The 52,721-nt window shown below is 36.2% G+C and overlaps 3 protein-coding genes, 1 long non-coding RNA gene and 1 pseudogene across 4 annotated transcripts; 4 read left to right on the forward strand and 1 right to left on the reverse strand.

The window, feature by feature from the left end:
• The first annotated feature begins 430 nt into the window (after window positions 1–430).
• Window positions 431–1,675, forward strand: LOC109159855 (F-box/kelch-repeat protein At1g57790-like). The gene has a single exon (XM_019307965.1). It carries the CDS (start codon window positions 431–433, stop codon window positions 1,673–1,675), a length of 1,245 nt encoding a protein of 414 aa, XP_019163510.1.
• Window positions 1,676–4,386: 2,711 nt separating this feature from the next.
• On the forward strand, window positions 4,387–9,379 carry LOC109160364 (metal tolerance protein 4-like). The gene is made up of 7 exons (XM_019308697.1): window positions 4,387–4,827; window positions 6,026–6,195; window positions 6,428–6,626; window positions 7,540–7,718; window positions 7,793–7,943; window positions 8,449–8,579; window positions 8,696–9,379. The coding sequence occupies exons 1-7, from the start codon at window positions 4,599–4,601 to the stop codon at window positions 8,873–8,875; spliced, it is 1,239 nt and encodes a 412-aa protein (XP_019164242.1). The 5' UTR covers window positions 4,387–4,598; the 3' UTR covers window positions 8,876–9,379.
• A 5,562-nt stretch (window positions 9,380–14,941) lies between these two features.
• LOC109159719 (dirigent protein 22-like) lies at window positions 14,942–15,822 on the reverse strand. Its single transcript, XM_019307819.1, has one exon. It carries the CDS (start codon window positions 15,767–15,769, stop codon window positions 15,185–15,187), a length of 585 nt encoding a protein of 194 aa, XP_019163364.1. The 5' UTR covers window positions 15,770–15,822; the 3' UTR covers window positions 14,942–15,184.
• Window positions 15,823–18,372: 2,550 nt separating this feature from the next.
• LOC109160014 lies at window positions 18,373–18,836 on the forward strand. The gene is made up of 2 exons (XR_002050667.1): window positions 18,373–18,418; window positions 18,518–18,836. It is a non-coding gene; the product is annotated as an uncharacterized LOC109160014 (long non-coding RNA).
• A 7,690-nt stretch (window positions 18,837–26,526) lies between these two features.
• On the forward strand, window positions 26,527–27,388 carry LOC109159856 (annotated as a pseudogene).
• Window positions 27,389–52,721: the final 25,333 nt, after the last annotated feature.

Here is a 52,721-nt window from a genome sequence, read left to right on the forward strand (position 1 = left end):
AGCTGAAGCGTAGCTTATCTGTTTTTGTTGTGTTGCCTCCTAACGGTAGACAGTTGGCCACTATTTGCCTCAGAGCAATATGAGTATACCGTAACTGAATGTGCTATCTAATCTAATCAATAGTCCTGTATCCTATCAATCCAGGTTTATTGACTAACAACTCCTAGTTATTCAATCCAACCAAACTACTTAATAACCCAGTCAACTTGCACCACTTAATCTTACAAGTTAATCATCAGGGGTCGAACTCCTATTATTCACTAGTCCATCCCCAAATCCCTCTCCGTGTGTTGAAAACTCATCTTTAAGTTTTTAGGCATGCAAAAACTACTTAAAATCCACTATTATAAATACGCTAAGTCCGTTTCCTTGACACTAAAGAAAAAAAAAACACTCATGACTCTATATTTCATTGTGGTGGTATGGACAGATGGAAGAGTATTCAAGTGATGAGGATGACTGGGAGCACAGATTTGAAGAGAAAGAAATAGGAAAAGTGGAAGAAGAGGATCCAAAAGAAGAAGATGAAGGCAATAAAAGGGATTGGGCGGGTCTCCCAATCGAGCTTTTAAGCGAGATGTTAACACATTTGCAGCTTCCCCAAACCAGATTCTCCTTCCACAAAGTATGCAAATACTGGGACTCAATTCAGGACCCTAAACACCACTCCCCTCTCATCTTCCCCACCCTTCAATCCCAATGGCTTCTCCACAAGGACACTTACCACGGCACCGTCTGCAAATTCTTCCACCCCTTCTACCCCGACAGGTTCGCCATAGACGACGTCCCTGACCTAAACAAAGCTGTCCTCATGCACTCCAACAATGGCTGGCTCCTAATTGCTCGCCGATCGCTACGAAACAACCCCAAAATAGATTTATTCTGGGATTGGCAAAACAGTCTGTTCTTCATAAACCCCTTCACTAAGGAGCGGGTGGACCTGCCGGAAGCGGATTTTCTCGGGGACTGGAAAAGTGCAACCTTCGTCTCAGACCCAACCTCCCCAGACTGCAAGGTTTTTGGCGTTGTGTCTTTCACTGATACTTTCGTTCGTTTCGAAACCATCCGCCGCGGAGAAGCCGAGTGGGTTCGTCATTCCTTTGAGGATATTCCCACCATCTTCCAATCCAATTGCCACCCGGTTTTCCATAACCAAAAGCTTTACTGCTTGGGCAGACATGGCGAGATGGGAGTGTTCGAGTTCGACCCAGATGATGAGGAAAGCAAGAAATGGACCATTCACGAGGTGCTGGGTTCGCCGCCGGAGGAGGAGACATTCGAGAGCTACCTGGTGGAGTGCGAGGGAGAGCTATTGGCGGTGTTCTTATCGTTCATGGGGGAGAAAATTAGTGTTGTGAGGTTGGATGAGGAGAGAATGGAGTGGATGAAAGTGGAGAGTTTGGGGGATTTTATGGTGTTTATAAGCTTGCCCACTTCTTTTGCCAGGAAGAAAATGGTGGATGGAATGGAGAACAAGATTTACTTTCCCAGATTGTCTGGGGATTACACTGTGTTCTACTGCTTGGCCACGAAGACGTACAGGACTTTCGGGAATAAGTTTTGTCAGAAAGATTTGTATGAGACGAGGGAGCAACTCAACTGTTGTTGGACTGAACCAACTTCTCGGACTTATACCTCTCCGCAACAACTCCACTGGTTTCCCCAACATGAATAATGATCTCTTCATTCAAACTTCAATTCTACCACCATATCACATTATGTTGGGATCGGATCTTATTTTATGTGTCTTATTTTGTTTTTTTTTTTTAGTATAGAAATTTTGTTACAATATAATGTCTGTCCATACATACTTTTTCAATCTATTGAAGCATAGAGAGTCACTGTACCCCACTCGGGTTCGAACCTGTAACCTCACATTTGGGATCTGTCTTACTTACTATTCATTAGTCAAACAAATTTTTTGTTTATTTTTTTTAGTATTCTTTACTTATTTTTAAATTTAATTTTTTATGTTTAATACTCAGCTCCCTCCGTCCCTAATTGATTGTCTCATTTGTTTTTTACACGGTTTTTAATACAATATAACAAATATTACTAACTTACTAATTTTTCCTCTCAAAAGTATGTGTTATTTGTACAAAGTACAATTGTACTTACCAAACTTGAAAAGTCAAAAGAGTAAATTGAAAAATGTAGAGTGATAGTTATGTTCAATTTTAGAAAGATAACACTATTTTAGGATAAACTAAAAAGTAAAGTAAGACATGTAAAATGGGACGGAGAGAGTAGTACTTTTAGTGTAGTTTCAAAATATATTAATTTTGTATACTAATACTAAGCTTAATATATTATGAAAAACTGAAATAACTCCAATAAAACCTTATTAACCGAACCAGACACATAAAATGGGATGGAAGGAGTGCATATATTTACATTTACATTTTTGTTTTTACTAGGAAATACATTTACATTTAATGTATACACAAAACTCTTATTTCAAATTATTAATGAACTTATACTCGGTAATATTTATTTACACCATCTTTATCCATTAAATTCTTTCTAACTTCTAAGAATACTCTATTAGGGGCAACCCTAACCTATCCCCTAACTAATAATAATGTTTTAAGTTTGACACTTTTGTGAGAGTTTATCTGTTTTTTATTTTTATTTTTTATTTAAGTAGATCGACTATGAATAACTTAAGACACTAAGGAGGTAACAAATCAAATATTTTAAATTTGATTCTTGATTTGAATTCAAATATAAATCCAAATTCAAATACATATTTCAATTTAAATTGTTTTGAATCCAAATACGAATCAGAGTAGGTTCGATTCGATAATTAATCAAATATATTATATAAAGAATTCTGGCTTATTGGAAGTAAAATAACTGGATTAGGCAAAACTATATTGTTGTCTTTTTAGATTTAACTATTGAAGTGCCGAATATTTTTGTCTTATTGTGATGGAATTCAGAGAAGTTGAGACCTTGTAGAGGCTGTGAATTAGCTCAATTGTAGGCGTTCTAAAATTCAGAGATAAATGATAGTACGTAATATAATGTGGGACGATGGTCTTGGATCCACACAGAAGAATTGCCAAATTATGGTGTGTTTGAGCTAAGTGTAAATATGATATGTTCTAGCTATAGGTCAATTAAGAAGTTATCCACTTTGGGTTTCTCTTTGCCTTTTTTTATGTCGGAATGTGCAATTATGTTTGCTTTCGTGGTTTCCAGACATTACTAGGAATACTAGGTTTTCTAGAAGAAAGCATCTCTGATGTAGAAAGAACTTTTGAAGTCATACAGATTATAGCTACGGGTGTCACATGCGGTGGTTATATTGTGGACCACGGTGCACGTGCACAACGGCAAAAAACGGCGTCGTTTTTTTAAATAAAGAAGCAACGCATTATTATAGTTAACGGAGTGTATATTTTTTGTGTATTAGTTACCAACTGAAACTACAGTGTGTTTAAACTGACACTGCCTCACGTATTATTTTTATATTATCAAGTGAAACTGCAATTGAAATGAAATGAAACTGTAGTTGTGTCGAAACGAAACTGCAGTGGATATAAAATGAAATTGAATAACAATTTCACATATTTGAGTGTTATTACCCAGCAAAACTGTAGTTATATCAAAATGATACTGTAGTTGTGTTGAAATGAAACTGCAGTGTATATAAAATGAAACTGAATAACATTTCACATATCTAAGTGTATATTGTGCAATGAAGCTGTAGTTATATCAAAATGATACTGTAGTTGTGTTGAAATGAAACTGCAGTGTATATAAAATGAAACTGAATAACATTTCACATATCTAAGTGTATATTGTGCAATGAAGCTGTAGTTATATTGAAATGATCATGTAGTTGTGTTTTAATGAAACTATAGTGTATATAAAATAAAATTAAATAACATTTTCACATATTTGAGTGTATAAATATCGAATGAAACTGTAGTTATATCGAAATGAAACTGTAGTTGTGTTGAACTGACACTGCAGTGTATACAAAATGAAATTGAATAACAGAGTTACTTTTTTGCGTAACAGCGCGAAAAGGGTGCCGTTTCTTTCATTAAACAAAACGACGTTGTTTTGAAGCTCGGTGCATAATCGATTATGCACCGCGATGCACGATATAATTTGCCGTGTCACAAGATTATGGGTCGAGGGCCAATCTTAAATCGCACCGCGGTGTAGTGGGTTAGAGTCTAACATTTTTTGTTTGTAAAAGTACGGGTCTTGTAGGCTTGTCTTGTCTGGGCTGTAAAATTTTAACATTTTAGAGCAATAAGTTGTTACAAAAAGCTAATTAATAAGATATTTATATTAATTGTTTAACGTGTGAGAGGTGGTGGACATATGGTGGCCAATACATTAGAGTTTGGACCAAAAATACCATGGACCAAAAGTCAATAGCAAACAGAATTACAAATACTACCGCGAAAATTCAGATTATGGAATATAAATTTACTTGAATCAATATTGAATAATCATCTAATTTATCAATTTAAAATGATTATGTGATAAAAAAAAATGATTATGGGATAAGAGCTGCTTCGTTTCTATATAATTTTGTGGTTCGGCGGATGAGATTGAATTGAGTCGGAACGGTGAGAATGGCGAGCAGTGAGGCTGACATGGACGTCAAATCGCCGCTGCTGGACGGCGGGAAGTCCGGCGGAGGAGGCGGCAGCGGCCGGCGTAGCCAGCTGATTTCCAGACGGAACTCGGTTACGTTGCTCCGCAGTGATTTCCTGGCTCGGCTACCGGACAAGGTTCGCTCCTACATTGATCCTGAGTCTTTTTCTCCGGTTGACCTCTCCAAATCCTCTACTTTAACGAAAGGTCCTCTTTCTCTATCTATCTCTGTATCTATCTATATTCATATATGTATTGTGATGTTTGAAGGTTTACTACTGTGAAAGAATGCGGAAAATTTCTTGTGGAATGGGGTTTTGTTATTCGTTTATCCTTTAAGGTCCTGTGATTATTACCTTCTGATGCATTATCTAGGAAATTTTAGGGATGACTATTACTTGGTAGTTACGGAGTATTTGTGATTATTATTCATAAAGAGAAAATATGAATGAAGTGATTGCTGGATGAAGTGATTGTTGGGAACAATTTCATACATATGTTGTTGAACCTGTCTAAACTCTAAACAATACTAATGGCAGTGCCAGGACTCCATCAGAGCCTTAAAGTCCATCAGGCTTTTCACTATTGACAAGTTGAATGCAATTTCTTTCATTAAAAAAAAAAATGAGAGACATACATCCCTAACTACTCAAATGTAATTCTTCAACAAGTTCACTCAAATATGTACTAGAGATTGCATCAAACAAAGGCCCTATTCACAAGTTGAAATCTAACTCCAAATCCAATCTCCAATATACAAAATGAAGGTTAGTGGGCCTAGAACACACACCTGAATTTCAGCTTGGTCAGACCTTGGATTAACCTCTATCAGAGCAGTTGATGTAGGTTTATCCAAGAAGGAAAATCCAGAATACAAAATGAAGGCTTGTCCAAGGAGGAAGGCATTGCCTACTTTTCTTCCATTAGCTCCTATTTTTTCTTACCCTTCTCTGTGGCTTTTGACCAGAAACTATTTGCTCCCTAGGCTCCTCAAATTTCATACTCTACTAATATTGCTGTAAACTGTCACATCCCAGTTCAAGAATATTACAGTACATTACTTGCTTTTGGAGCATGTGCAAAGCACAAATATTTATCCAGATTGCCCTAACTCTTGGATCAAGTAATGTGTGTGCAATTCACTCTGACATGTAACCTTTGCCCTGTCTGACATCCCAAGTTTTCTGTTGATTGTTGAATATTATTGTTACCATTATATACCCTCCCAATGCCATATATCAAGTTTCCTATCTTATTTTAATGGGAAAAATGAATTAGTGAATATCTTAGCTTCTGCTTAGTGAGCTTTTTTCTTTTTTGGGTGCATTTGTTTTTGCCTTAAATTGGCTGCTGCTTTGTGCCTTCATATATCGTCTTTAATGATTCAAGAATAGCCTAATTGCAGGAGAAAAAGAATATTATGAAAGACAATTTGCAACCCTAAAGTCGTTTGAATGTGTTGATATTGTGAGTGCATCTAACTGCATTGATGAAGAAGATCTTGAGGAACAAGCCCAACATGAGAGAGCAATGAAGATTTCTAATTATGCAAATATAATACTACTGGTTCTTAAGGTGATTGGCTTTACGTGGCGGGACAAATATTAATTAGACTTCAAGAACTCTTTTGTTGACATTAAAATATGGTCTATGGTACTATTGAATTTATTGTTAATGTTGTTTCAACATACAAAGTCTCAACAATGTTTACAGTATACATTGGATAAGTTGGTATGTGGACGCTCAGAGAATTGTGCATGTTAACTCTGAATTAAGGTGACAAAATAGTGCACTTTGTTTTCTGCAGATCTATGCTACAGTAAGAAGTGGATCCATAGCCATTGCTGCATCAACATTGGATTCCTTACTTGATCTCATGGCTGGTGGTATATTATGGCTAACTCACTTATCAATGAAAAGTGTTAATATCTATAAATATCCTATTGGGAAACTGAGAATGCAGCCAGTAGGCATTATTATCTTTGCTGCAGTCATGGCTACACTGGGTATGTCACTTGCTATTTAACTTGTGACTATTCTTCATGATACTTGGTGACTCATACGTGATTTAATTTCTATAGCAATCTTTTCGTACATTCATTATTCATTCTTGTGCTAGTTATTAAAAATGTTAGTTTGTTGCAGAAGTGGCTATATGTTTCATTGTGTATCTTGTTCAGTGAACTGTGTTTCACTAGCTTTACTCACTGAGGAAGAATCTATAGCACAACAAAGGAATTTGACTTTATTGAATAGCAAAATGCTATATAGGGTAATATAGCATGTTATTCCATTAGACATCAAACAGATTCAAACCTTTAAATTGTACACCACTCTATCAATATTGTATCGACTCTGTAATATGTGTAGCTTTTTGTGGAACATGTAGAAAATATCTAATACATATGGTATGGAGAAGGAAATTTAGGCACAAGTATGGTTGAAAAGGAAGTATCTGAATCCATAAAATGATTTTCCACTAGTCACTTTGGCCAGTATGCCCCTTCTCAAATGAGGGTAAGATTCAAAATAATCAAATAGGTTAATTCCTTTAATTATTTTATTTCATATATTCTGACCTTGTTTTAATCAGTGACAATAAATGGCATTATTTATTAAAAATCACTCTTGGGTTATGTCTTTGATGTTTTGCACTTTTGCATGGTCATAGCATGTTCCTATCCAATGGTTAGTGCTAGATGTGGTTTTCTACCTGTTAGGAGAGTGGAAATGATCCACTACTGAGTATTGCTGAATCACTTGGTTGAAGAGAATATATGATTAATTCTTGTAACCTATAAAGTGCACAAGAATGAATGGAAAATGTGGAGAATAGCAAACACAAGTTCTCTATCAAACTGATCTATTCCAATATGAAATACCCTCCTTGTAAGTAACTTTTGTCCATTACTTGCTTAGGTTTTCAGGTATTGATTCAGGCTGTAGAAAAACTTATTCAACATGCACCTTCTGATAAAATGACCTCAGATCAACTGGCATGGCTGTATAGCATCATGATAACTGCCACTGTGGTAAAACTTTGTCTTTGGATCTACTGTAGAAGTTCAGGGAATGACATTGTTAAAGCCTATGCAAAGGTGATTTACTATCTTTACCTTCAAATTTCTTCTTCTGAGAGTGTCAGTGCCTAACTTCTGATGTTATATTTCAGGATCATTATTTTGATGTTGTCACAAATCTAGTAGGATTGTTAGCTGCTGTACTTGGAGATAAATTTTACTGGTGGATTGATCCCACTGGGGCCATTATCCTTGCAATTTACACAATCACAAATTGGTCTGGAACTGTCCTAGAGAATGCAGGTACATTCTCTTATTTAATCTTTTAATTTTCTTCAAGCTATAAGTTTCATGAATGAGCTAGAAACCTTGAAACGGAATAACATCTTTATTAATAAGTAGAAAGAATTTCAATCAGCAATTGTGTTCAATATTAGTTATTCACCACCCAAAAAATAAATAGTTGAGCCCCACTGCTCATTTGGGAGTTTGCTTCATTTTTCTTTTCACAAACATCACGCTTTTGGACTGGACCTCTGTCAGTATTGTTGATCCATTGGGAAGTACACGAAGAAGAAAAGAGAAACTTACCCATACCAGAAAAAAAACCTAATTCTGAAAGGCTGGGGTTATTTTGATATCCTACTTTTTTCCCAACTAGATTGGGATTAGGATCTAGTTCAGTTGAGGTGAATAGGAAGTACTTTCTTAATATGTTTACAATGTACAATAACATGCATTTCATTTTCTTAATGATTTAATACATATCTGAACATCCTGCACTAACTTCAACGGGTTCTTGATGCAGCATCACTAGTAGGACGATCAGCCCCTCCCGAAGTATTGCAGAAGTTAACATATCTAGTCGTGCAGCACCCTAAAGTCAAACGCGTTGACACAGTCCGAGCATATACCTTTGGTGTCTTGTACTTTGTTGAGGTTACTATCATTTCCATCAGTCACAATTTGTTTGACATATTACTTTTGTGATTAATAATGTAGTATCCCCATTCAATATTTGGTGGACTCACAATTGTCTCCTTTCCCATTGATAGGTCGATATTGAACTCCCTGAAGATTTGCCCTTGAAAGAATCTCACACTATAGGAGAGACTCTACAGATAAAGATCGAGAAACTCCCTGAAGTAGAACGAGCTTTTGTTCATATTGATTACGAATGTGATCACAAACCCGAGCACTCTGTACTCAGCAGGCTGCCCAACACCGAACCATAACCTCAACAATCTCAGCATGACACATACTGGCTCCATACAAGTTGTATATTGCCCGGGGAACAACCGAACCGAACAAGCTTTCAGGCTGACATCAAGCCCATACAAGTAAAAACTAAAATAAGCTTTTGAGCCTTTGGTATATGCATAACTCCCTTTCAACGGGCACCATATTTACCAGCTTGCTAGAATATGCATTACTGTTATAGTAGTTTACCTGTTCTAAATACAGTATGGATGCATAATTTTAGTCATAAGAATGTGTTAAGGCCCGGGCAGACTGAGATCCCGTGACAGTGGTGAACAAGCAGGTGGGGGGAGAGTGTCTAAAAGTTTCTCAGAAAACTTGTGTATTACATTTCCTGAATCCTGAGACCACTGTTTAAATAAACTTTGGGGGAAAGGAATTGCACCCCAACCAAACATGCTGTTATGGATTTGGTTGGTTGTGATTTGAATTAGTATAAAAAACAAACAAAATATATGGATTTGTTTGGTTATGTTTGAGTTTGTACTTGTAATATGTATTTTAAATGGGTTAAAATGATTATCAACAAACAATTTTAAAAAAAAAATATAGTACGGAGTAATATCTTATACAATAATATATAATTACTTTTACCAAAAAAAAAAAAAACAATTGCAATTGCAGCACTTGCAAGATTACATATATTAAAAAAAATAATTTTGCAATTTTGTTGTAAAATTACAAAGTTACGTATTTTCACCCGTGCGATGCACAGAATGGATTTGTTATAATATATTAAGAATATTTAGATCGTTATACAATTATTTAAATTATAACATCAAATACGGAATGTTATATAGGGCAATTGAAGATGGTTTGGATTGTTTATTAAGAATATTTGGATCGTTATACAATTATTTAAAGAGTGTTATATAGTGTAATTGAATATATGGTTTGGATCGTTTATGTTTGTTGATGTTATTATTGTTTGAATGCTACTGACTATTTTACATAGTATATGTTCAAACATATTTTCTCACCCTAATGAAACACAAAGAGTCAATAACGCCTCCACTGAGGCTCGATCATGACCTCCCAGATGGGAGAGGGATAAGCATCTACATAAGCATCTACCATCGAGAGGAAAAAAAGGAACTATGCTTGCCTTTCAATATCCATGGTGATTATATATATATATATATATATATATATATATATATATATATATATATATATATATATATATATATATATATATATATATATATGTGTGTGTGTGTGTGTGTGTGTGTGTGTTAGACTTTTTTTATTTGTGTTTAATTTTTTTCGATTTTATAAACATAACTACAAGTCAAAAATGATTGTGCATAAATGAAAAGGACAGTACAGTAATGCTGAGAAATAGACCAACAGCTTCTTCTCACCCATTAATATAATGGAGAAAAGAGATTGCCTGTAATTTTTCTTTTTAATTAATATTATTAAAACAAATAGATTTAGTTATTTTAATGAAAGTATATGAACTACATCAATCTAAAGGATTTTTTTTTTTTTTTTTTTTAATTGCTTAAGGCCTACAATCAATTGGTTTTGGCAACAGTTGGTCTTCCAACAAAATCCTTGGATCTGTAACTCTGTATTGCATGACCTTCGAGCTGAGTTCTTCAGTGTATGTTGCAACGATATTCATATATTTACTTTTTGAAAACAAATACCAATAGCAATAAACACAAGGATTTAAATATTTGAGTACTACAAGCATTTAAATATTTAATAGATAGTAATCTACCTAATGGAGATTCGACATGCGTTGGAAGAATAACTTTGTAGGGACCGCTGGGAAAGTGGTAAAATAAGACAAAATGGAGAAAATATGACATGAGCTATTGGGTCATATATATTAATGGACACACATAATGAGTCAAATTTGTATTAATCTTGTTGGATATGGGATATATGTCAAACAATAATTTTCCTTTTCATATGAATATTTTCTAAATAGTATGTGAAAGGAAGTTTTTGAATTATCGATTTTGTTTTGGGAACATCTATTTGATATACTACTGTTTTAAATTTAAATTTGAATCACTGTATATTATTATTATTTCCCCATATATCTAGTACGTGGCAGAGTTGAACATTTCTCCATCTGTATTAGTTTAGGATTAATATGCACTCTATATTCATATGTTACAACTATAGCGTATCTCTAGGGGCTACAAAATGAAGATACACGGTGATAAACCTCCTTTTGTTGTTTAAATACTTAGAGACCATGGTAGGGGATCAACATGCGTGAGGCTTGTGCTTAACATGAGTGAGTTTTGTGCTTAACGTGCGTGGGTTTGTGTTCTGAAAGTGTTTTGTTTGTGTGCTTAATGTGCGTGTGTTATGTACTTAAAGTGCGTCAGTTAATGCTTAATGTGCGTCCAACCGCACGGGAAGCCCCTCCCGCACCAGAACCCTTACATATATATATATATATATATATATATATATATATAGTTAAGTTCAGGTGCGGCCGCACCAAAAATTAAGCAAATACGCACCATCAACGTTAGTAAATGTCACTGTTGCAAAAATCGGTCTAGGCGTCCGCCTAGGCCCTAGCGCCCCTATACCGTGACGATTTCCCCCTAGGCGCTCGCCTAGCGCCTAACTCGGCCGCCTAGAGTCTAACTTAGCAGAGTTAACTCATCCATTTCGGTCAAACTAATCTGATCATCTTGGCCTTGCTAATTTTTTTCATTATATATATATATATATATATATATATATATATATATATATATATATATATATATATATATATATATATATATATATATATAAAATATGACATATATACACCCGTTGACTAGTTCGATACTGGATGATTGAAGTATTTGTGTATTTTTAATTTTTAATTTTTAATATTGTTTTGATGTTATGGCTTATGAATTATCATTATTTCATTTACTAGTAATTCACCCGCGCGATGCACTGGGAAAAAATTATGTTATTATAAATATAAATAGAAAAAATAAAAATATTTTAAATTGTTTAATATAATAATATTTTTGAGCTTCCATTGGTCAAGTATTTATTATTTTTATAGAATACAAAATTATAATTAAAATTTGTTATGGTTAATATAATCTCTAATTATGTAGATATTCAAATAAACTTATAGAGAGAATTTACATAATTACATTGATTTATTCTTAATTGTATTTCATCTATATTATAATTTTCACAATACGAATAATAACTAAGATAATTACATTTAGAAAACAAATTTCAAATTTTGTATGAGTAAATTTAAACTCTAATTGAACACATTTTTTTATATGATTATATAATATATTTTAAATTGTTTAATATAATAATATTTTTGAGCTTCCATTGGTCAAGTATTTATTATTTTTATAGAATACAAAATTATAATTAAAATTTTGTATGGCTAATATAATCTCTAATTATGTACATATTCAAATAAACTTATAGAGAGAATTTACATAATTACATTGGTTTATTCTTAATTGTATTTCATCTATATTATAATTTTCACAATACGAATAATAATTAAGATAATTACATTTAGAAAGCAAATTTCAAATTTTGTATGAGTAAATTTAAACTCTAATTGAACACATTTTTTTTATATGATTATATAATATATTCATTATGCACATGGCATTCCATAAACTCAAATGTCATTTTATAAGTCCAAGACCACTTTTTGTGGAGATAGTTCAAATGTATTTTTTTTCTTTTAAAAGTCCTAAGTTTAAACATCCAGAAAAACATTAAAGACCCATACGATATATACATTTATATATATTTAAATTTTTATTTATGGCTTAAATGATTTTTTTTTTAATTCTGAAGTACAATAATTGACCCACGGCCCGCAACATTTGCTTTCTTCATCCCTTCTCGCTTCTGCCATTTCTTTGAAGCATTTTAGATGGAGAAAAATTATATGTAGAGGCTTGCATTAATTGCACTGTTTCAGATATTGAATAGACTTTCATCAAAAATTTAATTAATATTGTAATCCCAAGAACCACCATAAATAACAAAAGCATATCAAATAGACTTTCATTGTAAAGCCAGAGATTTAACTAATATTTCATCGTTTCATATTTTCTATTAATCGGGAATCGGAATCCTTAATCCTAATATCATAACATTTAATAACTCCATTAATTCAATAAATGTAATCCTTTGTTATGGGCGAGAAAAAAAAAATAGCTATTTTATTTTTCAAATGTTGTGTTTTTTTTTTTTTTTTTTTAATAGTAAAAGATGTTGTGGCTATTTTATATTTATAGCTAGTAATAATAATAATGTTGGTAATTAATTGTAACATTAATTATTTCCAACCATATAGCTTTATTATATGTAAGATTTGAATGTGTTATTTGATTGAATGTTGAAAACAGTCTCATTAAAATTGTCAAACTGCAAGTCTGCCACACGCTGCCCGGACGCCGGACTAGCGCCTAGCGCCTACTGCAACCATGAAATTCACTACAAAAACACACACAAATTAAGTACGCATCACCAAAAACACACTATTAGGTATGAATAAAAGCACAACACAGTGTTTGAAAATACACCATTAGGGGTAGAGAGTTATATGATGTATTTTTTTGGATGTGTTGTGTATTTATCGGAGTATTTTTGTATTTCATTGTTGTGTGTTTCTCTTACACTATTGATGCCTATTGTTAACACTATTGGTATATTCTGCAAACGGCCGCACGGGAGGGTGCGACCGCATTTGAGCAAACTTTTATATATATATATATATATATATATATATATATATATATATATATATATATATATATATATATATATATATATATATATATATATATATATATATATATATATATACATATACTAGTGTTCTTTGGCGCCAGAAGTACGGGAGACCTATCGGTGTAAAAGATAAGAATCCGCAACTAGATCAAGTTTCAAGTTAAGAATTTTGTCACTCTTGAAATCTCTTAAGGAATTATGTCCTGAAGACATTCGTCTAGAAAATCAAAACCCCAGTAAATTTATCGGTGCACTAAATAATCATAATATTAGGGATGCGGAACAACCAGATCTGAATATTTTTGAGAAATGGCTAGAATCTGGTTGAGTTAGATGTTGCTATTAACATTTATGAGTATGAGAGAAATTTGTGATAAATATATTATAGTTGTCGACAACACAATTGCTTATATAATTGTTCACCTTATAATCTGAATCTAGAGGTAGGCGCTAGAAGCGCCCTCATTGTTTAATATTTAAAGAAGCTATTAAGGCAAAGCTCAGCTCGTTGAATGAATGTATTCTCTTTATAACGCGTACACCATTAAATGTAAATCATGTTAGTTACAATAGGCGTTGGTACGAAAGAGAAGTAAGAATGATGAGGTGGTATAAAACAACCTTTGTAATCTAAAGGTTCACGCAGAGATCCGAAATTGATTTTGATCAAATACACCCTCCTATGATAGATGCCATGATGTTCCGTTATATAATATAATTGTCATAATAGTAAATTTAGATATGTTGATGAACATCATGGGCAAATTATGCCGTGAGCACATGCCCGCCTTGCAAGGTGGGTACGATTCCATATTCATAATTTCTATACTGTAAATTCATAATTTTTATACTGTAGATCCATAATTTCTATATTGTAGATTCATAAAATTTATACTTTAAATTCCAACTGTTGAACTCTGGTTTCACAAATCAGAGAACTATATATTCATAATTGATAACTATACACTTTAGAAATTATGAATTTACGATACATAAATTATGAATCTACATTATATATATTATGAATATGCAGTATAGAAATTATGAATCTATTGTATTTAAATTATGAATCTACAGTTTAGAAATCATGAATTTAAAATATAAATTTTATGAATCTATAATATAGAAATTATGGATTTGGAACCATGTCCACGTGCTCACAAGCATAACGTTACAACATCATTACTCTCATTCTAATATTTAATAATAGTCTACCGAATTGAGATTCGCCATGCGTTGGAAGAATAACTTTGTAGGGACCGCTGGAAAAGTGGTAAAATAAGACAAAATGAAGAAAATAACCAAACTGCATTTTGTTCTTGCTTTCACTTAAAAAATCCAAAGTGGGTCCAATAAATAAGTATAAAAGTCTAGAAGGTGGTCCTCTAAAGAAAGGTACTCTTAAATAAAGTGGCCCTTCAGAGAAAGGTACTCCATGCATAGTAAAAACAATAACAAAAAGCTAATAAAAAAAATACAAATATTTATTTAATAATGGTAAAACAAACTAAAACAAAAAAGGATCTGAGAGATCAATAATGCAAGACATAGGCATCATACTGGACCGTGGCATCGCCGGTGTTGAAATCAATCCAGTGAGTCTTGGCCTGAACGTAGCCACGAGCAAACCGGAAAAGCCCGCTGCCGCCGACCACCGACATCTCCCGGACCTTCTCCATCGCCGGATTCCGGCCGACCACCGTGAGGGTGCTCCCGTTGTACTTCCCTTCCACGAACGCCAAGTTCATGACCATCAAGAACCCAAGCTGCTGCTGCGCCGCCGATGCGTAGATCCCCTGCGCCCTTCCCACAACCTTGGACCCCAACTCCGGCGCTATTGTCAGCGGGTTGTCGATCATGTTGGTCAAGCCGAAGAAAAAGGATGAGTTTTTGGGCGGCGGGATGACCATGATGGAGGTTGGGTTGCGTCCGCTAAGGATGTCGTGCCAGAAGAAGCGGAAATGGCTGGCTTTCTCCTTCTTTAATCCTAGGGATTTCCGGTCCACCGGTCTCCCGAAGACGTGGTCTTCTCCGGTGGCCGGAAAGGAGAGAGAGAAGAGGAGAATGGAGATAACAAGGAAGGTGTGGAGAATCGGATTCTGAAGAGATGTAGCCATGAGAGGAATTGGTATGAGTAGTGCTGTGCTTGACCAAGTTGTCTGTCACTCTGTCTATATAGGTGGTATATATAGAATGTGAAGCAACGTGGAGTACCATACCTTTCAAAATGGCACCGTCAACCCGGCAGGAGACTACTTTTAATTATTTATTTATTTATTTATTTATTTTCAATTTTCCCCCATTTTGGGGGAAGGAAAATGATCCATGAATTCCTATGTTCACTTTGGCTTTGTTGAAATTAACTAGTATAGAACAAAAAACAATAACAATAATCGAAACTAAAGAATGTAAGATTTACTTCATTCGGTAATGTGTCTACCGGGATTGAAGCTATTATTTTAGTAATTGTGATGGTGATGATAAACATCCAAAATTACATGTATAATACTTATATACAACCCTAAATATATACAAGTACAAAAAAAATACTATATGTACTATGGGTCTGACCCAATCCGCTTCACTCCTATTCTTTTGAGACATACTCAACAAATTAAATCTCCACCTTGACGAATATGTTCCTTAGGAGAAAAGACCTATCTCACATATACTTATGGGTAGGGGTGAGAATAGGCAAGGCCCCCTTGTAGGGGCCTATGTCCCGGTCTAATTAAGGCCTAGTTAGGCCTAGCTCGTTTAGTAAAAAGGTCAGGCTTTTGAGCCAATTTCAAAACATATTAAACTATACAGGCCTTTATCCTTCTCATGGCTAAACTAATTAACGAATTCCCAATTATGATTATGATGTAAAGACTCCATCTCCTCAATCATTCTTGTCATCACTTTATCTTTCTCATGACTAGAAATAGCCTTTTGAAAGGTAAATGGATCATTATTAGTAATAAGATATGCAAAAGAGACCATATCTTCAAACTCATACCTACTAGGTGGTTTGACATTGGTGCGTCTCGGTCTATCTCTAGCCAAACAATAATCCTGTAAATTCTCCGAACTAGAACCTACTGCAGATGTGAAATCTGCAACTTCTTGAGTCTCAACAATAGGTGGATTATATGCTCTCTCATTCAAAGGAACCCCATCAATATCCACTTCTATTGTGTTAGAACTATCAACCAGTGTATCTCTTTTCTTCGGTTGAAGCATTGAATACTCATCAAACATTACATCTATACTAATCACTACCTTGATCTCAAAACTTGTATCATTTTACACCTTTCTTGAAGCCTAGAATAATGTTTGTCTTTGATTTTGGATCTAATTTTGGATCTCTCATCACTTGGAGCAAGAACATAGCCAGGACAATCAAAAACTTGTAAGTGATTACCTGACCAAACCTCATTAGGAATCTTGCCACCAAGCGATGTTCGTGGTGATCAAATTGATCAAATAACATGTCATGTTCACTGCTTCTACCCAAAAACACTTAGAGAACCTAACATTCAATCTGAGACACCTTGCTCTCTCAGCAATGGTCTTATTAAGACGCTCAACAACACCATTTTGTTGTGGTGTCTTAAACACTATATAGTGCATCTGAATTTCATGTTCTAGACAGAATTTTTAGAATTCTTTATCAATAAATTATATCTCATTGTCAAACCTCAAGTACTTCATTTTTGTACTAGTTTGGTTCTCAACTTCAACCTTCCACAACTTGAATTTCTCAAAAACTTCAAATTCATATTTCAAGAAATACACTCAAACTTTCCTTGAAAAATCGTCAGTAAACGTAACATAAGACTGAGAGCCACCCACCAAAGGTTCCCTGGTAGGTCCCTAAACATAAAAATGCGCATAATCTAGAATCCCTTCATTCTTATATATGTTTCATCCTACAAATCATCGTTATTCCCTTGCAAATTTCGTCCTCCAAATTGTCGCGGGGAGAAAAATAGCGATGATTTTTTTAGTTTAGCGACGAACTTGGAATTCGTTGCAAAAATTTAGTGACGCCCCTTTTAGCAAAGGAAAAAATTCCATCTCAAATCGGTCACTAAAGTGAATAGCGACAAATTTTTCCTTTCTAGCGACGGAATTTTCTGTCTCTATTTTCGCTATTTTTTTTTTTTTTTTTGTAGTGTATATTGCCTAGCAAAAAACAAAACTTATTCTAGACTATTTCCCAATGACACAAAACTTACAGAAATCTAGCTTACAACATTTAACTCATTTTTGAAGAACATATTTCTTTTTGTGCAATTTAGACAAACCACATTCACCAAGGTTACCCAAACGTAAACATCACAACCTAGTAGTATCATCACTAAACTCAACATAATTAATGTGCTCAACCTACAGTAATACTGCCCAACAACCTATAAATGTTCCCCATGGTCTTTTTCTCTTTTATCATAGTTAGAGCATCCTTACTAATTTTAATTGTTTCCCTATCACTTTCAGATCTATGAATGAACAAATTGCACTTTTGGTCCTGTGACTATTAGGGTACTGAGAATTTGAGTACGTGACTTTCAAAACTCTCAATTTAAACCTTTAACTACGCAATTATTAGTAGATTTGGTCCTGCCAGCCAATTTTGGCCGGAAAAATGTAATTCTTTTAAAATTATTTATTTATAAGGGCAAAATGGTCATTTAACGTCATTTCTCCTTCTTCTTGCGTCTGCTGAAAAGCAAATCCCCATTTCGCCGAAACGCATGTGGATCGGAGCAAGATTAATTTCGGTGCGCCCTCGTATTTCAATCTCTCATTCATTCATTCTTTCTTTCTTTCCCCACTTTCCTTGGATTTTAACCTGTGTGATGAAAATGAAATATTTACAGAGTGCATCGGCCATCATCCTCCCCATCATCAAGGCAGAAGGAGTTAGGCAGATGTTCTTCCCGGCGACTGTTCCGGCATATTACAGAGCTCCTCCTGCCTCCTGCTAAATCAAAGCGGCCGGTCGGCCGGCAGGGATATATGCTTCCATTCAACAAACATATTATTGTATCTCTAATTTGTCTCTCTTTCTCCCCTTTTGTTCATTAACTTCAAGTAAATATTGCGCACAACATTTATAGATTCCTGTCTTATGTACTCTCCAGCATCAATCTTTTACAGATTACTATGGCGATGTAATGTGAACTGTCAATTACTTCCTATGATTAAAATATACTCCGTAGTTTAGAACACATGACGTTAATGGTATGTGCCCGTGTTCGTTTTGCTTCTTCTCTGATATCTTTATTAATTGAATTTTAGAAGATGAATGGGGGTTATCCGTTGAAAAAATTTTGCAGGAGAAACTGAAAAATGAAAAATTAGGAAAGATGGAAGAGCTAAGTTTAGGTAAGATTGCTGACAAGAGACCCCAACCAGTAACTACAGTCAACCTACTCGCAAGAGTTGACAACTCCAGCTCTGTAAATAGGAATAACGATGAGGAAGAAGGAGAAATGACGTTAAATGACCATTTTGCCCTTATAAATAAATAATTTTAAAAGAATTACATTTTTCCGGCCAAAATTGGTCGGCAATTTGGCCGGCAGGACCAAATCTGCTAATAATTGCGTAGTTAAAGGTTTAAATTTAGAGTTTTGAAAGTCACGTACTCAAATTGTCAGTACCCTAATAGTCACAGGACCAAAAGTGCAATTTGTTCTCTATGAATAAAACCATTAGCATGCAAACTTCCAAGGGAAATTAGGCTCTTAGTTAACCCTAGTATATGCATGACATCATGCAAAGTTCGGACAATACCATCATACTTCTAGATGTTAGCATCACCAATACCCAAAATATTACGACATCTATCATCACCTAGAAAAACAAAACCGAATGTACCTAACCTATAGGTTGTGAACCACTCATTGTTAGGCGTAATATGATATGAGCATCCGAATCTAGAATCCAAGCATCTAACAACTGACTTGATGAAACTGCTAGAATATCACCTTCACTATAATCTGAGTCATCAGCTTGTACCATGTTCGCAGCCTCTTGCTGCTTCTCAACTTTGGACAGTCTCTTTTCATGTGCTCGAACTCCTTGCACTTGTAACATCTAATTTTCTTGTTGTTTATAGACTTAGACCTAGAGCCTCTCTTCCCATACTTATTCTTCATTGGTTTCTTTCCACGATCTTGACTCCCCCCCCCCACCCCTTAGCATTCAAAATTAGGGGTGTGCAATCGGTTAACCGAACCGTTTTAACAGTAATTTTTAAAAGTTTAACTATTAACCAAATCGAACTTTGTATTACCGAATTAACCGAACCAAAGTTTTTTCGATTAATTGGTCGATTAACGGATTTACCGAAGTTTTTTAAGCTAAAATTTTAAATCTTTAAAATAATACCTATAATAATAAATACATAAGAAAATATACAAACACAATACCATAAAACACTACAAACATAAAAGTACAAATTATAAAGTCCAAACATCCAAATAATATATATATATATATATATATATATATATATATATATATATATATATATATATAGAATTTGAATCCGATGCACACCCCCTAGTCAGCCGAGCCCGTGAGCACACTCCCTGATCGTTGATTTTAATTTTTTGACGATTCAGATTGATTACCACTTGGATCCCATGTTATACTGATTTTAGATGAAGCATGAGTCTTTTTGTCCTTAAGCACTATATTTATTACTTTCCATTTCATTTACTTTCCATGTTTATAAAGATTTGTAGCGTTATTTCAGCTCTCCTTAATCAATATTTCTCTCTCTCTTAGTGATTTTCTTTGGAATTTTACGGCGGTGTGTGCGTGGGTGTGGAATGGTGTGCGCGTTTTACTGTAACAGGGCTCGTACCCCATGACGTGCTGGTTTTTTTCATAAAATTATGCGTTTTGGTATGTGCATTTCGTGATACAGGCTGTACATTTTGGTTTGTGTTTTACCAGTTTCGGGCGTGTGCGAAACATATCCAAAAGAAAACGAAAATATACGAATCTAATTTTGGTATCGGCGTTTGAATTTCGAGTAGATAATCAGTGCATAGTAGATAGAGTATTGGGCTTGTTGTGTGTGTGTGTGTTTTTTTCTTTTTTTTTTTTAAATTGTGAGGAATTTTACGATGGTGTGTGCGCGGGTGTGGAATGGTGTGTGTAGTTTTCTGTAACAGGAGGTGTACACCATGGCAAACTATAAAACGCACACACCATTCCACACCCACGCACACACCGCCGTAAAATTTTCCATAATTTAAAATTTCAGATGTACAAAATATAATAAATTATTACCATTAATAGGGTCCCTAATAATTTAAAATATCAATTTTCATTCATAATCTCCATAATATAATGCTTAAGATTCCAGTTGAATATATCCATAATTAAACATATATCTACAATTACTATTTAATCCTTTTGATTTAAATATATCTTTAATTACTTTCACAATCTCTTATAATCTCAACCATTTTTGGAAAATGAATCAATGGATATCATAAGATCTCATGATCTCATCTAGTATAGGGGTTGCACCAGATTCGAAGCCTATATATATATATATATATATATATATATATATATATATATATATATATATATATATATATATATATATATATATATATATATAAATTTCGGTAACCGTTCGGTTGATTCGGTTAATCGTTAGTTTCAAACCGAATTAACCGTTAACCGAAATTTTGCAAATCCTTTAACCATTAACTGAACCAAAGTTAGGTTTTTCGGTTAAAGAACAGTTAACTGAAATTCTTTGGTTCAGTTAGTTAACCGAAATTTACACACCCCTATACAAAGTGTCACCAACAAAGCCCTCCACTGCATTCTGCATGTGCTAATTATGAGCCAGCAAGGCTGCAGAGTTCTCATTGAATTTAATTGTGACTTTCCCATACTTAAGAGTAGTCACCGAATGTTCAAAGGAAAGAGGCAGTAAACATAACAAGATCATTGTCTTGCCTTCATCTTCAATCTTGACATCAAGCTTGCCTAAATTTGAGATTATCTAACTGAAGACAGTAATATGTTGCACCAAGTCTGAACCCTCCTACATCATAAGCCCATAAATCGTTTACTTTAGATACATTTTGTTCGTCAAAGATTTTTTCATTAACTGACCCTCCAATTTATCCCAAATTTCTTTTGGTGTTATCAAGGTCAAAATGTGATACACGACTTCATATATATGCAAGCATAACCAAATGGCTCCTGTCGCATGGTCCTTCAAATCCTCCCAATTAGCCTTTTTCAAATTAGTTGACTTTTCTGCCTTCAAGGTTTTCATAAGCCAAAAAATCATTAACCTTAGACTGCCATAACTCGAAATTTCCTGTACCATCAAACTTTGATACTTTGAATTTCGCATTTGAACTGACCATCTCAACAGTGCTTTAATACCAATTGGTTAAGGTTAACTAGAACAAGAAACAATAACAATGACAGAAAGTAAAGAATGCAAGATTTACGTGGTTCGGCAATATGTCTATATCTATGGGAGTAAAACTATTCTTTTATTAATTGTGATGGTGATGATAAAACATCTAGAGTTATGAGCATCATATTTATATGCAATCCTAAACGTGTACAAGTATAAAAAATACCCTGTACTATAGGCTCGACCCAATCTGCTTCGCTCCTATTCCTTATATGAGACATATATACATACTCAACATGTTACAAGTTTGACTCTCAGCGGGAGCGATCTATTGACCTTTTTGGTTTTAACCGATAACTATGCACAATCTAGATTGGTTTACCTCCTTATCATCCTTGTCAGTTATGCTCACAAGACAAAATTTACTAAGTGTGAGTTTTTCTTTACATTTAAAAAATATTCTATTATATGTATAATTTTATTGGCTGTAAAAAAAGATAATTTCTTCACTTTTTCCAGACGCCAAGTATAAAAAATAGAGTAAAAAAGAAAATAGGTGTAGTACTATTCGTTGAGGAATAACATTTTTAGTCTTGAACAATATTCTATATTGGCCTTCTAGAAAATGGAGAAAGAAAACTACTAGCTTTATAATTACCACTCTCTTGGCCAAAAAATTCTCTTTATTTTTATGAATTATTATTAAATTGTTTTTTTTTAAAGATTATTAAATTGGTTGATTACGCCTCTAAGTTAATAACTAATCTACGTATTCAATAAAAATATGGTACATCAATAAGTAATTAATAGAGAATAATAATTATAGGGTCTCTAGCATGATATAAAAATGTATAACATTATTAAATTCACAAATTATACTATGATACAATTACTTGTATTTTGTATTTTTTTTATTATAAAAATGATATAAAAGTGCAAGTACACCCATTACTAAGGAAAAAGAATAAGAAAGCCAACAGTTATGTTTTGTGGGGCCCAAGTAAAAGACTGTATTGGGTGCATTGGAATTTAAGGTATGCACAACAGGACAGAATGATTAGGTTAAATTGCAAAAGCCGAAAGGAAGAATGGCAGTAACAGAAAGTATGGAGTGATATAATATTTCGAAACGTGTAATGTTATATTATTATTATTACTAGTATTTGTCCCGTGCGATGCACGGAAAATATGTTATAAAAATATACCCTATATGAGGTTTATTCATATATAAAATTTTTGTTATTTAATAATTATTATGTGTGAATTCCTATGATAAAATTATGAACATAAATATATTTACAATTAAAATAATATTTAAGGTGGGTGATTACTACAAATCTTAAACTATATTAAAATTTTAGTACATAGTATTTAATATTACAAATTTTTAAGAATTTAGTAAACTACAAATAGTAGACTACAATAGTAATTGAATTACAATTTTAGAGTCACCATGGATCAAAATTTTTAGACCTTTGAGATTTCTAACTCCAGATGTAGCAACATACAATTGATCTTTAAAGACCAAAATCACAATCTTAGTTCGAACATTGATTTTTTCTTCCAAATACTATCGAATTAAGTGTGTAATCAATAAAAGATGAGAACTAATAATTCGAGAATATAATCTTAATGAACCTAAGCCTACTTCACATCAATTAAGTTGGAGAGTGTTGTTGGATAGTATCCGATGAATCCACGAATAACGCATCTTTGTCTCCGTAGTCCTCAATATGCACATCAATAATCTTAAATATTAGGCCGCCTAGCTATGCCATATATTAATTTCAAACTTATGAACTTTGGGGTTGCATGCAATAAAAAGTATATTTTAAATATACTAAGGGTACATTATATATGTATGTAAGGTACTTTCAATATAAAAATAATGTATTTTTAATATATTAAAAATGTATTTGATATTCATGATCCATACAATTATGTGAACCATCATTCACACAATAATTTGCCAGTAGAAATTGAAATATAAATAAATAAATAAATAAATAAATAAATATATATATATATATATATATATATATATATATATATATTAGAAACTGTCAGTGAAAATTATTATCATTATTATTATTGTAATTATTATTATTGTTATTGTTATTATAATTAACAATATTATTATGGTCTTGTGAAAATTAAATGTTAATTATCACCATTTAATTTTCACAAGAACCATATGGCTTTATTATATATAGGATGATTATTATTATTATTATTATTATTATTATTATTATTATTATTATTATTATTATTATTATTATTATTATTATTATTATTATTATTTTCAATGATGAGAGAATTAAAATGTATTCATCCTTATTGTCTATTGTATAAATTGTTGTAAGAAGATATTGTGTGACTGATTCAACCTTAGCTTGAAGATGTTGGTGAAATATTTAAAAGTAAATAAATGTCCATCTAAGTTCAAAATAATTTTCATACATTCAAAATTAGACCTCATTTTCAATGCCTAGTCTTATCACGTTTGTTCTTTTTTAACATTGAGTCTTAGCACTTGCTTTTATAAAAGATTGAATTTGGACCATTAACCCTAATACTCTCAACCGAGTTAAATTATCAATTTATTTTAAATTAATCAATTTAAACTCATAATAGATATAATTATTAAATCTCAATTCTAACTTATCACCGTTATAACCAAAAAAAAAATAAAAAAGGATCTACGTTTGTTAAAGTTAGGTAAAAATCCACAGTTGGCGGAACATCTCCCAGAATTCTCATTTATCATCATAGTACATTAGTGAGTGTTACGTCGTTTTCAAACAAAACCAAACCTGTCTACGACTTTGTTTTTTTTTTTTTTTTTTTTTTTTTTTTTTTGGAAAATGTCTACGACTTTGTTAAATCTCTCATTTTACTAGCTGATATCCAGGGTCCTACCATTTTGGACACGTTCCTTGGGTCTAGAATTCCTAAAATATCTTCCACTCATATATATATATATATATATATATATATATATATATATATATATATATATATATATATATATATATATATATATATATATAGTGAAAGGTTCCCGTGCCTTTGTTGCTTCCCGTGCGGATGTGCGGTGGATTAATGTGCGTGAGTGTTGTGTTTAATGTGCCTGAGATTTGTACTTAATGTGCGTGAATGTGTAAAATGCAGCAGAAAATATTAATGTCAGCTTCTTCCCCATCCCAGTAGCCATTTGCCCCCTCCCTGATGATGATGATGCAGAGGCGAGTTTTGGTGGTTAAAAATTATGGGAATAATACAACAGAAATCCACACTTAGCTGCTGTGCAAATTTTACTGTGCGTGCGTCATTTATATAAACATTAACTGCACTGAAGGTAGCTGATAATCCAGAATCCATGACCAAATTGAAGGAAGAAGTAACAAGAAGCTTGGGCGTTAATGTGCGTGAGTTTCTGTTCTGCTTCCTTATGAGCTCGTAATTCTGAAATAGGCACGCATATTAAGCACAAATCTCACGCACATTAAACACAATACTCAGGCACATTAAGTACAAAACTCACGCCATATTAACATGACGCACATTAAGTACAAATCTCAGGCACACTGAGTACAAATCTCACGCACATTAAGTATAAACCTCACGCACATTAATCCACCACACATCCGCACGGGAAGCAAAAAATGCACCTGATCCCTTCCCTATATATATATAAAGGCTCAAATGTGGTCAAGACTTCTCGTGCGGCAAGTATAGATGCAGCATTAAGTATGTAAAAGCGCACCAATAATGTTAGGAAATATATCACAAAACACACCAAAAAAATGCATCATACCGCACCACACCTAATGGTGCGTTTCTGGACACTGTGTTGTGTTTATTCGTACCTAATGACGCATGATCGCACGGAAAACATTGTCCGCATTGAAACTTGACTATACATATATATACATATATATATATATATATATATATATATATATATATATATATATATATATATATAAACAATAATTAAACTTGTACTTTACGAATACAAGAATTATATTATACTCACTCTATTATTTTTTGGAGCAGTCATTTTTTTTTTTGTTCTTATGAAATTATAGATATTTTTACAAATAAGTAAAATTGACCGAAATCTTTTATAAAGAGTTATATACTTATGTTATTAGATTATAAAATTGTATGCAATTGAAATTTTATTTTTGTTAAATTAAATGATTACGTAAGGTACAATTTTATTAAGGGATAAGGGTCAAATAGACCCTTTAACTATAGGTCAAAGTGCAATTGGCCCCTTAAATTAACAAAAGCTTCAATTAGACCCTTAATCTTTTTACTTTTATGCAATTAAGTTAATTAGTAGGTTACACCAAAGTTACAGGTAAATTTCTTTTTAAAAAAAATTAAAAATTAATTTTTCCGGTCTCCATTTCTCCTGCCTCACTCCGCCCCTACAAACTAGTTCCCTCCGCCGCGTGCCGCCGGGAAAATATGCCAGTGAAGGAGTGCAGCCACCACAAGGAGCGGAGGAAGAAGTTAGTGCAACGATTATGCGGCTGCCTCCTCATCATCCTCTTCATAATATAATCCTCCTCACAATCCTCATCATCTGGGTCATTCTCCAACCCAAAGAAGCCACGCCTTCAGTGCTTCACCCTTCAAAACGCTACCATCTTCAACTTCAACGTCTCCGCCCCCAGCATCTTAATTCTCCACCACCCTCAAGATCTCCATCTCCTCCCGGATCGGAATTTACTACGACAACCTCGACGTCAACGAAACCTATCGCGAATAACAAACCACCTACTACACCGTCATTCCCACCGTGTATTAAGGCCACAAGGACGTCAACCTTTGGTCGCCGTTTCTTTACGGCAATAACGTCCCCATTGCACCCTTTAACGGACCACAGCTCAGAGATGACCAGGCTGCCGGTGCCGTCTGACTCACCGTCAAACTTACCAGTCGTGTCAGGTGGAAAGTTGGGACCAAATGTGGATGCCTTCTCACCAAACCTCGTCAAGCTGTGTCTGTTTTACACCAAGATGGATGATGACCCAATGAAGATTCTGAAGAGGCTACCAAAGTTGAAGTTCCTCAAGGTGATAGACGGATATGGTGGGTTATCTGTAATGGATTTCTCTGGTGTAGGGAGCTTTCCTCGGCTTCAAACTAAGTGCTGCACATTCAGTTCTTTTACAAGCTGAGAGAGCTGATTACCGGGCGTTACCACCTTCATGTCACTTGTCTAGCTTACATACCGTTCGGGGTTACGCCCATGTACAAGAGCATCGTCGTCGGTAACGCTGTCAAATACCAGCTCTCCCAACCTTGTGAAGTCACCGGTTCTTAACCTTTTATTTACCTACAAATTAAGCTAATTGCATAAATTAAAAACATTATGGGCTTAATTGGATACAAGTGAAGAGATGAAGGGCCTAATTGGAGCTTTTGTTAGTTTAGGGAGCTAATTGCACTTTGGCTTATAGTTGAAGGGCCTATTTGACCCTTATCCCTTTTATTAAATATAACCAACTATGAAGCAAAAATAATTTTATAAATATAATAAATGTTCATAGAAATTAACATAAAAGCCTAGAGAAAAGAACCTATAATGCATCTCAAAAATGACATGGAAGCGCCGTAGGTAGTTTCTAAATTTTAGAAGTCAAACCCACAAGCTTGGACAAAAGAATCACGGCTGGAAATTATGGAATTTTCGACCACTTGAAAATGATCTTAATTCAAATCGAAAGTAAAAAATGGTCGGAAATAGCAACAAAGGTTTTTTCAGATACTAAAAGTGGTCGGAACAAGACTTTCAACTTGATTTAAGATCACTTTCAAGTGGTCGGAAATTCCATAATTTTCAGCAGTGAATCTAGAATCCCACTTAACATGTGGTTTTAGCAAATTATATTGTGGATTATAATTCATATTGTAATGTAAATTGTTGATAAATATTTATTTTAATATATTGAATATTTATTTTTAATGTATTGAAGGTTTATATATTAGTAACTTAAAAATAAACCTTCAATATATTAAAAATGAACCATAAAAAATAAACATTTAATGTACTAAAATTAAATCTTATGTGCTTTCAACAAAAATTGAATCTTGTTAGTAATGAATTTTATGAGGTGAACAATGGTCCATGGTATAATTATTGGTTATTTGGTAATTGGGTCAAGATTCAACAGTTTTTATGACATAATCTGTTAGACTCGGTCAAAACGTTAAAATATTTGTTTAATAATTAATAGTTTTAAAAAATATTTTTGTACAAAACGCTAACAAGGAATGAGAGGATTAGAGAGGAAAAGAATAAGGTAACAATAAAGTAGGAATTCAAATTATATTGTTTGGTAGGGAGGAATAGAATTTTTGGAAATAGGAAAGGATAAAGTGATATACAGACTAAAATGTCCTTTCCTATGTTCCCTTTCCTACCTGCCACCGAATTGGAATTCTCATTTGGAGGGGAGGGGGTATGTGAATTTGAATTCCACAAAAAAGAAAGTAATTGCAATTCCCTCCAACCAAACAATGTAAATTTGATGGGTGTTGATCGAATTGCATGAAAAAGAATTTCAATTACGCCCAACCAAACACTTCATAAAAGGCATTTTGGAAAGAGGCCATTTTCTTACGGAAACGTCACTACTGGTTTGCTATGTTGATTACCCACAAATTCTAGGGATAACAATTTCAATCCATCCTTGTTGATATTAACCTGACTCTACCATGCACGGATAGATAATGCATGTATTTTTAGGTGCTAGTGGGTGGTGAGTCTTAAAAATTTAAATCTCATAGTGGGTTGGCTTGGATGCATTTTTATATACAAAATTCACAAAGAACCCTACCAACCCACCATGTGTATGTGTGTGTATATAATTTATTTATCTCAATTATTAAGGAGTAGTGTATATATAATTAATAGTAAAATAAGTACTAGTATGTAGTTAATTATAAATGTTTCTATAATTCTTGTTAACTTTTTACTATTTTTATTTTTAAACTAATAACTTTATTTGAAAAAAAAAATTAACAATTTAGTTATTATATTTGAATTTTTTATTTTACGATTTAATATAACTAGTGAAATTATTTTGTGTGAGTACTTTAAATATAAATATAAATATATATATATATATATATATATATATATATATATATATATATATATATATATATATATTTATATATTTTAATAAAACAATAAGTAGTGGATACTTGCACTTGGTGGGTTGGAGGTGATTTTGGAAAAGTTTACCAGCTGCGACCCAATGTGGGGCCGCGGGTACATAAAAAAAGTATAAGGTGAGTCGTGTGGTGGAGGTAGCCATCCCCAATACATCCTTAACAAATCCACAAATCCACAATGATAAATGTAGACATTGCAATTTGCTTTACTCTCTTTTTTTGCAATTTGCAATTTGTTATATTTTATTAATAATAAAAAATATTAATTATGCTATATTAATTACAAAAATAATGATATCATATTAAAAAATTTATAAATATTAATAATAAATTATTATGCAAAACAATACGGAGTATTATATTATATTATTAATAGTCAATAATTATTTTATAATTAGTAATTATTATAATTAATGAATTATTAACAACTAAAACAATGCATGCTCTTATATGTTTTTATACTTATTAACAACTAATTTTTACAAAATATCACTTTACAAATCGGTTAAAATAATCAGATAATCAAACAACTAACATAATTCGTTATCTCCTATTTGCTAATTAATGTTGGCAAACAAGGACTATGTTATTTAAGAAAGAACAAGAAAATTAAGGTTGTGTACTTGTGTTTATTACTCATTCAAACAAAAAAAAAAAAAAAAAAGATTTATTTTTTCAAAAAAATAGAAATAAAAATGAAATAGTAAGTGTACTCTAATGGTATTATTTGTATTACATATTCTAAATTTATTTGAGAAAGTGGAAGAAAAGAAAAGAAAAACATTTTGTTTCAAGAATTAATCAACATATATAGATTTGATTAATAGAGAATCTAAAATCTAAAATCCTTTATCCTTTATTATATAATAATAAAGCTATATGGTTTGGGAAATAATTAATGTTACAATTAGTGCCACAACATCTTTTATTATATATATAAAAAAAAAAGCCCAACATTTAAAAAATAAAATAGCTATATAGTATATAATCATATAAAAAATATACTTTTGAAAAATAAAATATCTATATATTATATAATCATATAAAAAATGTGTTCAATTAGAGTTTAAATTTACACACACAAAATTTGAAATTTGCTTTCCAAATGTAATTATCTTAGTTATTATTCGTATTGTGAAAATTATAATATAGATGAAATACAATTAAGAATAAATCAATGTAATTATGTAAATTCTCTCTATAAGTTTATTTGAATATGCACATAATTAGAGATTATATTAACCATACAAAATTATAATTATAATTATAATTTTAATTTTGTATTCTATAAAAATAATAAATACTTGACCAATGGATGCTCAAAAATATTATTATATTAAATAATTTAAAATATTTTAGTTTTTCTATTTTTTATTTATATTTATAATAACATAATTTTTTTCCGTGCATCGCGCGGCAGAATTACTAGTATAATGTAAAGGGCGAATATATAGGTAAAGGAGTATATATATATAGGCTCTGTTTGACAAAGCTTATTTAGGAGCTTATAGGCTATAGTTTATTTTAAACTCCTAATAAGTTATAAGCTCTGTTTGGTAATGTTCCTAAAATAAGCTCCTAGCTTCTTAACTCTTTTTTTTTTTTTTTTTTTTTCATATTTATCCTTGTTAGACATTATATGGTAGAAGTATATTTGATATGATCTCAGTGATTGTGTGTATAATATCTTAGGGATATTGTGTATAATATCTTAGGGATATTATTGATTCTTACCATAGTTAGTGTGCATAGCCTAGTATAAATATATGTATCCTCTTGACTCAATAGTATGAAATATAGAGATTTGAACATGGTATCAAGAGCCACATAAAGAAAAAAAACACAGAAATTTTTTTTTTCCTCTTTCTGCTTCTGCGCACGGTGGAGTTTTGGGTTGGGATTGTCGCCGACCGTTTGTCGTCACCACCCTCAGGAGCAGACTCGCCGGTCGCCGATAGGCCGGACTGCTGAGTTCGACGTCATTTTACCCGGCGAGTGGCCCTCACGCGCCGCCTTCGTTCCTCGCCTGCAGTCCACGCGCCAGCTCGTGTGCTTCACTCCGGCGCCGGATTCGACTCCGGTCTACTTTCCCGAGGTCGCCCGGTCTTCTACATCGCTGCTCTAGGCTCGATTTTGGCATTGAGGTCCCGGGCCGACATGCTTGACAAACCTCTGCAGACTTATTTTATGGAGTTCAAGAAAACATATGAGGCTCTTAATGAATTAATGCCGTTCACAACGGATATAAAGGTGCAGCAGCAACAACGAGAACAAATGGCTATCATGAGTTTTTTGGCTGGTCTTCATCCTCGACTAGAACCAGCCAAGTCCCAGATATTATCCAGTGAGGAGCTCAAATCCCTATCTGATGTATTTTCTAGAGTATTACGCACAGAGACCTACCAACCCCCTCAGTCGAGCAGTGTTCTTGTCAGTCAGAAGTCAACGGGGGAGCCTGTGAAGTCGTCATATCACAATAGGGATCCTCATGGCCAGCACTATAATCCAATCATTTGCCATTACTATTAGAAACCGGGGCACATGAAGAAGGATTGCCGAAAGCTTCAGAATAGAAATCAGGGCAATCGGTCTGCCAATATGGTGTCTTCTGATACTCATGGTGAGAAAACGGTTGTATTCTCTGCAGATGAGTATGCTAAGTTCCTGAAGTACCAAGAATCCTCATCATCTCCCTCAACTGTAGCGGCTGCCACCTCAGGTAATCCCAACACTTGCCTCGTCTCTTCAGCTTCTAAATGGGTTATTGATTCTGGAGCCATGGATCATATGACAGGTAACTCTAGCCTCCTATCTACCTTTCAATCTTCTCCTTCAACTTCCCATGTCACTCTAGCTGATGGATCCACATCTAGGGTGCTTGGGGTTGGCACTGCTAATCCGACTCCTGATCTCCTGTTATCCTCGGTCTTGAGCCTTCCCATCTTGTCTTTTAATTTGATCTCTGTTAGTCAAATCACTAATGCTCTAAATTGTTTCATAACCTTTTTTCCCACTCACTGCATGTTCCAGGATCTTACGACGAAGTAGATTATTGGTAAAGGGCATGAGTCTGGTGGCCTCTATATTCTTGATTCCAGTATACCGAGAACTGTTGCCTGCTTCGGGATGGGTACTCCGTTGGAAGTCCATTGTCGTTTAGGGCACCCATCCTTACCATTGTTGAAAAAGATGTGTCCGCAATTTAGTAAGGTGTTCTCTTTAAATTGTGAGTCTTGTCAATTTGCTAAACATCATCGAGTTAGTTTAAGTCCTAGAGTCAATAAACGAGCACGTGTTTCTTTTGAGTTAGTTCATTCTGATGTTTGGGGTCCATGTCGTGTCATGTCCAAAACCAGGTTTCGGTACTTTGTTACTTTCGTTGATGACTTCTCTCGCATGACTTGGTTATATTTTATGAGAAGTCATTCTGTATTATTTTCCCATTTTCGTGCTTTTTGTGCTGAGATACAAACACAATTTAATATACCTGTTCGTGTATTGAAAAGTGACAATGCTAAAGAGTATTTTTCTGAACCATTTTCCTCTTATATGCTTGAACATGGAATTTTACATCAATCTTCTTGTGTTGACACCCCATCTCAAAATGGGGTTGCTGAACGAAAAAACAGGCACTTACTAGAAACTGCTTGGGCTCTCCTGCTCCAAATGTGGGTTCCAAAACATTTTTGGGCTGATGCAGTCTCTACTGCTTATTTTTTGATCAACCGTATGCCGTCTTCGGTCTTACATGGTACAACACCCTATCGGTGTCTTTTCCCTCACAAATCTGTATTTCTTATTCCACCACATTTGGATGTACTTGCTTTGTGAGAGATGTAAAGCCCCATATCACGAAATTAGATCCTAAATCTTTAAAGTGCATCTTTTTGGGATATTCTCGTGTTCAAAAGGGATATAGGTGTTATTATCCGTCAACGGGAAGATATCTTGTGTCTATTGATGTAAACTTCCATGAAGATGTTTCCTTCTCACCTTCTTCAAATTCAGAAAGCCACGGCGACAGTGATGATGATATTCTCATCTATACGGTTACCACCGCTTCCGCTTCTATTCCACCTTCCCGACCACCAATCACTCAGGTATATTCTCGTAAACACGAGTCTGTTCCAAAAGAGGTTAACCCCAATCCAGACACTACTTTGGTTCCTGACAATACGCCAGATTCATGTCCTGAGCCGGATTCTTCGTCGTCTGATCCAGCTACCTTGCCAATAGCCCTACGCAAAGGTAAAAGAACTTGTACTTATCCTGTCTCATCGTTTGTTTCTTACAACCACTTACCCCATATCTCCTGCTCTTTTATTGCTTCTCTTGACTCTATACAAATTTCTAAAACTGTTAAACAAGCACTGTCCCATTCTGGTTGGCGTAACGCTATGATTGAGGAGATGAATGCCTTGGATTTCAATGGTACGTGGAACTTGGTAGATTTACCTGTAGGGAAGAAGGCCATTGGGTGCAAATGGGTGTTCGTGGTGAAGGTTAACCCTGATGGATCTGTAGCTCGGTTGAAGACTCGTCTAGTTGCTAAGGGGTATGCACAAACTTATGGTATTGATTACTCTGACACATTTTCTCCTGTTGCAAAATTGACCTTTGTCAGATTACTTATTTCTATGGTTGCTGCATTTAATTTTCCTTTACATCAATTGGACATTAAAAATGTTTTTCTACATGGTGAGCTTCAAGAAGAAGTCTACACTGAGCAACCACCTGAGTTTGTTGCTCAGGGGGGGTATGGTAAGGTTTGTCGACTTCGCAAATCTTTATATGGCCTTAAGCAAAGGCCTCGTGCATGGTTTGGGAAATTCAGTTAAGCGATTGAGAGGTTTGGCATGATAAAAGGAAAGTCTGATCATCCTGTCTTCTATAAACGCTCTAAGAAAGGTATTATTTTATTAGTTGTCTATGTGGATGACATTGTCATCACTGGAAGTGACACCGCTGGTATTGTATCTCTTAAGACCTTTCTTCATAGTCAATTTCAGACTAAAGATCTTGGTACATTAAAATATTTTCTAGGTGTTGAGGTAATACGGAGTAAGAAAGGTATACTTCTCTCCTAGAGAAAATATGTACTTGATCTATTGACAGAAACAGGGAGATTGGGAGCCAAGCCGTGCAATACTCCAATGATCCCTAATTCACAGTTGACATCAGAGGGGGAGTTATTTGATGATCCAGAAAGATATAGAAGATTGGTTGGTAAGCTAAATTATCTGACTGTAACTCGTCCTAATATTGTTTACTCAGTAAGTATTGTAAGTCAATTTATGGCATCTCCAACTGTTGATCATGGGAAAGCTGTTGAACAAATCCTGAACTACTTGAAAGGTGCTCCAGGACGTGGAATTGTATATCAAAACCATGGACATATGAACATTGAGTGCTTTGCAGATGCAGACTATGCAGGGTCTAAGGAGAATCGGAGGTCTACAACCGGATTTTGTGTCTTCTTTGGTGGAAACTTGATCTCGTGGAAGAGCAAGAAACAAAATGTTGTCTCACGATCGAGTCAGAGTATAGAGCAATGGCACTATCAACCTGTGAAATCTTGTGGATATATCACATTCTCGATGAAATAGGGCTCAAGGCTTCTATTCATGCGAAGCTATGGTGTGACAATCAAGCGGATCTCCATATTGCAGCCAATCCTGTTTTCCATGAACGAACCAAGCACATTGAAATTGACTGTCATTTCATTCGTGAAAAGATAAAACGAGACTTAATTTCTACTGGATTTGTGAAGACATGAGAACAGTTAGGAGATCTTTTTTACAAAAGCTATGAATGGGCCTCGAATAGATTACTTATGTAACAAGTTGAGCATTATCAATATCTATGCTCCAACTTTAGGGGGGGGGGGGGGGGGGGTGTTAGACATTATATGGTAGAAGTATATTTGATATGATCTCAGTGATTCTGTGTATAATATCTTAGGGATATTGTGTATAATATCTTAGAGATATTATTGATTCTTACCATAGTTAGTGTGCATAGCCTAGTATAAATATATGTATCCTCTTGACTCAATAGTATGAAATATAGAGATTTTAACAATCCTTATTATTTTAAAGAAATTACATAATTTACCCTTCTCAATTAAAATCATTTTCTCTTCTTCTCTATCCGCAACTTTCACCGCAAATATTATTATTATTGATGGATTTAATTAAACCGGGGGTCCGACTTAACTAACCCGAATAAGAATACGAATAACAAATAAATGATACGAATGATATAGCAAAGGCCGTGAGACCGTAGATTGTATTAAATGCCGTAGAATTGGCTATTACAGTAGTGTTTTAGGACAAAGTATGTAGGAAATGTAGATCGTGTCCTAACTGGACAAGGTGGGGGGTTTTTATACAACCCCCGCCCCTAACCGCCACCCCCTAAAGCGGGGGGTGGTTAGATCCGAGTTGACCGCGCCCGGTCTCGCGACCGGGCCGTGCTGGGGGGCCAGGCCGAGCCCGTCATGGGCTCGGGCCGGGCCCATTTGGAGGTCGGCCCGGCCTCCGACGTGGCCCGCGCGGGGCCACGTGGCGAGGCCCCGTCCGGGGCGGGTACGTGGCGCCGCCCCGGGACCCGTTCTTGTCCGCGCCCCCGGGTCGGTGCGGGTCGATTCCTAATATATCCGTCATCAGTCCCCCACTCTCCGAGCTGCGAGTAATCGTCAGTGAAGGAGAGTAGCCGGGTCTGGCCGACCACCAAAAATGCTGACCCCGAGACGCCCGCGTCCCCGCGTTATAGTTGCCGTCCAAGTGTACTTCTCGCGATAATGATGAGAAAACTCCCTCCGGAATATGACTCCTTCATCTGTTAGGACACATACATAGTAGAGTCCACTTAGGTCTTGGTCATCTTTTCCAAGTCAACCAATCACATCCATCTCTTCACCTTTTCCTCCCCTTTTTTTGCATTTTGAATTTCAAAACTCCCCCTCTCCTCATCTCCCTCTCTCCTCCTGAGCACGTAGTCTCCCGTTCGGAAGTAGCGGGGCCGTACCTGCTTGTCATGGTAAGCCTTGGTTTGCCTCTGGTAATTCTCAGCTCGAATCGCAGCTGCTTCGCGCCTGTCATCGATCAGGTGGAGGTCAGTTCTATGGTGCTCCTCATTCATGTCGGGGTCGTAGTTCTCTTCCCGGCGAGAAGGTATGACTACCTCTGCTGGGGCTCGAGCTTCGAACCCGTAGGCCCATAGAATGGCGTCGAGCTCCTCTACCCACGCCCCCCCCCCCCCCCCCCCCCCCCCGTGGATTCCAATTTCTTTTTCAGACCGCCCACTATGGTGCGGTTGGCATTCTCCACCTGCCCATTTGCTTGGGGATAGCACACGGCCACCCGACTGTGGGTAATGTGCCATTCTGCACAGAACCCCTTGAACTCTTGCCCCTCGAATTGGCGTCCGTTGTCGGTGATGAGTTGCATCGGGACCCCAAAACGGCACAAGATGTTTTTGTATACAAAGTGCTTGCAACGGGCGCTTGTTATAGTCGCCAGTGGTTCCGCCTCCACCCACTTGGTAAAGTAGTCCACTGCCACTATGAGGTACTTCCTTTTTCCCGACCCCATAGGCAGAGCTCCCACTAGGTCCACTCCCCACCTGGAGAAGGGGATGACCGAGCTGATGGGGGTGTAGCTCGTGGCGGGTCGGCCGGGGGTGACCTGGAAATGCTGGCAGGTCTCGCAACCCCTGGCGTAGTCAGCGCACTCCTTGGCCATTTTGGGCCAAAAGTACCCCTGTATGATGGCCCTTCGGGACATGGCGAAGGCCCCTTGGTGGGCGGAGCAGGTCCCCTCGTGGATTTCTTCCATGACCGCCCTGGCTTCGTCTGGGTATAGGCAGCGCAACAAGGCGCCGTTATAGGACCTCTTGTAAAGTGTGTCCCCCATGATTACGTACGTGGGAGCTCGTCGTTTCACCAATTTGGCATCGGCCTCGTTGGGAGGCAGTGCACCTGTTCTCTTGTATTCCTTGAGGTGGTCCAACCAGCAGGGAGGCCTGGTTTGCACGGGTAGGACCGGGTAGGCGTCCAGGCTCGACCTCTCGAAATCCTCAATTTGGGCTATTTTTGAGATATGTTCTGGGGCCCCTTGGGCGAGCTTGGACAAGATGTCAGCGTCTGTGTTCTGGTCCCGAGGCACTTGTAGGACCTCGTAGTTGATCAGCTGTCCCAGTAGCTGGAGCACCACGTCTCGGTACCTCCTCATTCTTTCGTCACTTGCCTCAAATTCACCTGTGACCTGTCCCACGACGAGTCTGGAGTCACACCGGATTTTGAGCTTTTCCACCCTCATGTTTAGCGCGAGGCGGAGCCCCCCTAGGAGCGCCTCATACTCGGCTTCGTTGTTGGATAATTTGAACGCGAAGCGGAGGGCGTAGTAGGCCCGGAACCCCTCCGGGGTTATGAGTACGACTCCACCCCCGCAACTTTTGGCGCTGGAGGACCCGTCCGTTGAGAGGGTCCACCATTCCTCGTCGTCCTCACAGACCCGCTCCGTGGCCTCCCGGGCGGTACACTCGACTATGAAGTCGGCCAGTGCCTGCCCCTTGATGGCGGGTCTGGGCTTGAATTGGATGTCGAATTGGCTCAGCCGCATGGCCCACCTGACCAACCTGCTGGCCGACCCCGAGGCCCTCAGCACTGCGTCCAGTGGCTGATTTGTGAGGACCTGCACGGGGTGGGCCTGGAAGTAGTGGTTCAGCTTTTTCGCCGTCGCATCTACCGCGAAGATGGCCTTCTCCACGGGTGTGTACCTGACCTCCGCCCCCCGTAGAGCTCGGCTCGTGTAATATACGGGCCGCTGGACCCCCTCGTCGTCCCGGACCAGCACGGAGCTGACCGCGGCCTGCGAGATGCCCAGGTATAGGTACAGGACCTCCCCCTTAACGGGTTTGGCCAGGGGGGAGTGACATGAGGTACGTCTTGAGGTCCTCGAACGCCTTCTGGCACTCTTCGGACCACTCGAAGCCCTTCGTCTTTTTGAGGACTCCAAAGAATGGCAACGATTTCTCGGCCGACCTCGAAAGGAAACGGCCCAGGGTTGCCAACCGGCTGTTGAGGCGCTGGACCTCCAGGATGGCCTTGACCTTGTCGGGGTTGGGCTCAATGCCCCTCTTCGAGACCATGTACCCCAAAAATTTCCCCCCGTGTACCCCGAAAGTACACTTCTTGGGGTTCAACCGTAAATTGAAGTGTTGCATAATCGAGAATACCTCGGTAAGGTCGTCCGTGTGGAGCTCGGCGTCGGTGCTCTTGACGATCATGTCATCAACGTAGGCCTGGAGGTTGCGGCCGAGGACCTGCTTGAACACCTTGGCCACCATTCGGGTGTAGGTGGCGCCCGAATTTTTCAGTCCGAAAGCCATGACCTTGTAGCAATAGACCCCCTCTGGCGTGGTGAAGGCCGTCTTCTCCTCGTCGGCTTCCTCCATGAAAATTTGGTGGTACCCCCGGAACGCATCTAGGAAGCTCATAAGGGCACAACCTGCAGTCTCGTCCACCAGTTGGTCAATGTTGGGGAGGGGGAAGGGGTCCATAGGGCAGGCCTTGTTGAGGTCGGTGTAGTCCACGCACATCCTCCAGGTGGGTGGCTTCGGGGCGAGGACTACGTTTGCTAACCACGTGGGGTATATGACCTCCCGGATATGGCCGATCTCTAGCAGGGTGTCGACCTCCTTTTTGACGAACTCCCTCCTCTCAGCGGAGAGGTACCTTTTGCGTTGCTGGACTGGCTTGACCGCGGGGTCGACAGCCAGCTTGTGCGTGATCACGTCTCGGCTCAGGCCCGGCATATCCTCGGGGCCCCATGCGAAGACCTCCTTGTAGCTCCTGATGGTGTCGATTATCCGTGCCCGGAGGTCGGCCGGGAGGCCGACCCCTACCTTCACGACCCGGTCAGGTCGGCTGAGGTCGAGGATGACCTCCTCTGTCTTGACCACAGGCTCGGCTCGAGGTCGACCTGCCTCCTCTCGAAACGCCTTCTCAGCAATGGTATGGACCTGGAGGTCCTTCTGACCAATTTGGCGGCACGCCTTCAGGTAGCAGCTGCGGCTCACCTTTTGGTCTCCCCGGGCGACCCCAACCCCGGTTGGTGTTGGGAACTTGAGACACAGGTGCTCCATAGAAATCACACACCTGAGGTCCTCTAGGGCGGGCCGGCCGAGAATAATGTTGTGGGCGCAACTGATCTTGACGACTACGAACTCGACCTCCCACCTCCTGGTGTGCGGTGGGGTGCCTATCTCCACCTCCAAATTGATCGACCCCTCCGTTCCGATCGAATCCCCCGTGAACCCGGACAGGGGGGTCCGTACTTGCTCCAGCTGTCCTCTTGAGAGTCCCAGCTGGGTGAACGTGTCGTAGTACATGACGTTCACCGAGCTGCCCGTGTCTACGAGCACCCGGTGCACCACCACGTTGTTTATGTCCAGCTTGACCACCAGGGCGTCTCGGTGGGGGAGGGGCCCATCTGGCAGGTCGGCGTCGGTGAACATGATGGGCTCCCTCTTTGGTTTCTTCTCGTGGGGGGTACGTGTGACCTCCCCCACGTACAAGCTCCTCGCCCACCTCTTCCGCTCGGCTGGCGAGTCCCCTCCCTCGGGCCCCCCAAAGATGACGTAGATGGTCCGCTTCTTCGGGGGCTGGGAGTCCTCCGTCGTCTTCTCCTCCTCCTCGGAGCTGTGTTCGTGGTGGTCCCTCTTGCGGGGAGCCGAGGTGGATGGCGCCTGGCCACCCCCCTTCCTCCATACGTTACCTGGTTTCTGGCCCTGCGCCTGCCCTTGCGCCTGGTCGGGTCTCTTAATGAATTGGCCGAGGTAACCCATTTGGATGAGTTCCTCGATTTGTCGCTTCAAGAGGATACACTCGTCTGTATCGTGCCCCTTCTGCCTGTGGAACCTGCAGTACTTGTTGGGGTCCCCCCTTGCCGATATCTTCATGCACTCCTCCTTCGGGAACACCACGATTCCCTGGTCCTCCGCGTGCGCCAAGATGGTACCCACTGGTTGTGTCAGCAGGGTGAGATAGCGTGTGGGGTTCAGTCTGGGCCCCTCAGCGTACTCACGTCGGTGCGGCCGCGGCGCCTTGCGCTCCTCCTGGGGTGCCTTGTCTTTCCGACCACGTCCTTCCTCCTGCTCCTTCTTCCTCTTCTCGGCAGCCTCGGCGTCAGCGTACCTTGCTGCCTTGTCCATCAGGTCGTTATAGGTCCTGGGGGGTACCTGATGAGGTCTTGGTGAAAGGCGCCCGACCTCAGGTTGTTCCGGAAAATCACTATGGCCGACTTCCCATCAAAATCGGCGACCCCCATGGCCTCTTTCTTCCACTTGCTGAGGTACTCAGCGAGTGATTCCGAGCTCCCCTGTTTTAAATCACATAGGTCGGCAATTTTCTTCTTCCGTTGTATACTGGTGGCGAAATGGGATAGGAACTGCCGGGTGAGGTCCGCGAAGGTGGAGATGGACCCCGCCGGGAGGGATCCGAACCAATCGTGTGCCTGCCCGTCCAGGGTGGCGAAGAACCCCCTGCATAGGATGACATCCGTTGCCTCGGTGATCATCATGGCGGCTCTATACCTGTTCAGGTGTGCCCGGGGATCCGTGGTCCCCGAGTATGCTTTAATGGTGGGAAAGCGAAAGTCCCGAGGTAGGGGCTCTGCCATGATGGTGTCCGCGAATGGGGAGGCCAACACGTCCTGGGGCTCCGGAGACCCGTCCCTCTCATGAATCTTCCGCTGGAGCTCGTCCATCCTCCTCTGCAGCTTCTCGACCTCCACCCGATGGGAGCTCGGAGCTCTACCTTTCGTTTCTCCCGATCGTTCGGCCCGGGAGGCCTGCTCGCGTCGCGGGTGGAGTCGGGGGACCCGACCTCCTGACCCGCGCGAGGCTGCCTCGTGTCGCGGCTGGGCGCGGGGCCCATGGCTCGGCGACCTCCGAGTGACCGATCCCTGTCGTGGCGGCCGGCGGGAGCATGACTCCGCCGCCGGTGGCCCGTTGGCCGGCCTCGGACCCAACCTATCCCGGGCTGTCACACGATCGCCCAACCTCTCCAGGGCTGGCCTGGTTTGGGTCGCCGCCCTTCCATCGTCGTCGCGCTGGCGGTCTCGGCGGGAATCTCCACCTCCCCGCCTCTCCGATGGTCGAGGCGAGTTGACTTCCCCCTGGGTGACAGGTGCCTGGGGTGGTCGGGTGCTCGGGCCGCTGCGCCCCCGGGTAGGAGGAGGCGGAGGCGATGCCGGCGCCCCTCCGGCGGCGCCTAGGGCGGCTTGTATCTCCGCTCGAAGACCTGCCGTGACGCGCGCCAGCGCGGTGGAAGCTTGTTCGAAGACCGCCACCCCTTCCCGGATGAGTGCGCGAGCTGGGGCGGGGGCGGCGGGGGGTGCTGGTGGCGCACCACTACTGCGGTGGTTGGTGAGCTGGGCCCTCAGATCCTCCCCCGACCTAGCGGAGGCGGCTGGTTGGATGCTGGGGGCGGGGGCCCCGTTGGGGCCGTTCCCGTTCGCGACGAGCTGGGTGCCACGGGAACCATTGGTATGACGAGAGCCGGATCTTGATCGTGCCATCGCTGTCGATGAACAATAGTGGGGAGAGCGCTCAAGCTTGTACAGCAGCTCTCAACAAGAGCACCAATGATGGATTTAATTAAACCGGGGGTCCGACTTAACTAACCCGAATAAGAATACGAATAACAAATAAATGATACGAATGATATAGCAAAGGCCGTGAGACCGTAGATTGTATTAAATGCCGTAGAATTGACTATTACAGTAGTGTTTTAGGACAAAGTATGTAGGAAATGTAGATCGTGTCCTAACTGGACAAGGTGGGGGGTTTTTATACAACCCCCGCCCCTAACCGCCACCCCCTAAAGCGGGGGGTGGTTAGATCCGAGTTGACCGCGCCCGGTCTCGCGACCTGGCCGTGCTGGGGGGCCAGGCCGAGCCCGTCATGGGCTCGGGCCGGGCCCATTTGGAGGTCGGCCCGGCCTCCTGGAGAGGCCGGCCCGGCCTCCGACGTGGCCCGCGCGGGGCCACGTGGCGAGGCCCCGTCCGGGGCGGGTACGTGGCGCCGCCCCGGGACCCGTTCTTGTCCGCGCCCCCGGGTCGGTGCGGGTCGATTCCTAATATATCCGTCAATTATTATTATTATTATTATTATTATTATTATTATTATTATTATTATTATTAGATTTGCAACAATATTGCTACTTCATTATGATATGCTAGATCATGATTATGTTAATAGTTTTATTTCAAAATGTTAATTTTTTTTAAAGACAAAATGTTAAATTTTAATATGTAAACAAACTAATTTAAATTTTATGAAGATGTCCTTTTTAGTCTTTTTACATTTATCAACTTATCAAAAAACTATTTTTACCAAATACTTTCAATCATAATAGCTAGCTTAACAATTCTTAAGTTTTCAACTCCGAGTTTATAGCTTTTAAGTTTTCAGCTCCTAACTTATAGCTTTTCAGCTAGGTTTGCCAAACAGAGCCATAATATAAAAGTGATGGAATAAAGATTAAGAGTTTATATATAATACTAGTTTTTTACGCGCATTGCGCGATTGAGATATTGCCCAATGTATTTTTAAATAAATACTTTAAAGTATATCAATGCAAGATTATATTGAATTGTTCATGCATAGATAATTGAATGTTGAATTTGCATATTTAAATAGGTAATTCTAAGTTTACAAATGCAAGATAATATAGTCAAGATTGATTATAATTGTCAATGAAATAATTGTATAGGTATGGTTGAAACTTGAAACCAAATACGGGACATAAGGGAGAGCAAATAAAAATTAGGGCATAAAATATTAAATATATACTAATATTGAAGAGCTAACTACTGATTGCCAAACAAGGACATTGCGAGGTAGTTTCCCACTTCAATTTGTGGTGTGATTTGGATACTCTTTTTGTCAATAAATCCCCTAAGTACTTAATATGATTGACTAAATTATATATTATTTATTTTTTAAAACAATTATTATTATTATTATTATTATTATTATTATTATTATTATTATTATTATTATTATTATTATTATTATTATTATTATTATTATTATTATTATTAAATATATGTAAACCTTTAGGTCATTTTACATGTTAATCTAAATAGCTAATTTTTTCAAGTATTTTTTTTACCAACCGTTGATATAATTCACTGGTCAAATTCGCTAACGCAAACCGCTAACTACTGATTGTCAAACAAAGGACATTGCGAGGTTGTTCTCACTTCAATTTATTGTGTGATTTGAATACTCTATTTGTCAACAAATCCCTCAAGTAGTTAATATAATCGACTTTATTAATTATATATTTTTTTATTTTTTTCATGGTATTAATAAAATACTTAGTAAAAATATATAGCATTATTTTGTATTATAACTTTGACATTTAATTAAAAAATAGTGCACAAAAAAGATAATATTTAACGGATAATCATATTCATTAAGAATAAATTAGGAAATCTTAAGGGAAAATTAAAATCTGATCAATTTGAGCCATTCATTTGATTAAAAAATTTGACCGCCATTTTTCTACCCATTATAAGACTAACTCTCTTGGGCTCTTATTAGTATAGTAGATTTTTTTTTTCATGGTATTAATAAAATACTTAGTAAATAAATATATAGCATTACTTTGTATTATAACTTTGACATGTACTTAAAAATAGTGCACAAAAAAAGATGATATTTGACGGATAATCATATTCATTAAGGATAAATTAGGAAATCTTAAGTGAAAATTAAAATCTGATCAATTTAAGTCATTCATTTGATTAAAAAATTTGACCGCCATTTTTTCTACCCATTATAGGCCTAACTCTCTTGGGCTCTTATTAGTATAGTATTTTTTTTTCATGGTATTAATAAAATACTTAGTAAATAAATATATAACATTATTTTGTATTATAATTTTGATATTTAATTAAAAAATAGTACACAAAAAGGTAATAGACAATGTGGTGAATATATATATTCAATGATGAATTTGAATGTAAAGAATTTTTAAATTGGAGGAATATAAAGACAATATAACTAATAAAATTATTTCTCTTAATTAATTTATTGATAATGAATATTTTTTTTTAATAAAAACATTATAGGGACAATGTAACGAATATAATTAATTGATAAATTTGAATGTAAAGAATTTTTATATTAGAGAAAAATAAAGACAATATAACTAATGAAATTATTTTTCTTATTTAATTTATTGATATTGAATTTTTTTTTTTTGAATAAAGACATTGTAGACACATAATTCTAAATTAAAGAAATGCATATGTATTATTTTTTGTTGTAGCTACTAAATTATTATTTTAATTTAATAAGAGTAAAATAGAGTACTAATTATGCCAACTTTAATGGGTTGAGATTCGAACCTAAGACTTTTTTTTTTCTTGAAATCAATGAGTAAGTTAAAAGTGAACTAACAGAAATTAACCGAAAAGATAATATTTAACAGAAAAGTTAACGGATAATCATATTCATTAAGGATAAATTAGGAAATCTTAAGGAAAAATTAAAATTTGATTAATCTGAGTCATTCATTTGATTAAAAAATTTGACCACCATTTTTTCTACCCATTATAGGCCCTAACTCTCTTAGGCTCTTATTAGTATAGTAGATAGTAGATAGATATACATATATATATATATAATATAACTCAATACCATTTTCCTAAATCGAGAGTTAAATATGGTATGTGGAATTCTGTGCAAAAGCATATAGTATAGTAGGCTGATTCAAAGCTGAAAAGTCACTAACTGTGATTTCTTGGACCAAACTTTACGTTGAAGACTCTGATTGTCAGTCCACGCTGCTATTATGATGGCCGACAACAATACATCTCTCTCTTTATTTTGGTTAAATAATTTCTATAGACTATTTGTATTTTTTTTTGTTTTAATTTTTATATAATTTTGGATTATTTTATTAAATCACATGTATATACTACAACAGCCTTAATTTTGATAAAGAAAACTCACAATTTTGTTCTATCAATTATTCTCAATTTTTTTATTTATTTATTTTCTTTTAATTTTTACATATTTGAATTTTAATTATTAAATGAGTGTTAAATTCAGCCTTTCAACTAATTACAGACATCAAATTTTGATTGCATTTAGAATTTTATGAGAATATATTTATAATTTTCAATTTATTATCTATTTTTCTCAAATTTTTTGAATCAATTCTTGGTGATAATAATTTTTTTAATTTACCACTACTTAGAATTAATTTTCTACAAATTAAATTCTATTTTTGGATATATATATATATATATATATATATATATATATATATATATATATATATATATATATATATATATTTGCTTAGATGTGAAATTTTCAAATCAATGATTAAAATTGTAGACATGCATGCTATTGTTGTTTCTTCGATAGTTGTATCTCATCTTACAACTCATTAATCATTAGCTAGCTTAGTAACAAAATTATAGTTGTAATTTATAGCCCAATCATTTTTTTTCATTTTTAATTTTCTTTTTGGAAAAAAAAATGCAAATTTATTTAGTGTGACATTTGTTGTAAATAAATGTATGTGGATATTACTAGAGAAATTATAGTATGTAAATATCTCTTCATCTTTTATTATAATGAATTGCATATACGTATTTTTGAGTACTCATCGTGTTGCGATAAACTTTTAAATTTAATGATTCAATTATTTTAAATTATGGCATGATCGCTATTGTGTCACATTGAACAAATATAATGAGTTAGATTTGTACTACTCTTGTTGGACATCATATATCTAAAAACATAATAAGTCTCAATAAAAGTTATATCCCTAATTTATGTCAATGTTTTTAGTGCTAATCATTTTGTACATTGTGCTTTTAGAGTTGTACTATATAATTTTTTGGAAAAATATACCCATACCATTATAACTTCCGTTTTCTTTTTCATTATTGTTACCATGCACATGCATCTAACATATATTTTCTTATATTTTTAATGATAATAATATTTGTAGACATTATATATTGCATTGATATAATAAATAAACTTGATTTTATATAGATTTTAATTAGTTAGAATTTGTTAGTTATTTTTAAAAAATATAAATATTGGGCATACGTTTTTGCGCATCGTGCATAAAAAAGACTAGTAATTATATATATGTCAAACAGTAGCCTCCCTTCTTCACATGAATATTTTCTAAAGAATGTGTGAAAGGAAATTTCTAAATTATCAGTTTTTTATTTTGGGGCATCCAATTTGACATACTATTGCTTTTATCCAAATCTGACTTACTGCATATCATGATTATTTTCCCATACACTAGTACGTGGTTTAGAATTGAACATTTTCCCACCTACATTTTAGTATTAGTGTGCAGTCTATATTCATGTGTCACCACCATAGCGTATCCCTAGGGGCTATCAAATAAAACTAGGTCTCCATGTTGATTATAAATATCCGTCTGCTGTCTAAATACATAGAGCCCATGATAGGAGATCAATAGATACGTTGACATCATACTTCATGAAGATCCTTTCATGGTATTAGGGGGAGATATGAGCCCAAATTTAATGGAATATCGAGAAATTTCATGGAACGAAAAAATCTTCACTATTTAAATCTGCGTACTAGTTAGATTGAAATAGAAGTTCAGAAGACAAACAATTTGCAACTTTAGCAAATAATATGCCAAATATATCTATAGATCATACTGACTATAACAGAGTGACTAGGTCTCATATACCTTCCCAAATTGAACCAAATATATTTACCGATGCTCCTTGACACCAAAAGTGTGGGAGACTTGTCAGTGTAAAAAATAAGAATCCACGGAAAGTTAAATCTAGTAAAGAAACTTAATTATGTCACCCTCGAAATCGCTTGAAGAATTAAGTCCTAAAGACATTCGTCTAGAAAGAGACCAACCCCAGTAAACTTAAAAGTATACCAAATAATCATAATACTCGGAATGCAAAACGACCAAATTTGAATATCCTGGTGAAATGACTAGAATTTAGTTGACTTATATATTTTCATGAACTTTTATAAATATGGGAGAGATTTATGAAAAGATTATAGTTGTCGACAATACAATTTCCTTTACAAGCTGCTATCATAATATGATAATCTAGATCAAGAGCTAGACACTAGAAGTGCTATGACTATTTAATGTATAAAGGAGAAATTAATGCATAGCTCAACTTGCTAAAATAAATGTATTATCTTTATAACACGTACACTATTGGATGTTAACCCTATATGTTACAAATGGATATTTGTATGAAAGAGAAATAAGAATAATGATGTGGTATGATATAAAGCGAGTTTTGTAGACCAAGAGTTTACGCAGAGACCTAAAATTGATTTTAATCAAATACACTCTTCCACAATAGATGACATTAAGTTCTACTAAATAATACCATTGCAGTAAACAACAAATTTAGATATGCAGCTAATATATATTTGAAAAAGACCCTGATGGATTTAAAGTTTTCAAAATGAGAGTAGATGAAAATCGCAACATGTATATTGTGGAATCTCAAAGGCTTTATATGACTTGAAGTGGTGAATAATTGTGTTAGTGTTTAGTGATGTAAACCCTAACTTGTAATTGGCTTGATTATTTTATGGCAAACTAGATAGGCTAGGTTTAGTGTCACTTAGAGTTCTGATTGATTGAAGATCTTTTGGAGTAGACACTACACTAAAGCCTTTGAAAGCTGGCCGTTGGAACTACACCAACTTATCCAAAATAGCTGGTAAGCAGTTACATTGTCTGAGGTTATTTTTACAAGAAAGTCTTTACCTGACTGAAATACCTCAAGGGTAAGACAATAATTCATCAACATGGAACATCTAAGGAATTACTTGCATGTCTTCCAAGGATCAGATTATTATATATACACTGGTTTGAGAGAGGGTTTAACAGAGATTAAGAAGTTTATGAAGCAATATTTGAATTTCAAAAAACTCCCTCAACATTCTAAAAGAGAATACTCTGACATGTTATCTATCTTCTCAAGACATTGTTGATGAACTGAGTTTAAGAAGATACTTGAGAAGAAAGATCTACAGAGCTTTATCTTTGGACCGTGAACCATACAACTGTGGCGTAGTGGTGGGTGGGTCAGCGAGACAAACAACGATAACACGAATCTCCAAAAAGGGATTTTTGGATTGCTGATTGCACAAATCTCCGGCCTCGCAAAATCCTCTATAACATCTTCAGATTGGGTTTGTACCATATGAAGTATATCGCACATTGGGTTAAAAATGCGTTCTCTTTACCGTCTGTTTGAATTGTTGTCGAGATAGTGGATTGGACTCACTGATAGTGGTCCTCTAGATCGACGTAGATACGATTGTATCGAACTGGGTAAACAATACCTTGTGTCATTTACTTTTTGTTTGATTTACATTCCGCACTTAGTCGTATCACTGTTGCAATAACTGTTCGAACAAACAAGTTTAGGGTTCGCGATAAGACATTTTATCAAACATATAAGTTATATAGTTAACCAGCAAAATAGAATATCACATATACACGAAATCACAAATTGACTGAGTAATTTCCCCATGAAGTAGGAATATGTAAATAGAAATATGTGCCATTATGTGTTCATTAAACAGTTGCTAATGTGGTTATTTATTTATTATCTCAGTCTATGTTGATGGTATAAAAATTATTGAAATACATAAAAGAGCTTGATGATATTAGCTCATGCATAAAGACAAAGTTTGAAATGAAAGACTTGGGAAGACCAAGTATTTTCTCGACCTGAAGATCGAGCATCTCCTTGAAGAAATTTTATACACCGTTTAGCCCACCTTGAAAAACGTTACAATGATATTTTATATGGATAAGTATCATTTACTTATTATACTAACGGTTGTCCAATCTCCTAAAGTAGATAAGGAACCATTTAGACTTGAAGAGAATAATGAGGATACCATAAGACCGAAAATCCATTACTTCATTGTCGTTGGAGCACTACTTTGGAACCAGAAATTCCATAATCGCATAAGGCTTGATATTGTATTTGCAATGAAATTGCTAACAACATTTAACGCTCCTCCTACAATGAAATATTGGAATAGTGTTTAACACATCCTCTGGTATCATCGAGTTACAAAAGATATTGGCATTTATGCAATTAACCAATATATGATTTTCATGGGTTGCTTGGGTACTGATGCCAAGTTCCAAACTAGTTATGCTTTGTTTTACCCACACTGTCCTATATGAGGACGATAAAGCTTGTGTTGCACAAATGATAAATGGAAATGTTTAGGAATATTTGACAAAATATATAGCGTCAAGATTCAACCCATGTGAGTTTCAGAAGAGTCACACGATTATTATATAGAGTGTTTACTCTAGTGATAATATACTAATATAGTATATTTGTTTACAAAATCTCTTTCTACACTTATTTTTAGAAATTTTTTAAATATTAGAACGTGTAGAAATAGGCCCTTGAACTTTACACAAAAGTGAAATGAATCCCTTGAGCTTTAAAAAGTATAATTAAACACTCACACTTGACATTTTGGTACATCTAAACCCAATAACTGATTATCCACCTAAAACAACTAGTCATTACGGTTCTGGTGAAAATTTCAGCATTCGGCATCCACTTACCAGAGAACAGCGTTCGCCAATCTCCATTGAAGAAAAAAACCGACCAACCTGGAGAAGACGACCAGGACCGGTCGCCATCTCCAGTCTCCAGTGGAGAAGCGACTGTTAGGTCGCCGACAATCGATGTTTGATTTTTTTTAATGGCGGCAGCGAACGATGGTCAAGATGGTCAACGATAGTTAATGATGGTCAACAACGATAATTTTCTCAGTAATCATAAATCGGACTTATTTGACTCATTTTAAGAAGTTCAAGTGTTTAGTTGTACTTTTTAAAAATTCAGGGACATAATTGTACTTTCGTGTAAAGTTCAATAATTCCCTAGTTGGCCATTTTTTCTATTCTTCATTAAAGATTTTTTAACGAGACAACTAGTGGATCATGATTCATGAATACACATGTATCATGTACTAGTTACCACACGCGCATTGCGCGAATAATCTGATGCCCAATGTGAATTCTTAAATTAGTGTTTCAAAATTTATCAAAGTATCATTCAGTATATCCCATGCAAGATTATCAAATTTTTCATAAAAGTAAATATTTCAAGAATGCATAACTATGACCGGTGGCAAAAATGTTGGATTAACCGGTGCAATAGAAATTATAGAGGGAAGCACCCTCACTAGATAGTACCCTAAACATAGTTTTTGCAATACAAAACCCTATTAATTGGCGTGATTCATGCTTTCTCTTGTTGCCACTTCCACCAAAAATGAATTCTTGATTTGATCTAGTCCCCTGCTGTGCTTCACTGCAATTTTAGTGCATTGGCACAGTGCACCATTTTAGTGCATTGGCACAGTGCACCTTCCAAAATAGAACCAAATCTTTCTTCCCCAAAAAGACAATAATAATAGGCATAGTTTCTCATCTGTGTTGAATATATAGTATAAATTAGGTATACCGTTTTATCAATGCCCAATGCGTGATTCTAATTAATTGACCAAAGTTCATGTTAATTTATATTGCATTTTTAATACACTTTAGCTAACATATATTCATAGTATATGTTTAACAATTATGTCAATTTTGATTGGGATGAGGTTCGAATCTAAGACCTTCCTTATGAAAATCAATGAGTAAGTTAAGAATAATAATAGTTATCAGAATATTTTGTTACTAAAGTTTACACTGACGGAATACAAGGGTATTTAGGAAAAGTAAATGATATAATAGAGGATAAAATAGGAAAAAATAATAAAAAAATATTAAAATCAAAATAATATGAACCATACATTTCAACAAACAATTACACCAACATTTTTTAGTTTTCATCGGGGGCCTAACTTTATTAACTCTTATTAGATTTGTATAGATGTACTCTTTTCCTCGCAACTGGATTTTTTCCCACTTTTTTCTACTGAGGTTTTTTAACGAGGCATGAGTATGGTGTAATAATTTTCAAGGGAGAGTGTTGCAAATTAATATATGTGGACAATGGACATTACTAGATGAATTATAGTATGACAATATCTCTTCATCATATCCTTTATAGACTCTTAGTTGTACAAGAACTTTGTACATCGTGTATATATTAGAATGAAGGAAGATTAATAAAAGATTGATGATTCTCTCTGTATTTCTTGTCTTCTTTCTCTACTTTATCATGTCTTGTTATATATGTTCATGCGAGGATACATATCTTGGTTTTACAACATCATCTAATTTGTATAATGAAAATTAAATATCTTTACTGCTATTCCTAATTAGAACAAGAACACTTATTTAAGTCATTGCTAAATCTAAAGGTAGTAGGTATTTTGTTATTTTATTGTAATATAAAGAAATATACTTTTAACACAGTGTTGTTGGTCTTGTACTTTTTGGTATCCGTAGTATATTAGTTCCAAACTCTTCCTGATTTTTTTTTTATTCACACATTTTCGGAAAAAAACATCAATTATTAAATTTTGTTCAAAAAACTAACACAATTTGTATACAATCTCATGATTAAACATATGATCTTTGTATACAATCTCATGATTAAACATATGATCTCATATCTAAAGTTATAGACTAATGTCGTTAGATCAATTAGATAGGCTATTGACGTATATTTTAGAGTTAATACCACAAATGGTCCTTTGACTATTGGAATAGTAATTCTTTTAATCCTCGGCTTTTAATTCGACCAAAATACATACCTCGACTTTCATTTTTGACCACAAATAGTTCTCTGTTAGTTTTTCTGTTAAGTGAGTATTAAATTTAAGGGTATTATTGTCAAATCAAAGAAAAAAATAAATAGTTAACAACAAGTCCATTAGAGCTACCTTTCTTGATGCTACAATTCGGATGGAATAACACTAAATGGATGGAATAACAAACGGATGGCTAAATTGAGCAAAAACTCAAAAGTTTGGGACTACATTAGGTCACCAAAGTCGTTTAAAACGAAATTGAAGAAAACCATTATAGTTGAGGTTGGTAAAAGTCATGGATGTAATATGACAAAATTAAAAGAATATGACTAAATGTGGCAATGTCACAATAATCGAAGACTAGAGTGGAAGTTGGCTAAAGTCAGGAATGTAATATGACAAAATTAAAAAAAAAAAAAAAAAAAAAAAAACTAAATGTAACAATGCCATAATAATCGAGGACTAAATGTAGAATTTGCTCTTATATCTTTAACGAAGTATAGTTATAATTTCCAAGTAATAAGAATTTAATCTATTATATTAGTTAAGAAAAAAACCCAAAAATATTTCGATAAAAATATACTCCGTAAGTGTTTATGGTGCGGAGATTTTCATCAGATGTTATACATTGGGCCATCCTCTACACAATTATATATATG

This window comes from Ipomoea nil, unplaced genomic scaffold, assembly GCF_001879475.1.
Source record: "Ipomoea nil cultivar Tokyo-kokei standard unplaced genomic scaffold, Asagao_1.1 scaffold2845, whole genome shotgun sequence".
Lineage (NCBI taxonomy): Eukaryota > Viridiplantae > Streptophyta > Magnoliopsida > Solanales > Convolvulaceae > Ipomoea > Ipomoea nil.

Bases quoted from the DNA above. Each gene is read 5' to 3' on its own strand.
- LOC109159855 (XM_019307965.1), top strand. From the start codon at position 431: ATGGAAGAGTATTCAAGTGATGAGGATGACTGGGAGCACAGATTTGAA.
- LOC109160364 (XM_019308697.1), top strand. From the start codon at position 4,599: ATGGCGAGCAGTGAGGCTGACATGGACGTCAAATCGCCGCTGCTGGAC. The intron at 6,627-7,539 runs GTATGTCACTTG...TTACTTGCTTAG, and splicing joins TGCAGTCATGGCTACACTGG to GTTTTCAGGTATTGATTCAG. The intron at 8,580-8,695 runs GTTACTATCATT...TCCCATTGATAG, and splicing joins GTGTCTTGTACTTTGTTGAG to GTCGATATTGAACTCCCTGA.
- LOC109159719 (XM_019307819.1), bottom strand. From the start codon at position 15,769: ATGGCTACATCTCTTCAGAATCCGATTCTCCACACCTTCCTTGTTATC.